General features: G+C 45.0%; 3 protein-coding genes and 1 pseudogene across 3 annotated transcripts in view; 3 read left to right on the plus strand and 1 right to left on the minus strand.

Annotated features, from left to right (window-relative positions):
- The first annotated feature begins 33,150 nt into the window (after positions 1–33,150).
- Positions 33,151–36,260, plus strand: LOC123407570. The gene is made up of 3 exons (XM_045100733.1): positions 33,151–33,660; positions 33,966–34,245; positions 36,220–36,260. The coding sequence occupies exons 1-3, from the start codon at positions 33,151–33,153 to the stop codon at positions 36,258–36,260; spliced, it is 831 nt and encodes a 276-aa protein (XP_044956668.1).
- A 5,984-nt stretch (positions 36,261–42,244) lies between these two features.
- On the plus strand, positions 42,245–44,531 carry LOC123408211 (annotated as a pseudogene).
- A 7,231-nt stretch (positions 44,532–51,762) lies between these two features.
- LOC123410873 lies at positions 51,763–55,098 on the plus strand. Its single transcript, XM_045103803.1, has 3 exons — positions 51,763–52,520; positions 52,772–53,087; positions 54,480–55,098. Exons 1-3 carry the CDS (start codon positions 52,029–52,031, stop codon positions 54,524–54,526), a joined length of 855 nt encoding a protein of 284 aa, XP_044959738.1. The 5' UTR covers positions 51,763–52,028; the 3' UTR covers positions 54,527–55,098.
- Positions 55,099–63,833: 8,735 nt separating this feature from the next.
- LOC123408213 overlaps positions 63,834–64,209 on the minus strand; it is a 1,164-nt gene continuing 788 nt past the window's right edge. The window contains exon 1 of the mRNA XM_045101377.1: positions 63,834–64,209. This exon is cut by the window's right edge and continues 788 nt beyond it. Coding sequence (XP_044957312.1) covers positions 63,834–64,209 — 376 coding nt within the window.

Here is a 64,209-nt window from a genome sequence, read left to right on the forward strand (position 1 = left end):
TATGTGATTCGGTAAGAAAACAGAGTCCAAAACTTTTCTAATAGGAAATTTTCTCCATTTTGGAATATTTGAAAAAATACAAAAATTGGAAGTAGTCCGAAAAGTGCGCGAGGAGGCGACAAGCCTGCACGGCGCGGGCCCACCCCCTGGCCGTGCCGTGAGGGCTTGTGGCCACCTCATGCGCCTCCTGGACTCCATTTTCGTGCAGGGGACTCCTTCTGGTCTGAAAAAAATCATTATATATACTTTCGTTTGGTCTGACCTCTGCATCATGTAGATTTCCTCTGTTTTTCATTTGGAGCCTGTTTCTGTTGCAGATCTAGATCGCCATGACTTCCCCAAAAGCTCCGAAGGACAATATGTTCGAGAAGGTCATCAATCCCTACCTCACGGGAGTGCTGCAACACCCTTAATCCATCGAGATGCGTGAGGGTATGTTGCACATCCGTGATGTTGAGGTGCCTAAGAAGACCGGAAGCATGGAGACGAGGCTCGAAGCAATGGAGCAACAAGTCTTCAAGTGCCAAGGGATGGTGGAGCGTGGACTCAACGCCAACCACATGATGATCACGGAGTTCACCAGCAAGCACAGGATTGATGCCAATGACATTGGGAAACACCTCTCCAGGCTCTATGACAGGATTGATCAACTCCAGGGCCAGATCTATGATCTGCAGAACCAAAACTGTGAGTATGAGTACATATTTAAATCAATATGGTTGGCTGCAGATTTGAGGATTCCGGAGACTCGTTCATCTTTCCATGGTGGAGCGCCTATGCCTTGGAAGACGGAGGATCAAGCCCATGTTGCAACAACTCCGCCACCATCACCACCAAAGGAAGACAACTGAGCATTGGTATGGGCAATCCCCTTGGCTTGTGCCAAGCTTGGGGAGTTGCCCCGGTATCGTATCACCATCACATCTTTTGCCTTTACCTTTGTTTTAGTTTTCCTTTTCAGTTTTCTCTTTTTCTAGTAGAGTAAAAGTCTTAGTGTTTTAGTCTTGAGTTTTGCTTTGTGTCACCCCCGATGTATTCTTGCTCGTGAGCCATATAATAAAGAGTGTCTTAGTTGAAGGGCTTTGTCTCTTGCCATGATCAAAAGAGTGAGAATAGAACAAAAGCATGAAAGATCATGTAATGATCTTATGGGAAGTGATGGCTTCACATATAAAAAGGATGAGGATTGAAACTTGTTGAGGGTAGACAAACGTACACCTTGTTGAGGGTAGGCAAACATAGACCTTGGCCATATAATTAATAGGAAGTGATAAAGAAGGAGAGGTTCACATATAAATATATCATCTCTGACACCATCTATGATTGTGAACACTCACTAAACTATTGCATGCCTAGAAGTAGAGGTTGGACAAGGAAGACAACATAATGAATTGTGATTGCTTGGTTCCGAACAATGTTATATGATTAGAGATCCCTTAGCATGTGACGATTGCTTCCACCTCACAATAGCCAAACCTCCCGCACTAAGTAGAGATACTACTTGTGCATCCATAAACCTTCAAACCAGTTTTGCCATGAGTGTCCACCATACCTACCTATGGATTGAATAAGATCCCTCAAGTAAGTTGTCATCGGTGCAAGCAATAAAAATTGCTCTCTAATATGTATGATCTATTAGTGTGTGGAAAATAAGCTTTATACGAACCTGTGATGAGGAAGACATAAAAGCGACAGACTGGATAATAAAGTTCTTTATCACAGGAGGTAATATAAAGTGACGTTCCTCCACACTAAGAGGACACGCATCCAAACCTCAAAAGCGCATGACAACCTCTGCTTCCCTCTGCGAAGGGCCTATCTTGTACCTTTACTTTTTGCCCTTGAAAGAGTCATGGTGATCTTCACCAATTCCTTATTTCGCCTTTATCTTGGCTAACATCATATGCTTGGGAAAGATCTATATTAATATGTTAACTTGGAGGTAAGTATTCATGAATTATTATTGTTGACTTTACCCTTGAGGAAAGCAGTTGGGAGGCAAAACTATAAGCCCCTATCTTTCTCTGTGTCCAGCTGAAACATTGATCTCATGAGTACCACGTGAGTTGTAGCAATTGTAGATAACGAAAGAATGATTGAGTATGTGGATTTGCTTTACAAGCTCTTATTTGACTCTTTCTCATGTTGTGATGAATTGCAATTGCTTCAATGACTATAGGCTATCGGTTGTTACTTCTCGGTAAGGTTCTTGATCCATGCTTTACTTTGTGAAGGAATTATCACTTTAGCATGAGAGATTATATGTCGGTATGCTGTTCTGATCATGATCATGATGCATGCATGTTCGTATCTTGTTTTGTCGACACCTCTCTCGCTAAACATGTGGACATATTTATTGAGCTAGGCTTTCGCTTGAGGACAAGCGAGGTCTAAGCTTGGGGGAGTTGATACGTCCATTTTGCATCATGTTTTCATGTTGATATTTATCGCTTCTTTGGTTGTTATTTCACTTCACGGTATTGTTCTTATGCCTTTTCTCTCTTATTTTGCAAGGTTTACATGAAGAGGGAGAATACGGGCAACCGGAATTCTGGCCTGAAAGTGGAGCAAAGTTGAGATACCTATTCTGCGCAACTCCAAACGCCGTCAAAATCAACGAGGGTTTTTTCCCCGATTTATCAAAAATACTGGGCCGAAGAAGTGTCGGAGGGGCACCAGGGGGTGCCCACAAGCCTGCACGACGCGGCCACCCCCCCCCCCCCCCCCCGCGCGCGCGCGCCACGCCATGAGGGCTTGTGGGCTGCCCACTGGCCCACTTGCTCCCCTCTTTTGCTATATGGAGGGTTTCGTCCAGGAAAAAAATCAGGGAGGAGATTTTTCGTGGTTTGGCCGCCCCCACGAGGCGGAACTTGAGAAGAACCAATCTAGAGCTCCGACAGGACGATCCTGCCGGGGAAACTTCCCTCCCGGAGGGGGAAATCGTCGCCATCATCATCACCAACGCTCCTCTCATCGGAGGGGACTCGTCACCATCAACATCTTCATCAGCACCATCTCTTCTCCAAACCCTAGTTCATCGCTTGTAACCAATCTCCGTCTCGCGACTCCGATTGGTACTTGTAAGGTTGCTAGTAGTGTTGATTACTCTTTGTAGTTGATGCTAGTTGGATTACTTGGTGGAAGAGTTTATGTTCAGATCCTTGATGTTACTCATTACCTCTCTGATCATGATTGTTATTATGCTTTGTGAGTAGTTACTTTTGTTCCTCAGGACATGGGATAAGTCATGCTAATAGTAGTCATGTGAATTTGGTATTCGTTCGGTAATTTGATATGTTGTATGTTGTTTTTCCTCTAGTGGTGTTATGTGAACGTCGACTACATAACACGTCACCATTATTTGGGCCTAGGGAACGCATTGGGAAGTAGTAAGTAGATGATGGGTTGCTAGAGTGACAGAAGCTTAAATCCTAGTTTATACGTTGCTTCGTAAGGGGTTGATTTGGATCCACTAGTTTAATGCTATGGTTAGACTTTGTCTTGATTCTTCTTTCGTAGTTGCGTATGCTTGCGAGAGGGGTTAATCATAAGTGGGATGCTTGTCCAAGTAAGGGCAGTACCCAAGCGCCGGTCCACCCACATATCAAACTATTAAAGTAACGAACGCGAATCATATGAACATGATGAAACTAGCATGACAGAAATTCTCGTGTGTCCTCGGAAGCGTTTTTCCTCCTATAAGACTTTGTCCAGGCTTGTCCCTTGCTACAAAAGGGATTGGGCCACTTTGCTGCACCGTTGCTACTTTTGTTACTTGTTGCTTGCTACGAATCATCTCACCACACAATCACTTGTTACTGGCAATTTCAGTGCCTGCAGATTTTACCTTGTTGAAAACCACTTGTCAGATCCTTCTGCTCCTCATTGGGTTCGACACTCTTACTTATCGAAAGGACTACGATTGATCCCCTATACTTCTGGGTCATCACCCACGTTCATGTGGGTCCCCCCCATGCAGGTGGGCCCCACTCTAGAACCTACTAGAATCTTCCCAGTACAATACCGAAAAATCCAGAACATTTTCTGGTGGCCAAAATAGGAATTCCAATATATAAATATTTACCTACGGACCATTCCGGAATTCCTCGTAACGTCTGGGATCTCATCCGGGACTCCGAACAACTTTCGGTAACCACATACAATGTTGGGGAACGTCGCATGGGAAACAAAAATTTTCCTACGCGCACGAAGACCTATCATGGTGATGTCCATCTACGAGAGGGGATGAGTGATCTACGTACCCTTGTAGATCGTACAGCAGAAGCGTTTAGAGAACGCGGTTGATGTAGTGGAACGTCCTCACGTCCCTCGATCCGCCCCGCGAACAATCCCGCGATCAGTCCCACGATCTAGTACCGAACGGACGGCACCTCCGCGTTCAGCACACGTACAGCTCGACGATGATCTCGGCCTTCTTGATCCAGCAAGAGAGACGGAGAGGTAGAAGAGTTCTCCGGCAGCGTGACGGCGCTCCGGAGGTTGGTGATGATCTTGTCTCAGCAGGGCTCCGCCCGAGCTCCGCAGAAACGCGATCTAGAGGAAAAACTATGGAGGTATGTGGTCGGGCAGCCGTGAGAAAGTCGTCTCAAATCTGCCCTAAAAGCCCCATATATATAGGAGGAGGGAGGGGGACCTTGCCTTGGGGTCCAAGGGATCCCCAAGGGGTCGGCCGAGCCAGGGGGGGAGGACTCTCCCCCCCCCAAACCGAGTCCTACTTGGTTTGGTGGGAGGGAGTCCTTCCCCCTTCCCACTTCTTCCTTTTTTTTTCTTTCCTTTGATTTTTTCTCTCTTGGCGCATAGGGGATTGGTGGGCTGTCCCACCAGCCCACTAAGGGCTGGTGTGACCCCCCCAAATGCCTATGGGCTTCCCCGGAGTGGGTTGCCCCCCTCCGGTGAACTCCCGGAACCCATTCGTCATTCCCGGTACATTCCCGGTAACTCCGAAAACCTTCCGGTAATCAAATGAGGTCATCCTATATATCAATCTTCGTTTCCGGACTATTCCGGAAACCCTCGTGACGTCCGTGATCTCATCCGGGACTCCGAACAACATTCGGTAACCACCATATAACTCAAATACGCATAAAACAACGTCGAGCCTTAAGTGTCCAGACCCTGCGGGTTCGAGAACTATGTAGACATGACCCGAGAGACTCCTCGGCCAATATCCAATAGCGGGACCTGGATGCCCATATTGGATCCTACATATTCTACGAAGATCTTATCGTTTGAACCTCAGTGCCAAGGATTCGTATAATCCCGTATGTCATTCCCTTTGTCCTTCGGTATGTTACTCGCCCGAGATTCGATCGTCAGTATCCGTATACCTATTTCAATCTCGTTTACCGGCAAGTCTCTTTACTCGTTCCGTAATACAAGATCCCGCAACTTACACTAAGTTACATTGCTTGCAAGGCTTGTGTGTGATGTTGTATTACCGAGTGGGCCCCGAGATACCTCCCCGTCATACGGAGTGACAAATCCCAGTCTTGATCCATACTAACTCAACTAACACCTTCGGAGATACCTGTAGAGCATCTTTATAGTCACCCAGTTACGTTGCGACGTTTGATACACACAAAGCATTCCTCCGGTGTCAGTGACTTATATGATCTCATGGTCATAGGAATAAATACTTGACACGCAGAAAACAGTAGCAACAAAATGACACGATCAACATGCTACGTCTATTAGTTTGGGTCTAGTCCATCACATGATTCTCCTAATGATGTGATCCCGTTATCAAGTGACAACACTTGCCTATGGCCAGGAAACCTTGACCATCTTTGATCAACGAGCTAGTCAACTAGAGGCTTACTAGGGACAGTGTTTTGTCTATGTATCCACACAAGTATTGTGTTTCCAATCAATACAATTATAGCATGGATAATAAACGATTATCATGAACTAAGAAATATAATAATAACTAATTTATTATTGCCTCTAGGGCATATTTCCAACAGTCTCCCACTTGCACTAGAGTCAATAATCTAGTTCACATCACCATGTGATTCCAACGAATCCAACACCCATATAGTTATGGGGTCTGATCACGTCTTGCTCGTGAGAGAGGTTTTAGTCAACGGTTCTGAAACTTTCAGATCCGTGCGTTCTTTACAAATATTTATGTCATCTTACAGATGCTGCTACTTCGTGCTATTCGGAAATGCTCCAAATATCTACTCTACTATACGAATCCGTTTCACTACTCATAGTTATTCGGATTAGTGTCAAAGCTTGCATCGACGTAACCCTTTACGACGAACTCTTTAACCACCTCCATAATCGAGAAAAATTCCTTAGTCCATTAGTTACTAAGGATAAATTTTGACCGCTGCTAGTGATTCAATCATGGATCACTCTCTGTACCTCTCAACATACTTTGAGTCAAGGCACACATCAGGTGCGGTACATAGCATGGCATACTTTAGATTCTACGGCTAAGGCATAGAAGACGACCTTCGTCTATTCTCTTTATTCTGCCGGGGTCGGGTTTTGAGTCTTACTCAAATTCACACCTCACAACGCAACCAAGAACTCCTTCTTTGCTGACCTATTTTGAACTCCTTTCAAAACTTGTCAAGGCATGCATCTTGTTTGAAACTTCCGTTAAGCGCTTTTCGATCCATCTCCATAGATCTTTGATGCTCAACGTTCAAGTAGCGTAATCCAGGTACTCCTTTGAAAACTTCTTTCAAAACAACCTTGTATGCTTTACAGAAATTCTACATTACTTCTGATCCACAATATGTCAACCACATATACCTATCAGAAATTCTATAGTGCTCCCACTCACTTCTTTGGAAATACAAGTTTCTCATAAACCTTGTACAAACCCAAAATCTTTGATCATCTCATCAAAGTGTATATTCCAACTCCGAGATGCTTGCACCAGTCCATTGAAGAATCACTGGAGCTTGCATACTTGCTAGTATCTTTAGGATCGACAAAACCTTCTGGTTGTATCACATACAATGTTTGCTCAAGGAAACCGTCGAGAAAACAATGTTTTGACATCCTACGTGCAATATTTCATAAATAATGCATCAACAACTAACATAATTCTAACAGACCTTTAGCATCGCTACGAGTGAGAAAGTCTCATCATAGTCAACTGTTTGATCTTGTCGAAAACATCTTTGCGACAAGTCGAGCTTTTCTCAATAGTGACTTATCACCATCATCGTTTGTCTTCCTTTAAAGATCCATTTTTACTCAATAGTCTTATGACCATCAAGTAGTTCTTTCAAAGTCTACACTTTGTTTTCATCCATGGATCCTCTCTCGGATTTCATGGCTTCCAGCCATTTGTCGGAACCCGGGCCCACCATCGCTTTCTCCATAACTCGTAGGTTCACTGTTGCTCAACAACATGACCTCCAAGACAGGGTTACCGTACTACTCTGCAGCAGTACGCGACCTTGTCGACCTACGAGGTTTGTAGTAACTTGATTCGAAGCTCAATGATCATCATCATCAGCTTCCACTTCAATTGGTGTAGGCGCCACATGAACAACTTCCTGCGCCCTGCTACACACTGGTTGAAGTGATGGTTCAATAACCTCATCAAGTTCTACTACCCTCCCACTCAATTCTTTCGAGAGAAACCTTTCCTCGAGAAAGGATCCGTTTCTAGAAACAAACACTTTGCTTTCGGATCTGAGATAGGAGATGTACCCAACTGTTTTGGATATCCTATGAAGATGCATTTATCCGCTTTGGGTTCGAGCTTATCAGGCTGAAACTTTTTCACATAAGTGTCGAAACCCCAAACTTTCAAGAAACGACAGTTTAGATTTCTCTAAACCTCAGTCTATACTGTGTCATCTCAACGGAAATACGCGGTGCCCTGTTTAAAGTGAGTGCGGTTGTCTCTAATGCATAACCCATAAACGATAGTGGTAATTCGATAAGAGACATCATAGTATGTATTATACCAAATAGTGCGTGGCTATGATGTTCAGACACATCATCACACTATGATGTTCCAGGTGGCATGAACTGCGAAATAACTTCCACATTGTCTTAACTGCGTACCAAAACTCGTAACTCAGATATTCATTTCTATGATCATATCGTAGACAGTTTATCCTCTTGTTACGACGAACTTCACTCTGAAACAGAATTGAACTTTTCAATATTTCAGACTTGTGATTCATTAAGTAAATACTCTAGTATCTACTCAAATCGTCAGTGAAGTAAGAACATAATGATATCCACTGCTTGCCTCAGCACCCATTGGACTGCATACATCAAAATGTATCACTTCCAACAAGTTACTATCTTATTTCATCTCAATGAAAACAAGGCCTTGCTCATGTGGTATGATTTGCATGTCACTAGTGATTCGAAATCAGGTGAGTACAAAGATCCATCAGCATGGAGCCTCTTCATGCAATTTATACTAACATGACTCAAGCGGCAGTGCCACAAGTAAGTGGTACTATCATTATTAACTCGTATCTTTTGGCACCAATGTGTAACACTACAATCGAGATTCAATAAACCATTGAAGGTGATTATTCAAGCAAATAGAGTAACCTTTATTCTCTTTGAATGAATAATCGTATTGCAATAAACACGATCCAATCACGTTCACGCTTAACGCAAACACCAAATAACAATTATTTAGGTTTAACACCAATCCATATGGTAGAGGGAGCGTGCGACGTTTGATTATATCAACCTTGGAAACACTTCCAACACGTATCGTCACCTCGCCTTTAGCTAGTCTCCGTTTATGCCGTAGCTTTCATTTCGCGTTACTAATCACTTAGCAACCGAACCGGTATCCAATACCCTCGTGCTACTAGGAGTACTAGTAAAGTACACATCAACATTATGTATATCACATATATACTTCTCTCGACTTTTGCCAGCCTTCTTATCCACCAAGTATCTAGAGTTGCTCCGCCTCAGTGACTGTTCCCCTTGTTACAGAAGCACTTAGTCTCGGGTTTGGGTTTAATCTTGGGTCTCTTCATTAGTGCAGCAACTGTTTTGCCGTTTCACGAAGTATCCCTTCTAGCCCTTGCCTTTCTTGAAACTTAGTGGTTTTTACTAACCATCAACTATTGATGCTCCTTCTTGATTTCTACTTTCGCAGTGTCAAACATCGCGAATCACTCAAAAGATCATAGTATCTATCCTTGATATGTAATAGTTCATCACGAAGCTCTCATAGCTTGGTGGCAGTGACTTTGGAGAACCATCACTATCTCATCTGGAAGATTAACTCCCACTTGATTCAAGCGATTGTCGTACTCAGACAATCTGAGCACACGCTCAACGATTGAGCTTTTCTCCTTTACTTTGTGGACAAAGAATCTTGTTTGGAGGTCTCGTACTCTTAACAAGGGCACAAGCATGAAATCACAATTTCATTTCTTCGGAACATCACTTATGTTCCGTGACGTTTTACAACGTTTTCGGCGCCTTGCTTCTAAGCCATCAAGTATCTTGCACTGAACTATCGTGTAGTCATCAGTAACGTGTATGTCGGATGTTCATAGCATCCACAGACGACGCTCGAGGTGCAGCACACCGAGTGGTGCATTAAGGACATAAGCCTTCTGCGTAGCAACGAGGACAATCCTCGGTTTTACAGACTCAGTCTGCAAATGTTGCTACTATCAATTTTCAACTAAATTTTCTCTAGGAACATATAAAAATAGTAGAGCTATAGCGCAAGCTACATCGTAATTCGCAAAGACCATTAGACTATATTCATGATAATTAGTTCAATTAATCATATTACTTAAGAACTACCACTCAAAAAATACATCTCTCTAGTCATTTGAGTGGTACATGATCCAAATCCGCTATCTCAAGTCCGATCATCACGTGAGTCGAGAATAGTTTCAGTGGTAAGCATCCCTATGCTAATCATATCAACTATACGATTCATGCTCGACCTTTCGGTCTCATGTGTTCCGAGGCCATGTCTGCACATGCTAGGCTCGTCAAGCTTAACCCGAGTGTTCCGCGTGTGCAACTGTTTTGCACCCGTTGTATGTGAACGTTGAGTCTATCACACCCGATCATCACGTGGTGTCTCGAAACGAAGAACTGTCGCAACGGTGCACAGTCGGGGAGAACACAATTTCGTCTTGAAATTTCAGTGAGAGATCCCCTCATAATGCTACCGTCGTTCTAAGCAAAATAAGGTGCATAAAAGGATTAACATCACATGCAATTCATAAGTGACATGATATGGCCATCATCACGTGCTTCTTGATCTCCATCACCAAAGCACCGGCACGATCTTCTTGTCACCGGCGCCACACCATGATCATCCATCAACGTGTTGCCATCGGGGTTGTCGTGCTACTTATGCTATTACTACTAAAGCTACATCCTAGCAAAATAGTAAACGCATCTGCAAGCACATATGTTAGTATAAAGACAACCCTATGGCTCCTGCCGGTTGCCGTACCATCGACGTGCAAGTCGATATTTCTATTACAACATGATCATCTCATACATCCAATATATCACATCACATCATTGGCCATATCACATCACAATCATACCCTGCAAAAACAAGTTAGACGTCCTCTAATTTTGTTGTTGCATGTTTTACGTGGTGACCAAGGGTATCTAGTAGGATCGCATCTTACTTACGCAAACACCACAACGGAGATATATGAGTTGCTATTTAACCTCATCCAAGGACCTCCTCGGTCAAATCCGATTCAACTAAAGTTGGAGAAACCGTCACTTGCCAGTCATCTTTGAGCAAAGGGGGTTACTCGTAACGATGAAACCAGTCTCTCGTAAGCGTACGAGTAATGTCGGTCCAAGCCGCTTCAATCCAACAATACCGCGGAATCAAGAAAAGACTAAGGAGGGCAGCAAAACGCACATCACCGCCCACAAAACCTTTTGTGTTCTACTCGAGAAGACATCTACGCATGAACCTAGCTCATGATGCCACTGTTGGGGAACGTCGCATGGGAAACAAAAAATTTCCTACGCGCACGAAGACCTATCATGGTGATGTCCATCTACGAGAGGGGATGAGTGATCTACGTACCCTTGTAGATCGTACAGCAGAAGCGTTTAGAGAACGCGGTTGATGTAGTGGAACGTCCTCACGTCCCTCGATCCGCCCCGCGAACAATCCCGCGATCAGTCCCACGATCTAGTACCGAACGGACGGCACCTCCGCGTTCAGCACACGTACAGCTCGACGATGATCTCGGCCTTCTTGATCCAGCAAGAGAGACGGAGAGGTAGAAGAGTTCTCCGGCAGCGTGACGGCGCTCCGGAGGTTGGTGATGATCTTGTCTCAGCAGGGCTCCGCCCGAGCTCCGCAGAAACGCGATCTAGAGGAAAAACTATGGAGGTATGTGGTCGGGCAGCCGTGAGAAAGTCGTCTCAAATCTGCCCTAAAAGCCCCATATATATAGGAGGAGGGAGGGGGACCTTGCCTTGGGGTCCAAGGGATCCCCAAGGGGTCGGCCGAGCCAGGGGGGGAGGACTCTCCCCCCCCAAACCGAGTCCTACTTGGTTTGGTGGGAGGGAGTCCTTCCCCCTTCCCACTTCTTCCTTTTTTTTCTTTCCTTTGATTTTTTCTCTCTTGGCGCATAGGGGATTGGTGGGCTGTCCCACCAGCCCACTAAGGGCTGGTGTGACCCCCCCAAATGCCTATGGGCTTCCCCGGAGTGGGTTGCCCCCCTCCGGTGAACTCCCGGAACCCATTCGTCATTCCCGGTACATTCCCGGTAACTCCGAAAACCTTCCGGTAATCAAATGAGGTCATCCTATATATCAATCTTCGTTTCCGGACTATTCTGGAAACCCTCGTGACGTCCGTGATCTCATCCGGGACTCCGAACAACATTCGGTAACCAACCATATAACTCAAATACGCATAAAACAACGTCGAGCCTTAAGTGTGCAGACCCTGCGGGTTCGAGAACTATGTAGACATGACCCTAGAGACTCCTCGGCCAATATCCAATAGCGGGACCTGGATGCCCATATTGGATCCTACATATTCTACGAAGATCTTATCGTTTGAACCTCAGTGCCAAGGATTCGTATAATCCCGTATGTCATTCCCTTTGTCCTTCGGTATGTTACTCGCCCGAGATTCGATCGTCAGTATCCGTATACCTATTTCAATCTCGTTTACCGGCAAGTCTCTTTACTCGTTCCGTAATATAAGATCCCGCAACTTACACTAAGTTACATTGCTTGCAAGGCTTGTGTGTGATGTTGTATTACCGAGTGGGCCCCGAGATACCTCCCCGTCATACGGAGTGACAAATCCCAGTCTTGATCCATACTAACTCAACTAACACCTTCGGAGATACCTGTAGAGCATCTTTATAGTCACCCAGTTACGTTGCGACGTTTGATACACACAAAGCATTCCTCCGGTGTCAGTGACTTATATGATCTCATGGTCATAGGAATAAATACTTGACACGCAGAAAACAGTAGCAACAAAATGACACGATCAACATGCTACGCCTATTAGTTTGGGTCTAGTCCATCACATGATTCTCCTAATGATGTGATCCCGTTATCAAGTGACAACACTTGCCTATGGCCAGGAAACCTTGACCATCTTTGATCAACGAGCTAGTCAACTAGAGGCTTACTAGGGACAGTGTTTTGTCTATGTATCCACACAAGTATTGTGTTTCCAATCAATACAATTATAGCATGGATAATAAACGATTATCATGAACTAAGAAATATAATAATAACTAATTTATTATTGCCTCTAGGGCATATTTCCAACATACAATTCCCATTACAACTCTAGCGTCACCGAACCTTACGTGTGTAGACCCTACGGGTTCGGGAACCATGCAGACATGACCGAGACACCTCTCCGGCCAATAACCTATAGCGGATCTGGATACCCATATTGGCTCCCACATATTACACAATGATTTCATCGGATGAACCACGATGTCAAGGATTAAATTAATCTCGTATACAATTCACTTTGTCCATCGGTATATTACTTGCTCGAGATTCGATCGTCGGTATCCCTATACCTTGTTCAATCTCGTTACCGGCAAGTCTCTTTACTCGCTCCGTAACACATGATCCCATGACTAACTCCTTAGTCACATTGAGCTCATTATGATGATGTATTACCGAGTGGGCCCAGAGATACCTCTCTGTTACACGGAGTGACAAATCGCAGTCTCGATTCGTACCAACCCAACGACACTTTCAGAGATACCTATAGTGCACCTTTATAATCAACCAGTTCCGTTGTGACGTTTGATACACCCAAAGCATTCCTACGGTATCCAGGAGTTATACAATCTCATGGTCTAAGGAAATGATACTTGACATTAGAAAAGCTCTAGCAGACGAACTACACGATCTTGTGCTATGCTTAGGATGGGGTCTTGTCCATCACATCATTCTCCTAATGATGTGATCCTGTTATCAACGACATCCAGTGTCCACGTTCAGGAAACCATGACCATCTGTTGATCAACAAGCCAGTCAACTAGAGGCTCACTGGGGACATGGCGTGGTGTATGTATTCACACATGTATTATGGTTTCCGGTTAATAAAATTATAGCATGAACAATAGACAATTATCATGAACAAGGAAATATAATAATAACCATTTTATTATTGCCTCTATTGCATATTTCCAACACTGGCTAGGCAGACGACGACGAGCTCGAGCAACGGGCGACGGCGGCAATCTCGAGCAGTGGGCGTCCATGACGACACATTGTCGGAGAGAGAACAGGGGAAATGGGGGAAGGGATTGATCCAAACGACGGCGGGGAGGTTATCCCCTGCGTCGCGCTGGCCAGGGTGAGCTAGGCAGGCTGGCAGCTGCGTGCCGGCAAGAGCGTGTGCTGTGGCCACCTTCTCCTCTGCCTTCTAGCAGGGGGAGAATATGGCCTTGCCCCTGGTGGGCTAGGCTAGGCCGGACAGGTGAGTGCCAGGTAACTTCTCTTTCTCTCTCTCTCTCTCTCTTTTCTATTTTTGCTCTTTTTCTAATTAAATAGCTCGTGTTTTATTTACTTCGGCAAAACCCCTAATGTCAAAAACCCTGAAATTAATTATGAAATATCTTGAATGTTTCCAAGCTGCACAAAAAGTTTCAGCATTTTTGAAACAACTAATATAATTGTAGTCATTTATTTTCTGATTTACAGCAACTTTTCTGAATTATCTAAAATGCCAAAATTGTTGTCAAAATAAAATGCACCTTTGATATGTACTTGTCAACATTTATCAGACATGGTGGAAAATTTTGAAGTCCATTTTGGATTCATTAAAAATCCCAAGTTTTTGGATTGGTTTATCAAATAAAGTTGTTAGTCCCTATTTCAAGTTTAAAAGAAATTTAAACATGTGGTGGGTCTTTATTTCAACCCGCCACTGTTGTTATAACGCAGTGGTGGGTGCTCTTTATTACATGCTATTGCTGCATTTTCAGAGTAACAATGGTGGATGTGTGATTGTGGACGTCACTAATTTGAGGTTAGGTATACAAAACATTCCACTAGCGTTAAGTCCAGGTGCTTGTATTTTTTTTAGATTTATTTTTGCATTTTTTACTATGCACGTTCAATGAAAGAAGATATTTTTGTTGACTATAAGGTGTGTGTGATGACTTAGAGCATCTCCAACAGAAGCGAGCAGGCGTGGCACGCCAATTTTTATTTTTATTTTGCAGCGCGCGCGATGGCCGTTTTTGCATCCAAGTAGGTAGTTGTTGCGCTGCAAATTTTAGCGTGTCACTATAGCGCTTCAGCAGGCGCACAAAACTACAGCGCGCCGCATCGCGATTTCGGGGAAGTTCATCTCCCTACGAGGACGCCGGAGGCGCCATGCCGCAGCGTCATACGCGCGGGCCGTGTCGAACGTGTCGAGGCCACATACAATTCCCATTACAACTCTAGCGTCACCGAACCTTACGTGTGTAGACCCTACGGGTTCGGGAACCATGCAGACATGACCGAGACACCTCTCCGGCCAATAACCTATAGCGGATCTGGATACCCATATTGGCTCCCACATATTACACAATGATTTCATCGGATGTACCACGATGTCAAGGATTAAATTAATCTCGTATACAATTCACTTTGTCCATCGGTATATTACTTGCTCGAGATTCGATCGTCGGTATCCCTATACCTTGTTCAATCTCGTTACCGGCAAGTCTCTTTACTCGCTCCGTAACACATGATCCCATGACTAACTCCTTAGTCACATTGAGCTCATTATGATGATGTATTACCGAGTGGGCCCAGAGATACCTCTCTGTTACACGGAGTGACAAATCGCAGTCTCGATTCGTACCAACCCAACGACACTTTCAGAGATACCTATAGTGCACCTTTATAATCAACCAGTTCCGTTGTGACGTTTGATACACCCAAAGCATTCCTACGGTATCCAGGAGTTATACAATCTCATGGTCTAAGGAAATGATACTTGACATTAGAAAAGCTCTAGCAGACGAACTACACGATCTTGTGCTATGCTTAGGATGGGGTCTTGTCCATCACATCATTCTCCTAATGATGTGATCCTGTTATCAACGACATCCAGTGTCCACGTTCAGGAAACCACGACCATCTGTTGATCAACAAGCCAGTCAACTAGAGGCTCACTGGGGACATGGCGTGGTGTATGTATTCACACATGTATTATGGTTTCCGGTTAATAAAATTATAGCATGAACAATAGACAATTATCATGAACAAGAAAATATAATAATAACCATTTTATTATTGCCTCTATTGCATATTTCCAACACTGGCTAGGCAGACGACGACGAGCTCGAGCAACGGGCGACGGCGGCAATCTCGAGCAGTGGGCGTCCATGACGACACATTGTCGGAGAGAGAACAGGGGAAATGGGGGAAGGGATTGATCCAAACGACGGCGGGGAGGTTATCCCCTGCGTCGCGCTGGCCAGGGTGAGCTAGGCAGGCTGGCAGCTGCGTGCCGGCAAGAGCGTGTGCCGTGGCCACCTTCTCCTCTGCCTTCTAGCAGGGGGAGAATATGGCCTTGCCCCTGGTGGGCTAGGCTAGGCCGGACAGGTGAGTGCCAGGTAACTCCTCTTTCTCTCTCTCTCTCTCTCTCTCTTTTCTATTTTTGCTCTTTTTCTAATTAAATAGCTCGTGTTTTATTTACTTGGGCAAAACCCCTAATGTCAAAAACCCTGAAATTAATTATGGAATATCTTGAATGTTTCCAAGCTGCACAAAAAGTTTCAGCATTTTTGAAACAACTAATATAATTGTAGTCATTTATTTTCTGATTTACAGCAACTTTTCTGAATTATCTAAAATGCCAAAATTGTTGTGAAAATAAAATGCACCTTTGATATGTACTTGTCAACATTTATCAGACATGGTGGAAAAAATTTAAGTCCATTTTGGATTCATTAAAAATCCCAAGTTTTTGGATTGGTTTATCAAATAAAGTTGTTAGTCCCTATTTCAAGTTTAAAAGAAATTTAAACATGTGGTGGGTCTTTATTTCAACCCGCCACTGTTGTTATAACGCAGTGGTGGGTGCTCTTTATTACATGCTATTGCTGCATTTTGAGAGTAACAATGGTGGATGTGTGATTGTGGACGTCACTAATTTGAGGTTAGGTATACAAAACATTCCACTAGCGTTAAGTCCAGGTGCTTGTATTTTTTTTTAGATTTATTTTTGCATTTTTTACTATGCACGTTCAATGAAAGAAGATATTTTTGTTGACTATAAGGTGTGTGTGGTGACTTAGAGCATCTCCAACAGAAGCGAGCAGGCGTGGCACGCCAATTTTTATTTTTATTTTGCAGCGCGCGCGATGGCCGTTTTTGCATCCAAGTAGGTAGTTGTTGCGCTGCAAATTTTAGCGTGTCACTATAGCGCTTCAGCAGGCGCACAAAACTACAGCGCGCCGCGTCGCGATTTCGGGGAAGTTCATCTCCCTACGAGGACGCCGGAGGCGCCATGCCGCAGCGTCATACGCGCGGGCCGTGTCGAACGTGTCGAGGCCACATACAATTCCCATCACAACTCTAGCGTCACCGAACCTTACGTGTGTAGACCCTACGGGTTCGGGAACCATGCAGACATGACCGAGACACCTCTCCGGCCAATAACCTATAGCGGATCTGGATACCCATATTGGCTCCCACATATTACACAATGATTTCATCGGATGAACCACGATGTCAAGGATTAAATTAATCTCGTATACAATTCACTTTGTCCATCGGTATATTACTTGCTCGAGATTCGATCGTCGGTATCCCTATACCTTGTTCAATCTCGTTACCGGCAAGTCTCTTTACTCGCTCCGTAACACATGATCCCATGACTAACTCCTTAGTCACATTGAGCTCATTATGATGATGTATTACCGAGTGGGCCCAGAGATACCTCTCTGTTACACGGAGTGACAAATCGCAGTCTCGATTCGTACCAACCCAACGACACTTTCAGAGATACCTATAGTGCACCTTTATAATCAACCAGTTCCGTTGTGACGTTTGATACACCCAAAGCATTCCTACGGTATCCAGGAGTTATACAATCTCATGGTCTAAGGAAATGATACTTGACATTAGAAAAGCTCTAGCAGACGAACTACACGATCTTGTGCTATGCTTAGGATGGGGTCTTGTCCATCACATCATTCTCCTAATGATGTGATCCTGTTATCAACGACATCCAGTGTCCACGTTCAGGAAACCATGACCATCTGTTGATCAACAAGCCAGTCAACTAGAGGCTCACTGGGGACATGGCGTGGTGTATGTATTCACACATGTATTATGGTTTCCGGTTAATAAAATTATAGCATGAACAATAGACAATTATCATGAACAAGGAAATATAATAATAACCATTTTATTATTGCCTCTATTGCATATTTCCAACACTGGCTAGGCAGACGACGACGAGCTCGAGCAACGGGCGACGGCGGCAATCTCGAGCAGTGGGCGTCCATGACGACACATTGTCGGAGAGAGAACAGGGGAAATGGGGGAAGGGATTGATCCAAACGACGGCGGGGAGGTTATCCCCTGCGTCGCGCTGGCCAGGGTGAGCTAGGCAGGCTGGCAGCTGCGTGCCGGCAAGAGCGTGTGCCGTGGCCACCTTCTCCTCTGCCTTCTAGCAGGGGGAGAATATGGCCTTGCCCCTGGTGGGCTAGGCTAGGCCGGACAGGTGAGTGCCAGGTAACTCCTCTTTCTCTCTCTCTCTCTCTCTTTTCTATTTTTGCTCTTTTTCTAATTAAATAGCTCGTGTTTTATTTACTTCGGCAAAACCCCTAATGTCAAAAACCCTGAAATTAATTATGGAATATCTTGAATGTTTCCAAGCTGCACAAAAAGTTTCAGCATTTTTGAAACAACTAATATAATTGTAGTCATTTATTTTTTGATTTACAGCAACTTTTCTGAATTATCTAAAATGCCAAAATTTGTTGTGAAAATAAAATGCACCTTTGATATGTACTTGTCAACATTTATCAGACATGGTGGAAAAATTTTAAGTCCATTTTGGATTCATTAAAAATCCCAAGTTTTTGGATTGGTTTATCAAATAAAGTTGTTAGTCCCTATTTCAAGTTTAAAAGAAATTTAAACATGTGGTGGGTCTTTATTTCAACCCGCCACTGTTGTTATAACGCAGTGGTGGGTGCTCTTTATTACATGCTATTGCTGCATTTTCAGAGTAACAATGGTGGATGTGTGATTGTGGACGTCACTAATTTGAGGTTAGGTATACAAAACATTCCACTAGCATTAAGTCCAGGTGCTTGTATTTTTTTTAGATTTATTTTTGCATTTTTTACTATGCACGTTCAATGAAAGAAGATATTTTTGTTGACTATAAGGTGTGTGTGGTGACTTAGAGCATCTCCAACAGAAGCGAGCAGGCGTGGCACGCCAATTTTTATTTTTATTTTGCAGCGCGCGCGATGGCCGTTTTTGCATCCAAGTAGGTAGTTGTTGCGCTGCAAATTTTAGCGTGTCACTATAGCGCTTCAGCAGGCGCACAAAACTACAGCGCGCCGCGTCGCGATTTCGGGGAAGTTCATCTCCCTACGAGGACGCCGGAGGCGCCATGCCGCAGCGTCATACGCGCGGGCCGTGTCGAACGTGTCGAGGCCACATACAATTCCCATCACAACTCTAGCGTCACCGAACCTTACGTGTGTAGACCCTACGGGTTCGGGAACCATGCAGACATGACCGAGACACCTCTCCGGCCAATAACCTATAGCGGATCTGGATACCCATATTGGCTCCCACATATTACACAATGATTTCATCGGATGAACCACGATGTCAAGGATTAAATTAATCTCGTATACAATTCACTTTGTCCATCGGTATATTACTTGCTCGAGATTCGATCGTCGGTATCCCTATACCTTGTTCAATCTCGTTACCGGCAAGTCTCTTTACTCGCTCCGTAACACATGATCCCATGACTAACTCCTTAGTCACATTGAGCTCATTATGATGATGTATTACCGAGTGGGCCCAGAGATACCTCTCTGTTACACGGAGTGACAAATCGCAGTCTCGATTCGTACCAACCCAACGACACTTTCAGAGATACCTATAGTGCACCTTTATAATCAACCAGTTCCGTTGTGACGTTTGATACACCCAAAGCATTCCTACGGTATCCAGGAGTTATACAATCTCATGGTCTAAGGAAATGATACTTGACATTAGAAAAGCTCTAGCAGACGAACTACACGATCTTGTGCTATGCTTAGGATGGGGTCTTGTCCATCACATCATTCTCCTAATGATGTGATCCTGTTATCAACGACATCCAGTGTCCACGTTCAGGAAACCATGACCATCTGTTGATCAACAAGCCAGTCAACTAGAGGCTCACTGGGGACATGGCGTGGTGTATGTATTCACACATGTATTATGGTTTCCGGTTAATAAAATTATAGCATGAACAATAGACAATTATCATGAACAAGGAAATATAATAATAACCATTTTATTATTGCCTCTATTGCATATTTCCAACACTGGCTAGGCAGACGACGACGAGCTCGAGCAACGGGCGACGGCGGCAATCTCGAGCAGTGGGCGTCCATGACGACACATTGTCGGAGAGAGAACAGGGGAAATGGGGGAAGGGATTGATCCAAACGACGGCGGGGAGGTTATCCCCTGCGTCGCGCTGGCCAGGGTGAGCTAGGCAGGCTGGCAGCTGCGTGCCGGCAAGAGCGTGTGCCGTGGCCACCTTCTCCTCTGCCTTCTAGCAGGGGGAGAATATGGCCTTGCCCCTGGTGGGCTAGGCTAGGCCGGACAGGTGAGTGCCAGGTAACTCCTCTTTCTCTCTCTCTCTCTCTCTTTTCTATTTTTGCTCTTTTTCTAATTAAATAGCTCGTGTTTTATTTACTTCGGCAAAACCCCTAATGTCAAAAACCCTGAAATTAATTATGGAATATCTTGAATGTTTCCAAGCTGCACAAAAAGTTTCAGCATTTTTGAAACAACTAATATAATTGTAGTCATTTATTTTTTGATTTACAGCAACTTTTCTGAATTATCTAAAATGCCAAAATTTGTTGTGAAAATAAAATGCACCTTTGATATGTACTTGTCAACATTTATCAGACATGGTGGAAAAATTTTAAGTCCATTTTGGATTCATTAAAAATCCCAAGTTTTTGGATTGGTTTATCAAATAAAGTTGTTAGTCCCTATTTCAAGTTTAAAAGAAATTTAAACATGTGGTGGGTCTTTATTTCAACCCGCCACTGTTGTTATAACGCAGTGGTGGGTGCTCTTTATTACATGCTATTGCTGCATTTTCAGAGTAACAATGGTGGATGTGTGATTGTGGACGTCACTAATTTGAGGTTAGGTATACAAAACATTCCACTAGCATTAAGTCCAGGTGCTTGTATTTTTTTTAGATTTATTTTTGCATTTTTTACTATGCACGTTCAATGAAAGAAGATATTTTTGTTGACTATAAGGTGTGTGTGGTGACTTAGAGCATCTCCAACAGAAGCGAGCAGGCGTGGCACGCCAATTTTTATTTTTATTTTGCAGCGCGCGCGATGGCCGTTTTTGCATCCAAGTAGGTAGTTGTTGCGCTGCAAATTTTAGCGTGTCACTATAGCGCTTCAGCAGGCGCACAAAACTACAGCGCGCCGCGTCGCGATTTCGGGGAAGTTCATCTCCCTACGAGGACGCCGGAGGCGCCATGCCGCAGCGTCATACGCGCGGGCCGTGTCGAACGTGTCGAGGCCACATACAATTCCCATCACAACTCTAGCGTCACCGAACCTTACGTGTGTAGACCCTACGGGTTCGGGAACCATGCAGACATGACCGAGACACCTCTCCGGCCAATAACCTATAGCGGATCTGGATACCCATATTGGCTCCCACATATTACACAATGATTTCATCGGATGAACCACGATGTCAAGGATTAAATTAATCTCGTATACAATTCACTTTGTCCATCGGTATATTACTTGCTCGAGATTCGATCGTCGGTATCCCTATACCTTGTTCAATCTCGTTACCGGCAAGTCTCTTTACTCGCTCCGTAACACATGATCCCATGACTAACTCCTTAGTCACATTGAGCTCATTATGATGATGTATTACCGAGTGGGCCCAGAGATACCTCTCTGTTACACGGAGTGACAAATCGCAGTCTCGATTCGTACCAACCCAACGACACTTTCAGAGATACCTATAGTGCACCTTTATAATCAACCAGTTCCGTTGTGACGTTTGATACACCCAAAGCATTCCTACGGTATCCAGGAGTTATACAATCTCATGGTCTAAGGAAATGATACTTGACATTAGAAAAGCTCTAGCAGACGAACTACACGATCTTGTGCTATGCTTAGGATGGGGTCTTGTCCATCACATCATTCTCCTAATGATGTGATCCTGTTATCAACGACATCCAGTGTCCACGTTCAGGAAACCATGACCATCTGTTGATCAACAAGCCAGTCAACTAGAGGCTCATTGGGGACATGGCGTGGTGTATGTATTCACACATGTATTATGGTTTCCGGTTAATAAAATTATAGCATGAATAATAGACAATTATCATGAACAAGGAAATATAATAATAACCATTTTATTATTGCCTCTATTGCATATTTCCAACACTGGCTAGGCAGACGACGACGAGCTCGAGCAACGGGCGACGGCGGCAATCTCGAGCAGTGGGCGTCCATGACGACACATTGTCGGAGAGAGAACAGGGGAAATGGGGGAAGGGATTGATCCAAACGACGGCGGGGAGGTTATCCCCTGCGTCGCGCTGGCCAGGGTGAGCTAGGCAGGCTGGCAGCTGCGTGCCGGCAAGAGCGTGTGCCGTGGCCACCTTCTCCTCTGCCTTCTAGCAGGGGGAGAATATGGCCTTGCCCCTGGTGGGCTAGGCTAGGCCGGACAGGTGAGTGCCAGGTAACTCCTCTTTCTCTCTCTCTCTCTCTCTCTTTTCTATTTTTGCTATTTTTCTAATTAAATAGCTCGTGTTTTATTTACTTCGGCAAAACCCCTAATGTCAAAAACCCTGAAATTAATTATGGAATATCTTGAATGTTTCCAAGCTGCACAAAAAGTTTCAGCATTTTTGAAACAACTAATATAATTGTAGTCATTTATTTTTTGATTTACAGCAACTTTTCTGAATTATCTAAAATGCCAAAATTGTTGTGAAAATAAAATGCACCTTTGATATGTACTTGTCAACATTTATCAGACATGGTGGAAAAATTTTAAGTCCATTTTGGATTCATTAAAAATCCCAAGTTTTTGGATTGGTTTATCAAATAAAGTTGTTAGTCCCTATTTCAAGTTTAAAAGAAATTTAAACATGTGGTGGGTCTTTATTTCAACCCGCCATTGTTGTTATAACGCAGTGGAGGGTGCTCTTTATTACATGCTATTGCTGCATTTTCAGAGTAACAATGGTGGATGTGTGATTGTGGACGTCACTAATTTGAGGTTAGGTATACAAAACATTCCACTAGCGTTAAGTCCAGGTGCTTGTATTTTTTTTTAGATTTATTTTTGCATTTTTTACTATGCACGTTCAATGAAAGAAGATATTTTTGTTGACTATAAGGTGTGTGTGGTGACTTAGAGCATCTCCAAGAGAAGCGAGCAGGCGTGGCACGCCAATTTTTATTTTTATTTTGCAGCGCGCGCGATGGCCGTTTTTGCATCCAAGTAGGTAGTTGTTGGGCTGCAAATTTTAGCGTGTCACTATAGCGCTTCAGCAGGCGCACAAAACTACAGCGCGCCGCGTCGCGATTTCGGGGAAGTTCATCTCCCTACGAGGACGCCGGAGGCGCCATGCCGCAGCGTCATACGCGCGGGCCGTGTCGAACGTGTCGAGGTCAAGGCGCGTCTCACCGAAATGGATCCCGGCGTAGAAGGCACCGGAGGGGCACGCGCGAACGCCGCAGTAGCTCGAACTTCCCTGGTGGTGCGACGGCATGGTGATGCGGCAAGAAAGAAGAAGCGTGACGAGGAAGAGAGGCGGAGAGGGCGCTGGATTTATAGCCGCTCATAAACATGAGTCAAAACTACCGCGCGCCCCCGTTTTTTCTCGGGCACGTCCGTTTTTTTTGCCACTTATTTTCGTGTTGACCGAAGCGACTGCCTCCTCGCGCTAAAAGCCTTGTTTTTCGCACGTGTGCTTTATTTGACATGTCTGTTGGAGATGCTCTTATAACTAATATCAAAATAATATGACGGCTCATTTCGTCGATGGTTTTCATAAAAATAGGGTTTGCATATGTGTTTATAGACAGTGGTGAATCTACAAGGGGGCTTCCGTAGGCTTCAGCCCTCCTCCAAAAATTGAAAACGAAAAATTACTAGTATTCCTGACGAATTTTTCTCATTTGAACTAAAATATTGATATTTTTTAATTTTTCCTACACACCATTAACTTTGAGTCATTCCTTTATTTATTTTTTAAGATTCGTCATTTATAAGGACACGTGTATGCGTCGACACACGATAATGTTGTATGAGTGCATTCGTCGTAATGTGTTCTAATAAAAAGAGAAAAGATTTCTGTCAGCCGGATGAAAACAACGAAATGTTATCCCTTTGCTCTTCCATCACGTGGCTCTGCAAATCGATGCATCGTTTTCCCATCCCTCCTCTCTCTCCATCTTATCTCTTCCAACAGGCACCTCGTCTCCAAGGCCAAGCAAGACCACACCAGTTTCCTCTCTTCGCATCCGCCATGGATCTCATTAGCGCCCCATGGTCGTCTGCCGTTGCGGCGTCCGCCGCTGCGCCGGCTCGCCCTGGGTCATCCCTCGCTTCTCTTATCCTCTGCTACCTCTCCCTTTCCTCTAACCTTGTAGCTATTCGTCCCCCTTCAGTTTTCTGCAACATGGTTGTTGTTTCAGGAGTTGGAGAAATTGTTTCTGCAACCCGTTCATTGTTTCAGGAATTTGTTTCTGCAACACGACCACTGTTGCAGAATGAGGAAGGAAAAAAATTATGTAACAAAGCGATTGTTTCTGAAACTCGACCTTTGTTTCAGGAATTAATGGGCCAAAATTTATTTTTTGCAACAAAGCGATTGTTTCTCCAACACGGCCACTGTGGCGGAAAGAGGAAGGAAAAAAATTCTGCAACAAAGCGATTGTTTCAGAAACTCAAGCCTTGCCTCAGGAATTACCGGGTGCCCAGCCGAAGCGCGCGCAAAGAAAAAAAAACTGCAACAAAGCGATTGTTTAAGAAACTCGAACATTATCTCAGGAATTACCGAGTGCCCAGCAGAAGCGCGCGCGAAGAAAAAAAATGCAACAAAGCGATTGTTTCAGAAACTCGAGCATTGTCTCAATAATTACCGGGTGCCCAGCCAAAGGGCCGTGCGCGGATCAGACGGCTGTCATGGTGGATGATGTTTTCTAAACATCACTCAGCGGATGGGTAGCAGCCCCTTATAAAAAAGAGTTAAGTAATGACACGCCAAAACCACCAGGTGTCGTGCAGGCATTCAGCACGCCACCAGCTCAACAGTCAACACACAAGCAAGCATAGAGCAGCGCTCAGCGAACAGAAGGACTCAACTTCCTTCCAAGCCGATCCCTACGGTTGGAGGGGCGAGAGAAAAGGCGATCGAGAGGCGATCCCAACTGCCCCCTGATACGTCTCAAACGTATCTATAATTTTTTATGGTTTCATGCTCTTATCTTGTCAACTTTGGATGTTTTATATACCTTTTATATCTTTTTTGGGACTAACTTATTAATTCAGTGCCAAGTGCCAGTTCCTGTTTTTTCTGTGTTTTTAACTCTTTTCAGATCTGATTTTGGAACGGAGTCCAAATGGAATAAAATCCCCGAAATAAATTTTTCCAGAACAGAAGAAGGTCGGGGGACTTGAGGGCCAAGGCAGGAGAGCCACAGGGGGCCACAAGCCCTGTAGCCGCCACCAAGGGGGGGCGGCTACCAGGCTTGTGACCTCCCTGGCGCTCCCCTGCCCTAGCTCTTTGGCCTATAAATTCCCTAAAATCCCAGAAAAAAATCAAGGCATCCACGAAAACACTTTTCCGCCGCCGCAAGCTTTCGTTTCCGCGAGATCTCATCTGGAGACCCTTCCCGGTGCCTTGCCGAAGGGAACTTTGGAGTTGGAGGGCTTCTACATCAACATCATTGCCTCTCCAATGACTCGTGAGTAGTCCACTTCAGACCTACGGGTCCATAGTTAGTAGCTAGATGGCTTCTTCTCTCTCTTGGATCTTCAATACAAAGTTCTCCATGATCTTCATGGAGATCTATCCGATGTAATCATCTTTGGCGGTGTGTTTGTCGAGATCCGATGAATTGTGGATTTGTGATCAGATTATCTATAAATTATATTTGAGTCTTTGCTGATTTCTTATATGCATGATTTGATATCCCTGTAAGTCTCTCCGAGTCTTGGGTTTTGTTTGGCCAACTAGATCTATGATTCTTGCAATGGAAGAAGTGCTTGGTTTTGGGTTCATACCGTGTGGTGACCTTTCCCAGTGACAGAAGGGGCAGCAAGGCACACATCGTGTTGTTGCCATCAAGGATAACAAGATGGGATTTTATCGTAGATATGAGATTGTCCATCTACATCATGTCATCTTGCTTAAGGCGTTACCCTGTTCTCATGAACTTAATGCACTAGATGCATGCTGGATAGCGGTCGACGTGTGGAGTAATAGTAGTAGATGCAGAAAGTATCGGTCTACTTGTTTTGGACGTGATGCTTATAGATATAATCATTGCCTTAGATAACGTCACGACTTTGCGAGGCTCTATCAATTGCTTTGTTTTCCTTTTTGCTTTCAGTTCTCACTTTGCAAACAATCTATAAGGGATTGATAACCCCTTCATACCGTTGGGTGCAAGCTCTTTGTGTTTGTGCAGGTACTTGTGACTTGACGCAATCCTTCCACTGGATCGATACCTTGGTTCTCAAAACTGAGGGAAATACTTACCGCTGTTGTGCTACATCACCCTTTTCGCTTCGAGGGAACACCAACGCAAGGCTCCAAGGCCACGGGGGAATCCTTTGCATATTTGCCAAGGAAGTCCCTAAAGGCGTAGCCGTAGCAGAAGGATTCCTGGCGCCATTGCTGAGGAGTATCAAGACAAGAATAGTCTCCCGTCAACACGCTTATTTCTGGCGCCGTTGGAAGGTCTTTTGTTGCAGTAGCAGAAGTATTTCTGGCGCCGTTGCCGGGGAAGGAGAGATCAAGTCAAGATCTATCCTAGTAGGTGTCACAAACTCATCTCTTGCATTTACCTTTTTTGCCAGATGCCTCTCGTTTTCCTCTCCCCCACTTCACATTTCCGTTTTATTTTGCCTTTCTCCTTTGCCGTTTACTTTTTCCTTTCTCCTTTGTCGTTTTCTTTTGCCTTTTTCCTTTGACGTTTTCTTTTGTCTTTCTGCCGTTCTCTTTTGCCCGTTTCACTCGCTTACTTCCTGCTCGTTTGTGTGTGGGATAGTCCATCAATGGCTAGACCCACCACTCCAAACGATACCCGTGAGAACGAAGTTCTCAATTTCAAGCAGATTGAGGAAGAAAGTTTAAAGGACGCTTGGTACAGGATTTGCAATGCTCAAAGTAGATCTACTTGTAAGCAATCCACTACCGTTCTTCTTCGCAGTTTTTATGTTGGAAGCTCTCCTTGGAATAGGTATATTCTTGATACCATCGTAGGCGGGAATTTTTTGGGAGCCATACTGTTGACTCCTATGGAGCTATCATGAATTTGGTAGGCTCACCCTCGCTCATGGTTAATGGAACTACCTTGACCTTGGAACACGTGATGCAAAGGCTTGACGCTATTGAAAACAAAATTGCCACAATTGAACTTATTGAGGGTTTGGATAGAAATATCCACAATCAAATTACTCAGTACGGATCCAAAGTGGGAATGGTTTTGAAAAAATTAAGGGAGAAGGAACCTATAGTTAATGATTCCTCTAGAATTGGTAAACTAGAAGATGTCATAACCAACTTGGGTTCCGCTTTTGCCGCTATGCAAAATACTCCAAATCTCACTCTCAAAAAGACCGTCAAGTCTGCTTTTGTTCCTAAAGAAAGTGGTGAGTCATCCAATAAAGATGAAGATCTTAAGATGATAAATGATCACACTACTTATGGTTTGAGCACCAAAGATGACTATACGTGATTCCATCACCTTATGCCTAGCTAAGGGCGTTAAACAATAGCGCTTGTTGGGAGGCAACCCAATGAATCTATCCTTTTTCTTTCTGTTTTGTATTTTCCACACTTTCATAATTTTGTTATGATTGTGTTTCTTTTGTGTTCCTTTTGCGTTTGTGCCAATTAAAACCGTTATGATTAGTCTTGGGGATGATCGTTTGGTCATGCTGGAAAAGACAGAAACTTTCTTCTCACGAAAAGAATTTTCTTTTTTTTCTGTAAGAGCTTTTGAGTTGATTCTTTTTGCTGCTGATTGCTACGCAAATTCTTCAGACTGTCATAATTTTTCAGAATGTTTGAAGTACCAGAAGTATACGAAGTATACATATTGCTACAGACTAGTCTGCTGTTAACAGATTCTGTTTTTGTTGAGTTGGTTGCTTATTTTGATGAAACTATGGATAGTATCGGGGGGTATTAGCCATGGAAGATTGAAAATACAGTAACCCAACATCAACATAAGTAGAATTTAAGTTTGCTACAGTACCTAAGGAAGTGGTGGTTTGCTTTCTTATACTAATGTTATCGCGGGTTTCTGTTTAAGTTTCGTGTTGTGAAGTTTTCAAGTTTTGGGTGAAGTTCCTATGGATAATGAGATAAAGAGTGGCAAGATCTCAATCTTGGAGATGCCCAAGGCACCCCAAGTTGATTCAAGGATGTCGTAAAAGCCTAAGCTTGGGGATGCCCCGGGAAGGCATCACCTCTTTCGTCTTCAATCCATCGGTAACGTTACTTGGAGCTATATTTTTATTCACCACATGTTATGTGTTTTGCTTGGAGCGTCTTGTATCGTAGGAGTCTTTTATTTTTGTTGTGTCACAATCTTCCTTGCTGCACACCTAGAGAGAGAGACATGCACTCACCGTGATTTTGTCGAGCTTCACTTATATCTTTTGGTTAGACAATTCAGCTCACATGTGCTTCAGTTATATCTTTTGAGCTAGTTGATTTTGCTCTGTGTGCTTCACTTATATCTTTTAGAGCACAGCGGTGCGTGTCTTGGTAGTTAATCTATGCTATGAAAGTTGTCTCAAAAGGGGTAGTTATCCAAAGGGATATGAAAACTTCCACCTTCATGTGCATTGAGTAGTTAGAGAAGTTTGATTCATCTCAATTAGCTTTGAGTTGTGGTTGTGGTAATATTGAAGTAATGTTAGTAAGGTGTTGTGGATCTAGAAATACTTGTGTTGAAGTTAGTGATTCCCGTAGCATGCACGTATGGTGAACCGCTATGTGATGAAGTTTGAGCATGATTAGTTTATTGATTGTCATCCTTTGTGTAGCGGTCAGGATCGCGCGATGGTTTATACCTACCAACCCTTCCCCTAGGAGTATGCGTTGAATGCTTTCTTTCGATTACTATTAAAACTTTTGCAACAAGTATATGAGTTCTTCATGACTAATGTTGAGTCCATGGTTTAGATGCACTTTCGCCTTCCACCATCATTATCTTCTTTAGTGCCGTGCAACTTTCGCCGGTGCACAAAACCCACCAATAGCCTCCCTCAAAACAGCCACCATACCTACCTACTATGGCTTTTTTAAAGCTATTCCGAGATATATTGCCATGCAACTACCACCATGACATGTTCCACCACTTCTACATTGCCATTGCATGATCGTAAGATAGCTAGCATGATGTTTCCATTAATGTCTATGCCATGCTAGATCATTGTCATGGTACACTACCGAAGGCATTCCATATAGAGTCATCATTGCTCTAAGTTTTGAGTTGTAAGTGTGATGATCATCATTGATGGAGCATTGTCCCATGTGAGGAAATAAAAGAGGCCAGCGAAGCCCATATACAAAAAGAGGCCAAAAATGCCCACCAAAAAAAGAGGCCAAAGAGCCCACCAAAAAATGAGAGAAAAAGAGAGAAGGGACAATGCCACTATCCTTCCACACTTGTGCTTGTTAAGCACCATGATCTTCATGATTGAGAGTCTCTCGTTTTGTCACCACCATATAACTAGTGGGAAATTTTCATTATATAACTTGACTTGTATATTCCAATGATAGGCTTCCTCAAAATTGCCTTAGGTCTTCGTGAGCAAGCAAGTTGGATGCACACCCACTAGTTTACTTTAAGAGCTTTCACTTACTCTTAGCTCTAGTGCATCATTTGTATGGCAATCCCTACTCATTCACATTGATATCTATTGATGAGCATCTCGAGAGCTCATTGATATGCCTAGTTAATGTGATCATCTTCTCCTTGCTTGTCTTGCAACCTCCACCACACTCCATTCCACTTATAGTGCTAAAACCATGGCTCACGCTCATGTATTGCGTGAGAGTTGAAAAGGTTTGAGAAAGTAAAAGTGTGAAAACAATTACTTGGCCAATACCGAGGTTGTGCATGATTTAAATTCATTGTGCAAGGATGATAGAGCATAGCCAGACTATATGATTTTGTATGGATAACTTTCTTTTGGCCTTGTTATTTTGAAAGTTCATGATTACCTTGCTAGTTTGCTTGAATTATTATTGTCTCCACGTCAATATCAAACTATTGTTTTGAATCTAATGGATCTGAACATTCACGTCACATAAGACGAGTTACAAAGGACATCTATGCTAGGTAGCATGAAAGCATAAAAAATTCATTCTTTATCACTTCCCTACACGAGGACGAGCAGGAGTTAAGCTTGGGGATGCTTGATACGTCTCAAACGTATCTATAATTTTTGTTAGTTTCATGCTGTTATCTTGTCAACTTTGGATGTTTTATATACCTTTTATATCTTTTTTGGGACTAACTTATTAATTCAGTGCCAAGTGCCAGTTCCTGTTTTTTCTGTGTTTTTGACTCTTTTCAGATCTGATTTTGGAACGAAGTCCAAACGGAATAAAATCCCTGAAATAAATTTTTCCAGAATAGAAGAAGATCGGGGGACTTGAGGGCCAAGGCAGGAGAGCCACAGGGGGCCCACAAGCCCTATAGCCGCCACCAGGGGCGGCGGCTACCAGTCTTGTGGCCTCCCTGGCGCTCCCCTGCCCTAGCTCTTTGGCCTATAAATTCCCTAAAATCCCAAAAAAAATCAGGGCATCCACGAAAACACTTTTCCGCCGCCGCAAGCTTCCGTTTCCGCGAGGTCTCATCTGGAGACCCTTCCTAGTGCCCTTCCAGAGGGGACTTTGGAGTTGAAGGGCTTCTACATCAACATCATCGCCTCTCCAATGACTCGTGAGTAGTCCACTTCAGACCTACGGGTCCGTAGTTAGTAGCTAGATGGCTTGTTCTCTCTCTTGGATCTTCAATACAAAGTTCTCCATGATCTTCATGGTGATCTATCTGATGTAATCCTCTTTGGCGGTGTGTTTGTCGAGATTCGATGAATTGTGGATTTGTGATCAAATTATCTATAAATTATATTTGAGTCTTTGTTGATTTCTTATATGCATGATTTGATATCCTTGTAAGTCTCTCCGAGTCTTGGGTTTTGTTTGGCCAACTAGATCTATGATTCTTGCAATGGGATAAGTGCTTGGTTTTGGGTTCATACCGTGTGGTGACATTTCCCAGTAACAGAAGGGGCACCAAGGCACGCATCGTTTTGTTGCCATCAAGGGTAACAAGATGGGCTTTTATCGTAGATATGAGATTGTCCATCTACATCATGTCATCTTGCTTAAGGCGTTACTCTGTTCTCCTGAACTTCATACACTAGATGCATGCTGGATAGCGGTCGACGTGTGGAGTAATAGTAGTAGATGCAGAAAGTATCGGTCTACTTGTTTTGGACGTGATGCCTATAGATATAATCAATGCCTTAGATAATGTCACGACTTTGCGCGGTTCTATCAATTGCTCGACAGTAATTCGTTCACCCACCGTCTACTTGCTTTCATGAGAGAAGCCACTAGTGAACACTACGGTCCCCGGGTCTATTCACAACTATCGTTTCCACTTTCACTTTTACTTTGCATTGTTTTCCTTTTTTCTTTCAGTTCTCACTTTGCAAACAATCTATAAGGGATTGACAACCCCTTCATAGCGTTGGGTGCAAGCTCTTTGTGTTTGTGCAGGTACTTGTGACTTGACGCAATCCTTCCACTGGATCGATACCTTGGTTCTCAAAACTGAGGGAAATACTTACCGCCTCTGTGCTACATCATCCTTTCCGCTTCGAGGGAACACCAATGCAAGGCTCCAAGGCCACGGGGGAATCCTTTGCATATTTGCCAAGGAAGTCCCTAAAGGCGTAGCCGTAGCAGAAGGATTCCTGACGCCGTTGCTGAGGAGTATCAAGACAAGAATAGTCTCCCGTGAACACGCCTATTTCTGGCGCCGTTGGAATGACTTTTGTTGCAGTAGCACCCCCAGCAACATCGGCCGCCACCGGTCCCTGCCTCCTCCGTTGCTCACTCTGGCGACGTGAGGAGGTGGGGACCACGGCGATGCGGCGCCGGCTTATAGTTAGGGTTGGCCTAGTGTTTTCTTGGTACTCCGTTGGGTTGGTGGGAGCGGCGTCCGGGCAAATAAATCTGCCTCAACTCTATTCCCACACCGACGGCGACCTTCACGGCGGCGTCTCGGAGTTGATGGCAACGTGTGTTGCTCGGTCCTTCAGATCGGCAGCTTGGTCTTCTCGCCGTTCTTTAGATCTGGCGAGATCAGTTTCTCGGTCTGTCGCTGGCATTCGTGGTTATTCGCGACGGGGCTGGCTGCCGGGGCGAGGTGGTTCTTCTGGAACGAGGATGCCGGTCCGGAGGTGGTGGATCTGCCGTTCCTCTCCGACTTCGTCGATGGGAGGCGATAAATCTTGGTCCAAGATAGCACGAGGACGTCCCCGGTCGACGTGCTACAGCGACATGTGCCTTGCTGCGTGCAGCGGGCCTGTTCATCGACTCACAAAGCCTCATTGGCGATGGTGCTTTCTCGGACCTTGGGATGGTGGAGGCTCGGCGTCTCTTCCGGCGTTCGCCTCGGCGGCGCTGGAGTTGGGCGGCGGCCGTTCACTACGGTGGTTGCAGGAAACCCTAGGGATCGTTTAATATTTCTCGATCTTTTAGGATTTTATCTGCAAATTCAGGATAATTATTTTATCCCGGTTTATCTTTTAGTTTCCACGTGTATTGCTTATTGTAACTTGTTTTTCGATTAATGAAATATGGGGTTACTCAAAAAGAAACGTCCTTCCAAGCCGCTAGCGAGCAACGGCAGGCAACACACCTTGGTTCGGGAAGGATGGTACCCGTGCGGGCCTGTGGGGGCTCAGGGGCGTGGGCCGGGCCGAGGAAACGGCCCGCAAGCGTGGCGCCTTGAAATACCCCGCCTTGGCGCGCCCAGCGTAACTGCCGCAACCAACAGCCAACAGAGCTCGCCTCCTCACCTCGCCGGAGCGCCAAGAAACCCCTCCCCCCACCTCTCGCCACCGCGCAGAAGCGCCTCTGATCCCCAGCGCCGGCGACCGATGAACAGGTTCCACGACAGGCAGCACGTGTGGGTGCGGAGCAGCGTGCACGGCACGTACCTCAACGCCGACAGCGACGGGAGGAGCGTCTCCCTCCGCCGGCGCCGCGCGTCGCTCAAGGCGGCGTGGGCGGTGCACATCTACCAGCACGGCGAGGGCGACGTGCCGTACCTTCTCCTCTACAGCGCCGCCTACGGCCGCTACCTCGCCGCCACGGCCACGCGGGCGCCGCTCGGCCACGTCGGCTTCCGCGCCGAGCAGCGCGACTACGACGAGCCGGTGCTGCCGGCCATCATGTGGCGGGCCACCCACACGGGCTTCGGGGGCGGCGTCTTCCTCCGCAACGTCGGCGGCCGCTACCTCCGCGCCAACGGCAAGTACCTCCGCTGGAACAACGGCGTCACCGTCGACGACATGGACAAAGTCAGCACCATGATGTACTGGACCGTCGATCCCATCCCCCTCAGAGGATCGGACATGCCTCAGCCTGGCTTCGCTGCCCCGATTCCGGTGAGTTCGCCATGCATGACCCGAGTCTTCAATTCTTCATACCTCTTGAATTGCTCTCGACGGATTGAACGAATTGGGTCATCGATCGGGTTATTTACAACGAGATTATCACTTGTGTTAATTTCATTCACCGGACAGGCATTTCTGATTCTCTTCTTGCCAAATTTACGATTCCTGAATCAATCGCGTTTTTGTTTTCAGCCAGAAAATTCAGAGTATCACCTGAACATAAATAACCATGGTTTCTTGTGGCTCGACTGCAGGGCCGCATCCCCCGAGAGCTCTCCGTCATGCTGGGACGCGAGCGAGGGGTGTGGAGGCTGATCCGGTTCGTGCGAGCGACCGCCGAGGGGGCCTACGCCCATAACGGCAACGGCTGGTCCGAGTTCCATTTCAGGGGAAGGTACGTGTACCACCTGAGGAACGAGCTGGTCAAGCGCATCAACGCCGAGGTGCACTTGTTCGAGCTCGCCATGTGCATCCGAGCGGGCCGCTACGGGCGTTTGACCCCGCTCATCACCAACCTGCCCCACGGCGGCAGCGGCGAGACCCTCCAGATTGTCGTCTACCTGTCCGAGACCCCTGGTGAGAGCCACTCTCCATCTCCCAACTTCCTATTCATCTCGTGTTTTTGTTAGGTTATATGGTGGCAACAAATGAATTTGTCTGTGTACTGCCATGATAATTTGGAGTTTGTTTAGTGGGTGCTTATAAAACAGTTTACTGAAACAGTTTACTCCCCATGTCCTAATGATTTCCTAATGGTGCCAACAAGTGAAGCAGTTTACTGAATTTGTTTTAGTCTGCTTGTGTTTCAAAAACAGTTTACTGAAAGTGTTATGATCTGAGAAAACGGTTTATTGAACTTTTAGGAGTTTGAAATTGTCTGCAGCTATGGGCTGTGGCTAGTTGGTTATAATTAGGGGGGGAAATCATTTCGTAATTAACATATTACATTCAACCTTGATATGGAAAGTGTCCTCTATTTGGCGCCGGTTGCCGCCAGTAAAAACTATGGAACTGAAATAGACGGATCTTTTAATTAATCTCTTTCAGCCTTCCATAGAGAAGATTGTAATATCAGTTTGATTTGATTTAGCATGTTGTATTCAATAACCCTTCAACAAAATTCAGGCTTCTACAATCTAAATTAATTATGGTTTCTGCACATGAGTTGTATTGTTTTCAGGTTTCATTCATGAGCTGTATTATTGGTCTTGTTATTCATTTTTGTTTTGCAAAATGTAGCAGTGGTCTTGAATCTGTTCTACAAGTGTACATATGTTGGGTTAGATACTGTTTACTGCATGAACATTTTATTTAGAGTCTTAGTTAATGATGTGCTAATCTGATCATGCTGGGAAAAACGATATTATGATATGTTTTGTTAGGACTTGGGACTTTTCTAAAACTGTTGTACTGTTGTAGAAAAGTACAAGTAGTTGAATGGGAACAGTAGGTGCCAATGCCATGTGGATTTATCTGTCTCTGGTTGAAAAACAGTTTACTGAAAGTATTATAATCTGAGAAAATAGTTTACTGAACTTTTAGGAGTTTGGAATTGTCTGTGGCTATGGTCTGTGGCTAGTTGGTTATAATTGGGGGAACGAATTATTTCATAATTAACTTTTACATTCAACCTTGATATGGGAAGTGTTGGTTTCAAACTACTGTCCTTGATCTCCTTTATTTGCAACTGTTCGCCATTCGCAAAAAAAACTGTTTGCCACCCGTAAAAACCATGGAACTGAAATAGATGGATCTTTTAATTAATCTCTTTCAGCCATACACAAAGATTGTCATATCCGTTTGATTTTATTTAGCCTGTTTACTTGTGTTGAATAACCTGTGAACCAAATTCAGGCTCCTACCATCTAAATTAATTCTGGTTTCTGCACATGAGTTGTATTATTGATCTTTTTATTCATTTTTATTTTGGAAAATTTATCGGTGGTTTTGAATATGTTCTACACAGTGGACATGTGTTGGATAGATACTGTTTAGTGCATTAACATTTTACTTAAGAGTCTTAGTTAGTGAGGTGCATATCTGATCATGCTTGGAAAAATGATATTATGATAAGTTTTGTTAGGCCTTGCGACTTTTCTGAAGCTGTTGTACTGTTGTAGAAAAGTAAATGCAGTTGGATAGGAACAGTAAGTGCCAATGCCATATGGATTTATCAGTCGGTGTACACACATTTATCAGTCAGTGTAAATAATGGTCTGAACTCTGAAGCTAGTAAAAACTACTGGCTCCACATTTCTTTTCTTGATTCAGATAATTCAGTTCATCCATTTCGTACCATGTTGCCGCTAGTAGAAATTATGGAGCCTAAATAACCAACTCAAGTTCTGTCAACTCATTTCATCTTCGCAGAAGATACTAGGTTTCTAACCTGTGAACCAAATTGAGGTGGTATCCTAAAATAGATAGTGCATAAAAGCTTAGCGCCCAGCACATTATATTGGTTTAGGTTTTGTCTTCTTGATCTTTTCATAATGTTCTTATTGATTATCGGTCTGCTGCCTAATTGCCTCATTATTTCTGTTAATTCAGCCTATGATGAGCTAGAGCACCCGGATGTCTACTCGGAGTAGAGAAAGATCAGAGCAGGAGTCCTGATAGTTAACCTCCACAGAAGTTTGGCCACCTCGGACACAGCTGAGTGACAGCAGAACTGGACGCCTACTTTTGCATATAGATATAGGTTGAGAAAACTGTGTTTCCTATGCTAGCTAAACTTGCTCTGTTCTGCCTGTTTTGGCCTCGCAGTTATATGATTCAGAACTTCTGAAAGTGTTGCGTGCAGTGGTTGTAGTAGTCGTTCGAATGTCGCTCTTCTACCATTCGTTCCTATGGTGCTTCCTGGATGAAGCATTTAAATGTAAGGGTACTTGCAGTGAGTTGATGATCTTCCATTCCTTTTGGATGATGCGTGCACTTCGTATAAATGAATAATGCAGTGGTTCTTGCTAGTAATGAGTTGATGATCTTGTGTTTCTGTAAGGCTATGCACTTGGTACAAATGCAAAATTTAGCTGGTTCTTGCTGTGAGCTGGTGATCGTGCTTCTAGTTGTGCTGTTTTGAGTGTTGGCCAAGGAGTAAGAAACACAGTTGTAACGTATGAACAAAATTCAGATTTTATCCAACGGCACTATGAAGTAGCTTCTGCACATTACAATGTTTTCAAGATTTGAACATAAGCTGCCTTCTTTTCCTTTCACAGTCTTGTTTGAGATCAACACTGATTTGGTGGCTCTTGCCAGTAATGAGTTGATGATCTTCAGTTTAGCTGTGCGGCTTCAAGTTAAGTCCAAGTTAAGTCCAACGAAGATCAATAATACACTGTTGGAAAATTCACTGTTGTAATTGCATTGCTGAGTCAGCAGTGAAAAAAAATGTTACTATTGCTGACTCATATCGATCAGAACTAACAACATTCCGCATAACAACTACTTCTGAAAGAAATTGCAGGCATTTTAGTTCTTGCTCATTACTTCTGGAAAAAGAAATGTTGTTATTGCCGACTCATTAAGTGTAAAATTTTGAAAGCTCGAAAGAGTCTCTGAGATCCCGTTAATAACACCATATGAGATTGTTATTTATGCGCATTTTTCTGCTCTAGTTTCTGAAATTTGGACATGCTGGTGTACTGGTCTCCTGAAGTTTCTTGAATATTGCTCTTGTGCCCTGGTGTATTATTAGGTGTTTCTGCTCTAGTTTCTGAAATTAAGGACATGATGCAGCGAACTCTCCTTGTTATATTTCTGTGAATCTATTTTCTGAATTCGTAATGTGGTTAATATGTGGTTAGTTTTATCCTTGCAACGCACACGCACTGACATACACAAGCACAAGATGATGATGATCAATATGTGCTTAGTTTTCTTTACAAGAGTTGTTATGACCGGTACAACGTACCAACGGAGGAGGCCCAATGGACAGGGTTAATTACGGGCTTAGCCCAAGTCATCTTACCTATCTTAGAGTCCAAGTTATATTAGAGTCTAAGTTATATTAGAGTCCAAGTTAGAGTCCAAGTTATCTAGGGTTTAGTGGAGGTTCTCCTCCTATATAAACACATGTACCCCTTCGATATTAAGAAGACAATAAACAGTATTTTGTTGTCGTCTCCCTCAGGAGACGGGAGCCCCAAACCCTAGCCGCATCTCTCTCTCTCGCGCGCGCCGCGACGGCGCCCAACCGCCGGCGTCGGCGTCCCCAACCTCGCAGCCCGCACTTCCACCCCTACAACCTACGTCCGAGACCTGGTAAAACCCTAGCCTCTACCAATTTGGTATCAGGTAGCTTGGGTTCGATGAGCTTGTCGGACCTTCCCACCACCATCGCCGCCGCCACCACCGCCTTCCCCGCCACCTCGCAGCAGCCGCCGCCGCCGCACCACCCGCCGCCGCAGGCCACCTCAGGTCTGGCCGCTTCCAGTACCGCGGCCCTGGCGGCCGAACCCGCCCCCGTCCTCTCCCTAGCGGAGATGTCCTCGGCGATCCGCGACCTCAACCTGGCGGTCTCGAACCTCCGGACTTTCCTCCAGGCTCCGTACGCAACCCCGCCACCACCGCCTCCGCCGACGGCGCCCTTCACGCCACCGCCCCGGCCACTGTCGCGCCCGAGGGCCTGCCGATCACCCAGGTCCGGTGGCCGCCGTCGCCGTCCCCGCTACCGACGTGGATCGACATGCCGACCTACACGACGGCGCCGCTACAGCCGACGGTGTTGCAGCCACCCGCCCCCACCTTCGGGGGTTCGGCGGGTACACTGACCCGTACGCCGGGGGCTCCGTGGTGCCGCAGCACTCTCCTTCCGCCGCGCTGGGTCGTCACGAGGGCACCTACGCGGCCTCGCCACATGTGCAGCAGCCGCCCCGCTTCACCAAGCTGGAGTTCGCCACCTACGACGGCACCGTCGACCCCTTGAACTGGCTCAATCAGTGCGACCACTTTTTCAGGGGGGCAGCGGACCATGGCGTCCAACCGCACGTGGATCGCCTCCTACCACCTCCATGGCGCCGCCCAGACGTGGTACTACGCCCTCGAGCAGGACGAGGGCGGGATGCCCCCGTGGGAGCGCTTTCGCGACCTGTGTCTCCTCCGGTTCGGCCCCCCATACGTGGGAGCCGCTTGGCCGAGTTCGGTCGCCTTCCCTTCACCACCTCGGTGCAGGACTTCGCCGACCGCTTCCAGACGTTGGCCTGCCATGCGCCTGACGTCACGGCTCGCCAACGCGCAGAGCTCTTCGTCGGCGGCCTTCCCAACCACATCCGCATCAACGTCATCTCGACGCGACCCCCAGGACCTGCAGACGGCCATGTATTACGCACACGCGTACGAGCAGCGCGCCAACGCCCTGCAGCAGGCGTTCCCGGGCCGTGGCAGGCGTTCCCCGGTCGCGGCACGCGTCCCCCGACCCGCCCTGCCCCGGTGGCCGCCACCCCGACCCGCCCCGCCCTGCCGGCCGCTACTGCGGCTGCCCCCGCGCCGACACGCACCTTCCGGCGCTTGACGTCGGCCGAGCAGCTCGAGCGGCGCCGCAAGGACCTGTGCTTCAACTACGACGAGCCGTATGCGCTGGGTCATACGTGCGCCCGCCTGTTCTACTTGGAGACCGTCGACGACGCGGTGGTGGAGGCCCTCACCGCGGAGCTCAACGCCACCACACTCTCCGAGACCGGCGTCACGACCTATGGGCCGGTCGACGCGACCGCCTTCGTCGTCTCCCTTCATGCCATGGCTGGCATCAAGACGGCAAAGACGATGCTGCTTCCGGTGATGATCAACGGGGAGCATCTCACCGCGCTCGTGGACACGGCTTCGACGCACAACTTCTTGTCCGGGGACGCCATGCACAACTTCTTGTCCGGGGACGCCATGCACCGCCTCGCACTCCAACCGGCAGGCTCGGAGAAGTTCAGCGTCACCGTCGTCAACGGGGACCGCCTTGCTTGCCAGGGGGTGGCGCGGCAGGTTCCCGTCCTCATCGGCGACGAGCCGTTCTCCATCGACTGCATCGGCATCAACCTGGGCTGCTACGATTTCATCCTTGGCATCGACTTCCTGTCCACTCTCGGCGCATCCTTTGGGACCTCGATGTGTTGTCCCTCATCTTCTGGCGCGAGGGCGGCCGTCGCGTTCAGTGGACAGGCATCCGCGGTTTTCAAAATTGTTCTCGGTTTTAAATTTGTTCTCAAGATTCAAAAAATATTCGTGTTCCAAAAAATTGTTTTGGGTTTTAAAAATTGTTCTCTATTTCAGAATTTTGTTCAGAAGATTCAAAAAATGTGTATGCTTTAAAAAATAGTTCATGCTTCCAAATTTGTTCAGAATTTTTCAAATAAAATCTCCGTTTCAAAATTTGTTCTCAAAATTCAAAAAATTTCGTGCTTTAAAAATTTGTTTGCGCTTCAAAATTAGTTCAGGATTTTTCAAAATTATTATAGATTTCAAAATTTTGTTCTCAATATTGAAAAAATGTTCGTGCTTTTAAAAAGTGTTCGCGCTTCCAAATTTGTTAATGATATTTCAAAAATGTTCTCGGTTTCAAAAATTGTTCTCAAAATTTAGAAGATGATTGTGCTTTAAAATTTTGTTCGCACTTTCAAATTTTTTCGTGTTTTTTTATAATCCTTTTAAAAAAAATCTCAAGATTCAACAAATGTTCATACTTTTAAAAATTGTTCGTGCTTCCAAATTTGTTCACGATTTTTCAAAATTGTTCTGACTTTAATTATTTTTACTCAAAATTCAAAAAATGTTTGTGATTTAAAAATTTGTTCGGGGTTTTTCAAAATTGTTCTCTATTTAAAATTTTATTCTCGAGATTCGAAATTTGTTTGTGCTTTAAAAAATTGTTCATGCTTCCATATTTGTTCATGATTTTTCACAATAGTTCGCCATTTTAAAATTTTATTCTCAAGATTCAAAAAATGTTTGTGCTTTAAAAAATTGTTCATGCTTTATATGTATAAAATTGTTCACGATATTTCGAAATAGTTCTTCAAATTCAAAAAATGTTTTTTCTTCTAATACAAAAAGAAAAGGAAAAAGGGAAGAAAAACCAACCAAAAAAAGAAAATAAACAGAAAAGGAAAAAAGTAACAAGAATAAAAAGAAACAAAACTGTGCCGGCCCAGTTGGGGCGCCCGCCCTGTGCGGCGCAGGAGTCCCTGCCGCAATGATCGGTAGGTTTGGGAGCAACTAGTTAGCGAGCGCTTCCTCGAAAACCTTCCGGCAATCGCTCCCGCGCGCCGTCACTTGGAGCGTTCCCAGCCGCCACGACGTGTCGCCCTATGAGCGTTTTCTTCGGATTATTGTTATTTTTTCGCACGCGTTTTCGCCTTTTTTGAGTGGTTTGTTTTCGGATTTTTTATGTTTCGTTTTTTCACCGGTTTTTGGTAACTTTTGGGCGGAAAAAATTCATTTTTTTTCGAAAAATACGTTTTATGCGAAAGATAGGTTTTCTGCTTTTTTGCGAGAGGCACGCTTCCGCTTCCATGAGAGGCACGGTTTTACCTTCGCGAGAGGCACGGTCGTGCCTCTCGAAAAGGGAAAAACGCATTTTTTTTCTTTTTTTTTGCGAGAGACACGGTTTTGCTTCCGTGAAAGGCACGATTTTACCTTCGCGAGAGGCACGGTCGTGCCTCTCGAAAAGGGAAAAACACATTTTTTTTTGCGAGAGGCACTGTTTTGCTTCCACGAAAGGCACGGTTTTGCCTTCACGAGAGGCACGTCCGTGCCTTTCGGGAAGGGAAACAAAACGTGTTTTCTGATTTTTTGTGAGAGGTACGGTTTTGCTTTCGTGAAAGACACGATTTTACCTTCGCGAGAGACACGCCCGTGCCTTTCAGAAAGGGAAAAAACGTGTTTTTTTTTGCGAGAGGAACGATTTTGCTTTCACGAAAGGTACGATTTTGCCTTCGCGAGAGGCACGCCCGTGCCTTTCAGAAAAGAAAAAAAACGCGTTTTTCGTTATTTTTTCGCGAGAGGCATGGGTTTGCTTCCGCAAAAGGTACGGTTTTGTCTTCGCGAGAGGCACGTCCGTGCCTGCCCCCGAAAGGGGAAAAACGCGTTTTGTGCTTTCTTTCTTTTTTTAGTGAAAGACACGGTTTTTCCGTCTGGTATTTTTTCTTTTTTTTCGTGAAAAAAAGAGTTCGTCAAAATCTATCAATATGAGATCCAGTTTTGAAGATCTCGACGCGAGAAAGTCAACGGTGAAAACGGTTCGAGATTTAGACGCACGGTTTAGGAGATAAAATGTTTAAAAAATACGGTTCTATAAAAAAAACTTTCAAATTGCGTCAAATGACAATTTATGAAGGTAAGAGTAATTGTTAAAAGCTGTACTCGCTAATTAGTGATTCCGTAAAGGTCTAGTCGACCACGGCCGCATCGCGTGGGCCGGTGCGGGAGGAACAGAGAAAGTGGGCCGGGCGGAGAAGACGGCCCCCAACCGCACCTTGTGCCGAAAGCCCGAGGGTAATCGCCTGACCGAACGGCGCGCCCGCGTGCTTCTCCTCTGCCTCTCCAGCGCGCGATCCAGCGCGCGATCCAGCGCCGGCGACGACCGATGGACCAGTTCCACGACAGGCATCACGTGCGGCTGCGGAGCCGCTTGCTCCGCGCGTACCTCCACGCAGACGACGACGGGGAGCGCATCTCCCTCAGCCGACGCCCGGCGCCGTGACTCGCTGAACACGGCGTGGGCGGTGCACATCCACCAGCGCTGCGATGGCCCGTGCCTGCTCCTCCACAGCGCCGCCTACGGCCGCTACCTCGCCACCACGTTCAAGCCGGCGCCGCTCGGCCACCACGGCTTCCGCACTGATCAGCGCGACTACGACGACGAGCCGGACCTGATGGCAGGTACATGTGGAATGTCGCCTGGGCGGACTTCGCGGACGTTGTCTTGCTCCGCAACGTCTCCGGCCGCCACCTCCGCGCCAACGGCAGGTACATCCCCTGGAACACCGGCGTCACCGTAGACAACAAGGTCAGCGCCATGATGTACTGGACCATCGAGCCCATCCCCGCCAGAGAGGGTCCGCCTGTCCTCCAACTCCATGGCCCGATTCACGTGAGTTCGCCATGACCAAATTAAGCTGCTTCTTGAACCTTGATAACTCTCGATCGAATTGCTTCTTGAGCGAATTGAGTTTTTGGGATTGGGAATTAATTGTGTTTCAATTCGACTGAACTGAACTAACCATGGTTCGATTCGACTGAACTGCAGACCCCCAGCCCCGGATACCACTCTCTCATGCTCTGGCGCAACCCGGTGGTGTCACGGCTGATCCGGTTCATGCCGTCCGATCCAAACAGCCCCTTCTGCACCCAGCACCGCTGGACCACGTTTCGGTTCAGGGGGAGGTCCGTGTTCCAGGCTTCCAGCTGAGGGATGAACTGGCCAAGCGCATCGCCTTCGTCCTGGACGGGCGTCAGTCCTCGGACCTCGTAATGTGCGTCCGAGCGGGCCGCCAGGGGCGTCTGACCCCACTCGTCGTCGACCTGCCCAACACCGGCTACAGCGAGACCCTCTGGATTGTCGTGTTCCTGTCCGGGACCGCAGGTGAGAACCACTCTCCATGTCCCAACTTCCTAATGATCTCCTTCGTAATGGTGGCAACAAGTGAACCGGTAGTCTTGACTCAATTTGCTATGCGCGACGTATAGATTTTGCTGTAGATGCTATTTTCAGCATGGCTATGATATTTTAGGTTTTATTTTCTTTGTTGCAGGTGCTTGATCAATTTCCTGAAAATGTTAGTCTGAGAAAAAAGTTTACTTAAAGAGTTGTTGTAGTCTAAACAAACAGTTAGCTGAAACTGCTGTAGTCTGAAACTGTTAGGTGTTGGTAATTATCGGCAACTGTTATAGTCTTGTAGATAAGTAAAAAAGATGCATGGTTCTTGGGGGAACAGATCATTTCATAACATGTTTACACACAAACCTTGATATGAACAGTGGAAAGCATTGGTTTCATACTATTGCCCTCGTTTCAGATAATTCAGTACCTCCATTTGGTACTATTTTTTTGCCATCAGTAGAAAAAACTAGTGTAAAGCTATTGTAAATTTTAGAACTTCAAAAACCAAATCAGCTCATTAATATCTTTTCAGTCTTAGTAGAGAAGACTGATATATCCTTCTGATTTCGCCTATTTTACTTGGGTTGAATAACCTCTGAGCAAAATTGAGGTTCATACAATACTAAATTAAGTCTAGTTTCTACAGATCATATTGTTTTCTAGTTTTGCACATGAGCTGTATTTCTAGTCTTGTATTTTTTTTTATCTCTGAGATTCGGATTGCTGATCTGCTTCATACAAATATTCTTCGGCGAGAAATATGTTGGAGGTCTTGAAATCTTGTATTGCAGAATGCACAGATATTTGGAGGAGGTTTGGAGTCTTACTTCCATGGAGTGCTAAACTGATCTTTCTTGGTAAAACGATTGTATGATAGTAAGTTTTGTTAGGACTTTGGAACTTGACTGAAAAGTAAAAGTAGTTGAATGAATATAGTAGGTGCCATGTGGACTTATCAGGCTGTGCACAGTAGCACACATGGCAAAACGTGGCCTGAAGCCAGTACAAACTGCTGGTTCCATATTACTGTTCTTGATTCAGATAATTTAGTTTGTCCATTTCGTAGCATTTGCACTAGTTGAAATTATGAGACCTAAAAGGAAAATCATTTCGTAACATTTGCCGCTTAATTCCTTGCACATTATATTGTTTCAGGTTTTGTCCTATTGGTCTTGATTGTTAATTATTTGCTCTTCTGCCTAACTGACTCATTATTTCTGCTAATTCAGCTTATGATGCACTGCGACACCCGGATGTCAATGCAGAATAGAGAAAGATCAAAGGGGGAGTCCTGTTAGTTCACCTCTTCAGATGTTTCGCCGCCTGGGACATGATGACAGCAGAGCTGGACCCGTACTTTTGCATGCTCCCGAGTTTCTTCTACTAGCTAATAAAACTTGCTCCGTTCTCTTGACAGTACAGGGCGAACCTGTCTGTTCTGGCCTTGCGGTTCTATGATTCAGAACTGCTGAAAGAGTTGCGTCCAGTGGTTGTACTAGTCATTGGAGTGCCACTCTTCTGCAATTCATTCATCTCTATGATTTAGTTGGTGCTTGAAATGAGTTGAACGTGCATTTCTTTTGGATGATGCATGCACGTCGTATAAATGAAAAACAGTGGTTTTTGCCAGTAATGCATGAGTTGATGATCCTGTGTTTCTGTTAGTCTATGCACTTGTAGAAATGCAAGATATAGCGGGTCCTTGCCGTGAGCTGGTGATGGTGCTTGTAGTTGTGTTGTTTCGAGCTTTGGCCAAGGAGCATTAAAAGGAATTTATCTGTTGACGCTGAGAACCTGAGTTCTGAATGAGGCCACACACGCGCCATGTTGCATATGTACTGGAATTCCTCTGCAATATCTGCACTCCAGTTTTCCTATAAGATTTCGAACTTGATTGCAGAACCTACATTTCCATTCTACACGTCTGTGCTGCAAATTTCCCAATTCGTGTGTACATCTAGAGGTTACTTGGCTGATTGCTAGCTTTGTGCCCTGAAGTGCTTTCCGCCGATCTGTTTCGTCAGATGTTAGTCAAGGAACTGATGGTTGTCATAAAACAGCCACCACACAATTGGGTTCTTGTTATTTCTCGAGCATATTGATTTTTTTCCATGATGATGATTATCTTGTCGACCATTGCGTTGGTCAGAAATTTTTTTGACGTGCAAGACAGAAGCACTGCCAATTTTCATTAAGAGAGAAAAAAAGAGAGCAAAGTGGCCTTGTTTATAAGGGAAACTAGGCTAAAATACCGTACAACATATGAATGAAACAGGGGACAGTTGTGCAAGAACCCAACCATTGCCGACATCGACAACACAAACTCCACCACCAACACGCCCACAAACCTGAAGAGGTGTGAGGGGGCGATGGTTAACTCCTACCAACCTCCTCCCTAGGGGCATGCGAGTAGTACTTTGCTTCAAGAGAGCTAATAAAATCTTGCTATAAGTATGTGAGTTTTTTATGACTAATGTGAATTCATGGATATACAGACTCCCACCTCCAAATATTTGCTAGCCTTTTTGGTACCGTGCATTGTCCATTCTCACCTCGAGGATCGGTGCATCCAAAACCCGTGACATGATACGCTCTGTTATAAATAAACCTCATTATATCTTCCTCAAAATAGCCATCATACCTAACGATCATGGCATTTTCATAGTCATTTCAAGATATATTGTCATGCAATTTCCACCGTCACATCATATGACTTGTACTTTCATTGTCATATTGCTTTGCATGATCATATAAGCTGACATAGTATTTGTGGCAAAGACACTGTTCATCATTTTTATACATGTTACGCTTGATCATTGCATTTCCTGGTACACTGCCAGAGACATTCATATAGAGTCATAATACAGTTTTTCATGTTGAGTTGTAAGTAAATAAAAATGTGATGATCGTCATTATTACGACACTGTCTCGGTGAGGAAAGGATGATGGAGACAATGATTCTTCAACAAGTCGGGATGAGACTCCGACCTAAAAATAAAAAGGAAAAGGAAAAAAAAGAAAAAATAAGAAATAAATGAGAGAAAAGAGAGAAGGGGAGTGCTACTACGTCCTTTTCCACACTTGTGCCTCAAAGTGGCACCATGTTGTTGATATAGAGAGTCTCTTGTTTTGACACTTTCATATGCTAGTGGGAATTTTTCATTATAGAACTTTGCTTGTATATTCTGATGACGGGCTCTTTCAAATGCCCGAGATCTTCATGAGCAGGCAAGTTGGATGCACACCGACTTAGCTTAAGTTGAGCTTTCATACACTTATAGCTCTAATGCATCCATTGCATGGCAATCCCTACTCCTCGCATTGATATCTATTAATGGGCATATCCATAGCCCGTTGATATGCCTAGTTGATGCGAGACTTTCTTCTCCACTTTCAACCCTTTGAAACCTACCACCATATTCTATTCCACCTTTATGCTATATCTATGGTTCATGCTTATTTATTGAATGAGTAATAAAAGCTGAAGCGCGTGAAGGAGTATGATCCAATTGCCTGACTTGACATCGTGGTGCTTAACATTTGTATTTATGTGGTGAAGGCGGAGCCATGCAATGCTTATATGATAAAATGAACAGGGATGAACATTCTCTAAGGATCGTATATATTCTGAAACTTGATGATTATGTTCCTTCTGTTTATGAACATTACTATGTTGATGTTTATTAATTCATCATTTCTGAGTGATCAAACTCTAATAGATTACATGTTGGGTGGCATGTCACATCAAAAATTCTGTTTTTATCATTTACCTACTCGAGGACAAGCACAAATTAAGCCTGGGGATGCTGATACGTCTCCAACGTATCTATAATTTTTGATTGTTCCATGCTATAATATTATCATTCTAGGATACTTTTTGGGTGTTTATATACCAATCAATGTTATTTTTAAGCGCTAACCTATTAATCTAGTGCCCAGTGTCGGTTGTTGTTTTCTGCATGTTTTTTTCCTTTTTAGGCTTACAGTACCAAACGAAGTCCAATTGCCCCCAAAACATTTTTATGATATTTTCTGGATCAAAAGAAGACATGGAAGCTTCAAAAGGAGACCGGAGGCCACATGAGGGAGCCATCACACAACAGGGAGCGTCTAGGGGGGTGGTCGAGCCGTGATGTGTGCTAGGGCCCCCACGCGCCTCCTGGTGTCCCTCTTTGTTCCATAAATTCGCAAATATCCCAAAAGCCCTAGAGAGCCACCAGAAACACTTTTCTCACCGCCGCAAATCTAGGTTCCGTCGTGTGACCATTTGGAGCCCTTTTCCGATGTCCTGTCGGAGGGGGATCGATCAAGGAGGACCTGTACATCAACCTTGTTACTCCGATGGTGATGGGTAAGTAGTTTGCCACAGACCTACAAGTCCATAGTTAGTACCTAGATGACTATATATCTCTCTTGATCTTCAATACAATGATCATCGCATCTTTGCTTTGATCTATCTCATGTAATCCTTTTGTGCGGTGCTTTTGTTGGGATGCGATGAATTGTGGGTTTCTGTTTAGATTATTCATGATAAAGATTTGAGTCTTCTCTGAATTATATTATATATGATTCTTATTTGCATGATTATTATAGCTTCATAAATCTCTCCGATCTATTGGAATAGTTTGATGTGATAGCCTGGCTTATTAGGGATGATAGACTACTCATATCAATAAGGAATTCCTTCTTTTCCGGGAGCCCATTCAAACAGAACTCCCAGGTTAAGCGTGCTCGGCTTGGAGTAGTTTTAGTTTTAGGATGGGTGACCGATCGGGAAGTTCATCCCAGGTGCGCATGAGTGAGGACAAAGTGCGCAAAAAAGACTAGTATTGATATGTGGGGCCAGTCTAGATCCCGCCAGGAGTAACGACCGCTGACGGGTGTGTCCGGGACGTTACAAGTTTGGTATCATAGCCGACCCTCGCGGTTACACGGATGTTTGCAGACAGGTGTGCGGTCATGCAAGAGGGAACGTTCCTGTGGCCCAACGAGGACGTCGGTTCCTCTGAGTGGTGGTGTATGTGATAGCCTAGCTTATTAGGGATGATAGACTACTCATATCAATAAGGAATTGAGAAGTTCATCCCGGGTGCGCATGAGTGAGGACAAAGTGCGCAGAAAAGACTAGTATGGATATGTGGGGCCAGTCTAGATCCCGCCAGAAGTAACGACTGCCGACGGGTGTGTCCGGGGCGTTACATTTGACCAACTAAATAGATATTTCTTCTATGAGAGGGGTGCATTGTAGTGGGTTCAGTCTGGCGGAGTTCTATATCCCAGTGACAGAAAGGGACAAGGACACCTCTTTGTATTGTTGCCACTAAGAATAAAAGGACGGGGTTAATTCATATTGATTGAGTTCTATTTGTCTACATCATGACATTGTTCTCCAAACATTACTCTGTTTTACCTAATACTCTAGATGCATGTTGGATAGCGATCAGTGGGTGGAGTAAAAGTAATAGGTGCACGTAGGAGTTAGCCTATTTGCTTATGGACGTGATGCCCTATATATACATGATCATTGTTGTGAATATCACATAACTATGCGTTCTCCTATCAATTGCCCAACAGTAATTTGCTTACCCACCGTATGTGTACTACATGAGAGATGCCATAAGGGAAAACTACGGGCCCGAGTCTATTCACTTATAAGTTTACAAATGCTACAATTACCTCAATGCATTTATTTACTTTTTGTTTCCTTTGCATTTATCAACTTTCATCTACACACTTTACTTGCTTGCAAATAACGAGTCCAAGGGGATTGACAACCCTCTTGCACACGCTGAGTGCAAGTGTTTGCTTATTTATGTGCAGTCGCTGAAGACGGGAATTGGTTGTTATTCCTATTGATTCGATAAACCTTGGTTGTCTACTAAGGGAAATACTTACCTATATCGTGTTGCATCATTCGTCCTTCTTCACGAAAAACCAAACGCAAAGCACATGTATCATATTATAATGGATGGATCCAATTAACCAAGTTGGATTAGTGGGACGATATGATGTTGGGATGACACACATGTGTGCCTATCATTCGGGACTTACGTGCCGCCCAACATCATATCGTCCTACTAATCCAACTTGGTTAACTGGATCCATCCACTTTAATCTAATCAATATTTCTTCCACTACCTCTTCGTTGCTACCGTATCAAAATTTGTATAATGGTGTACAAATATAGAATTAAAAAAAATACACACTAATAGTAGTGGCAGACTAGAGCGAGCGTTGCTGCTATTTAGTAGTAGGGCGTGTGAAACACATGCTACTGCTATCACACTTAATAATAGCGCAGGGTACAACACGCGCTACTGCTGAAAATTAGATGTAACACCCTAGAAGTAGTGTTGGTCCCCGCGCTATTAGTAGGAAAAAAACAGTGCTATTCATAGTGTTTCCCTAGTAGTGCCACATAGCGACGATTATCAGCACAGGAGTGAGCCGACATCGCACCGTGGCCATTGCCCCTCCTTCACCAGAGCCGGGGAAACCTTGTTAGTAGCCAGCTGGAAAGTCGGTGTGCTAAGGCCCACATGAGCAACGCACCAGAGCATCAACCATTATCGATGGAGAGAGTCGTATATCAGAATGATCAAACATGTAAACACCTCAAACAGAGACTATATCCCAAAAGACCGACTGAATACTAGCACTGGCAGAAACCCACATGATTCGACAAGACACACCTTCACATGCCCTCTGACGACACTAGACACACCATCAGGACGATGATATTATTGTTACTCGTCGCAACACAACCCCAACCAAAACGTCCAACCTAACAAAAACAAAAGCAGGGTCCCTAAGCCGAGGGGCGGGAGGAGGTCCTCCGCACTTCCATGGCGTGAAGGCTATCAGAAGCAGGTCAGACTGACGGCAATGTCAAGGAAAGGAGGAGAAACCTAATCACGTGGAAAGGCATCTCTTGTGGAGGAGGAGGATTCTCCTAGATGATGTTTATAATTCACTCAAATATAAAACAAATTTTAATGGTATCTACTAAAGATGCTCTAAGAACCAACTCTGTCGTATACCAACAAAGTCGATTATGAGGGGAAAGTGATTTCGCATCACACAATTTTAAAGGAAAAGCATTAGAATCAACCGGATGATTTTAAACTCACGTAAGCCTCCTCTCCCACGCGACACCTGACATGGTCCACTCACCGCTTTTTCGTCCCAACCTTATCTCCTCCCTTCGCTCACATTTCTTCCAGTCGCTTTCTCTTATCGCCATCTATCTGGCTATGGGACAAGCACCACAAGCCATGGCAGTAGCCACCACGTCGAGATCTGCTGGCAGCGCGCGCCGCCGTGTTGCGTCGTGTTGTTGTGCCGCATCTGCCACCACCGTCGTGTTGCGTCGCCCTATATGGTCGCCGCCGCGTGCTTCATCATGCTGAGATCCCCTAGCACCCCCACGCCGTCGTGCTGCGTCGCAGCAATTCGACACCGCCGTCCCGTGCTTCGTCGCAACACCCCGTCGTTGTCGTGATGCAATGGAGCACCATGCGTCGGTGGTCGCGCCACAGGGAAGCTTCACCGGTGGCACGGGTGCTACGATGGAGAGTCGACGAGGCGATTAGTGCAGCGACGGAGCACCGCCACACTGCGGTGGCGCTGTAGTGAAGCTTCATCGGAGGCTGTCAGGGGTGCTGCGATGGAACCCATCACGCCAGTTGTGCGCTGCAGTGAAACATCGTCGGCGGTCGGAGCCTGCTGCGATGGAACCCGCCACGTTGGTTGCGCGCTGCAGCGAAACATCACCGAAGTTGTAATGAAGCGTCGCCGGAGCCGATAAAGCTTCGACGAGGTTGCAATGAAGCGTCATCGATGCTGCAATGAAGCGCCGCAAGGCCCAGTCGATGTTGCGCAGTGCTGCCACGGAGCTGCAACCATGGAGTCATTGTGTGATGCTGTCATGGAAGCGTCTGCGGTTGGGTGCGTTTGATCGGACAGCTCCGGAGGCTACTTAATTTAGGCTAAAATCAGCCGGCTGACTGGTAGCAGCGGCCATTTTAAAAACAATTTGATAACTCCACATAACACAATTACCAAACGATGAAACCACACATAGAGTAGGAAATCTGATACGGAGTGATTGACATCGGATCAAGGCAAATTCACACAGCAGTACTGTAGAAGACGCCACCAAGGCCACCGGCAGTCCAGCACCTTCTAGAAGCGACCCGCAAACCGCGAAGCCACCTTCTAGAAGCGAGCAGTCGCGCGGCGCCTCGCCGGATCTGATGGTGGTTCGCTCGCTCCTCGCCGCTGTCTCGCTTCGCTGGCGCCGGGCGGGCGTGGGCGTGGGCGTGGCGGCGTCAGGTGCGCCAGGGCAGGGCAATGAGAGGCCGCAATGCCACCCGCCGTTCCGCCGCTCCGGCGTGCCGGCGGAGGCATGGAGGGAGAGGCTCGCCGGGGAAGGGAAGGAGCGGCGCCGCCGCCGCCGCCGCGCGTGGGCCTGTGCGGGAGGAACAGAGAGAGAAGGCCGACGCGCTCTGGGCGTGGGCCAGGCCGAGCAAACGGCCCGCAAGCCCACCTTGTGCCCAAGGCCCGGTACCACGACGGTTTCAGCTACCTTGAAATACCCCGCCTTGGCGCCCAACGGCCTCCGCCTCTCCTTCCCCCACCGTCTCGCCGGAGCCCCAAGAAACCAAGAACCCACCATCCCCACCTCCGTCTCGCCTTCCTCTTCTCCCTCAACCGCCCCGCCGCCCACCTCCTCTGCTCTCCGGCGGTCCGGCCCCGGCGGCGACCGATGGACCAGTTCCACGACGGGCAGCACGTGCGGCTGCGGAGCCGCGTGCTCGGCAAGTACCTCCACGCCGACGGCGACGTCCGCAGCGTCTCCCTCCGCGAGCGCCGCGCCTCGCTGAACCAGGCGTGGACGGTGCACATCTACAACGGGGACGGCGTGTACCTGCTCCTCCACAGCGCCACCTACGGCCGCTACCTCGCCACCACGGCCAGGCGGGCGCCGCGGGGCCGCCGCGGCTTCCGCGTCGGTATGAGCGACTACGACCAGCCGGAGGTGCAGGCCATCATGTGGCGGGCCGTCAGGTCCGGCTTCGGGGACGACGTCCTGCTCCGCGACTCAGGCCACCGCCACCTCCGCGCCAACGGCAAGTACCGCACCTGGAACACCGGCGTCACCGTCGAAGCCAGCCGCAGCGTCAGCTCCATGATGTACTGGATCGTTGAGCCCATCCCCGCCACAGAGGGCGTGCCTGGCTTCCCAGGCCCGATTCAGGTCAGCTCGCCATGACCCGCTTCTCGATAACCCTCGAATTGCTTCCAGCGGAACCTATCGATTGAGCGAATTGCGTTCTTGGGTGTCTTTAATTTGCGTCGCATGCAATTAAACTGCGGGGATTGCGAGCTGTATTGATCACTTCTTCCAAATTTGGGTGCAGTTCTTGCTGTTGGTTGCGTTTGTGTTCTCCATCAGAAAATTCAGAGTACTAGCGAACATAACAGTGGTTCTTTGCTACCCAACTGCAGAGCCCCCCGCCGACGATTTTCTGGCCCGAGATAGTGATGTGGCGGCAGATCCGGTACATGGTGTCGGAGCCCGACGGCCCCGTCTACTCCCGGTACTGCTGGTCCACGTTCCAGTTCAGGGGGAGGTCCGTGTTCCACCTGAGGAACGAGATGGCCAGGCGCACCCGCTTCATCCTGGAAGGCCGTCAACCCTTCGACCTCGTAATGTGCGTCCGAGCGGGCCGCCACGGGCGTCTGACCCCGCTCTTCGTCGACCTGCCCCGCGGCGACCAATTACCGACCTTCTGGATTGTCGTGTTCCTGTCCGGGACCCCAGGTGAGAGCCACTGTCCATGTCCCAACTTCTTAATGATCCCCCAATGGTGGTAACTGGCAAGAACTGAACCGATAGCCTTGCTTGAATTTTTTTATGAGCTATATGCTGCATGCCCATGATCCTTGAGGTTGTATCTTATTGGGGTGCTAATCTGCTTGTGCTTGAACCAGTTTGCTGAAACTGTTATTAGTCAGAGAAACAGTTTACTGAAATTGCTGTAGTCTGAAAAATAGTTAACTGAAACTGTTAGGGCGTAAATGTCTGAAACTGTTTTAGTCTTGTAGATAACTGCTCTAGTCTGTGGCTAGATGGTTATTGGGGAAACAGATCATTTCATAACATCTTTACACACAAACATTGATATGGAAAGTGTTGGTTTCAAACTACTCACAATCAACAGATGATTTCAGTACTTCCGTTTGGTACTCTTTCCACCAGTATAAACAATTGTGTATAAAGCTAGTAAAAATTATGTAACTTCAAGGCCAAATCAGTTATTAACGCCTTTTCAGCCTTAACAGAGAAGATGGAGTTATCCGTTCTATTTAGCCTATTTTACTTGGGTTGGATTAACCTGTGAACAAAATTCAAGTTCCTACTATGCTAAATTAAATCTAGTTTCTGCACATCATATTGTTTTCAGGTTTTGCACACGAGCTGTATTCCTGTTCTTGTTATTTTTCCTGTTGTTCTGTAAAACTCTGAGATTTGGATTGTTCATCTGCTTCCTGGTGATGATATTCTTTGGCGAGAAATGTGCCGGTGGTCTTGAAATCTGTTAATGCAAAATGCACAGATGTTGGTGTAGAGACTATTTGCTGCATGAGCATGATATTTGGAGTCTTACTTTAGTGCTAATCATGCTTGGAAAAAGGATTTTATGTTAAGTTTTGTTAGGATTTTGGAACTCGTCTGAAAATTAATAGTTGAATGGAAATAGTAGGTGCCATGTGGACTTATCAGTATGTGTACACATGGCAAAAGATGGTCTGAAGCTAGTAGAAACTACTGGTTCCGCATTTCTGATCTTGATTCAGATAATTCGGCTCATCCATATCATAACACTTGCCACCAGTAGAAATTATGGAACCTAAAAGGCCAAATCATGTCCAGTCGCCACTAGTAGAAATTATGGAACCTAAAAAGCCAAATCAAGTCCAATCGTTTTGTTCCATCTTTGCAGAGAAGATACTAATGTTCTAACCTGTGAAGAAAATTCAGCTTGTATCCTACAATAGCCATAAAACCTTAGTTCCTTGCACATCATACTGTTGCAGGTTTTGCCTCTTTTTATCTGTGTATATGTTTCAGGTTTTCGTCTTGATCCTATCACTATATTGTTATTTGTTATCGGTCTTCCGCCTAACTTACTCATTATTTCTGCTAATTCAGCCTACAATGCGCTGCGATACCCGAATGTTGACGCAGAGGCAGAGTAGAGCAAGACCAGAGCAGGAGTCCTGTCAGCTCACCTCTTCTGAAGTTTCGCCACCTCGGGCACAATGACATCAGAACTGGGCGCCTACTTTTGCATGCAGATAGATATATAGGTTCAGAAAACTCAGCTGCTCTTATGCTTCTTCTGCTAGCTAAACTTGCTCCGATCTCCTGACAGGACAGGGAGAACCCCTGTCGGCCTGTTTTGGCCTCTCGTTCGTTTTGGATGATGGATGGATGCATTTTGCGTTAATGGAGAATGCAGTGGTTCTTGCACTAAGATGATAGTCCTGTATTTCTTTAGATGGTGCATTTCATATATACAACAAATGCAGTGGTTCTTGCAGCTGCGATATTGTTTTTCGTTGCGCCCATTTTCATTTTGTTTTTCAGTGTAAGGGTTCTTGAAATGAGTCTATGATCCTGCAATTTTTTTTGACGATGTATTTTGCTTGAGTGAAAATGCATTCTGCACTGTGTTCTTTTACACTATGCAGTCGTTATGAATGAAAAATGTAGCTGGTTTTTTCTGTGAGCTGGTGCTCGTATATAATAAAAGTGCAGTTGGTTCTGCTGATGATATTGTTTATTATTGCGCTGTTTTCGTCTGTTTTTCAGTATAGAGGCGATTGCAATGAGTCGATGATCCTGCATTTTTTTAGGCGATGCCTTTTCGCACGAATGAAAAATGCACTTGTTCTTGGAATGAGCTGACGATCATTTCTTTCTTTTACACTATGCATTTGGTATGAACGAAAAAATGTAATGGGTTCTTCCTGTGAGCTGGTGATCGTGTTTTCAGTTGTGCTGTTTTTAGCGTCTTGTGTGTTGTTTTGATGCCGAGCGCCTGAATTCTGAACGAGGCCACAGATGAAACCTACATTTTGCCGTTCGTTTTTGTCCTCTCTTCTTAGGCGACCTACTCGTTGGATAGAATGCAGTAGTATTTCGCTCTCGAGACATTAGATACTATAGTACTCCCTCCCTGTACGTCGTGTATCCCCCGGTACCTGTACCTAGGGGTGGGCATTTTAACCGAAGACCGAAATGCCGAACCGAAAAAAACGAGACCGAAGCCGAATAAACCGGAACCAATATATTCGGTACTACGATCGGTTAGCATCATGAGAAAACCGAAATTAATTCGGTGCATTTGGGTTTGACCCGCGGGTACCCGAACAGACCGAAGACCGACTAAAATAGCCCCGCAGGCCGAAGCTCCTTATATTTCCCCAAATGTGCTCCTTACCTGCCCTGCTCGCAGATCCCCCAAATCCCCAATTTCCCCTACCCCGATCTGCTGCCATGACCGACCTTAGCTATTCGATTCTCTGTTTAATGCTCGATTCTTTCCAATCCGAAATTCCTGGCCCTTTCCAGTGTTCCGTATGGCCAAATCGTGCATATATCGCCGCCCCGACAGCGAATCATTCACCGAAGACGAGGTACTCGAAACCCTAGCAGGCGCCCCTGAACTGGGAGATGGATCCTTGAGTCCTCCGCGGAGCTCAAGCACCGTTGGCTGCACAACCTCCCTGCAGATTCACCACTCTTGAGAACAAGAACGGGTTGACATCCATAGCCCATAGGAAGGGCTGGGCGTTCGGTTCCCCCGAACCATTCGGGTCGGTGCTTCGGTCTTTTAGAAAATTCGGTTGTCCAAAAAATACTGACCGATCGGTCAATGGCAAAAGCAGTAACCGATGAATAACCACATCGAGATTTCGGTTCGGACATCGGTCCTGACCGAACAGCCCGAATATTTAAATACTAAGAGGAATCGTTGCACACTTACACTGCACACTAAATAACCCTGAAGATTTAATGATGACAGGAATTGTTGCACACTTGCAGAGTTGCACTGCACACTGAGCAACCTGAACATTTAATAATTTAATAGTGACAGGAATCGCTGCACACTGAAACAACCCTCATTATTTAATAAGTGCAGTAGTGGCTACACTATTTCCAGCTCCTTTTTGCCAAAACTATCCACTTTCCTATCTATTCTTAACAATCAGGAAGAACAAACAATTGATAATATATAGCAGCATGATGTAGACTTAGTACATATACCGATATACGACATAAGAATATTATCAGCACAAAACAATAGTTTAGCATGCACATGAATTGGGTCCCAACACTGGAAATAACTGGTAAATTTTGACGACAAACACACTTAGTTTTCAAGACTTAAATTTAAAACATGGAACGAACGCAACAGGCAGCGTACAATAGCATTATTGCTGCAATCCCCCAATTTCTAAACTTCAAGTATTATTGCTTCTGCTCCAGCAACTATTAGTAGTTTATTTAGAACCGCAGCTAACCAAAAAGAACATCTGGAATATGAACAATAATTTAGTTGAGTTGTTCACAGATAGAAACATAAATATATTATTATTTTGATCTGAATTGAAGCAGCAAGATGAATTCTTATAACCCAGAAGTGGAAGCTCACCAATCGTTAAGTAGGCTTTGCGGTGGTGGGGGGCTTGCCATTGCTTTGGGGCTTGACTTTCTCCTTATATTCCGCGATTAACTCTGATAAACAACAATGGTGGAAGCAAGCATTAAATAAGAACAAACGAACACATATTACATAATGGAATATTAATTGAATCAAGTTACCTTGTTCGAGCTTGGTCAATTCTTCAGCGTTCTCTACTATGCTGACATGAGTACCATATCGAAGCCAATCCTGAGTGCACACAAGGGCTTCAACCATGAATGGAGTCAGAGAAGATCTGAACTCATCGAGAATACGCCCACTAGTAGAGAATGCAGACTCTGATGCAACAGTGGATATGGGGATTGCCAAAACATCCCGTGCCAAGCATGCCAATATAGGAAGCCTAGATGAGTTAACCTTCCACCAATCTAATATGTCAATTTTTGGGCCATCGTCTTGAGGCTCCTCAGCAAGAAACTTGTCCAACTCAGACTTGCTGCTGCTGCTACCGCCACTGTTCAACCTCATTTTTTTTGGCAATCAAGGATCTCAACATGCTTGCACGCCCTCCGATTGATTCAACTTCTCGAGAAGCACTACTTTGAGCTGATGCAACATTTGGAGCATACATCAGCCTATAGTCCTCGAATAAATCTCTAAGACAAGTACTGACTGCAACCCACACCTTAGGCCCTTTGTCCTCCCCATACATTTCTAAAATGGCAAACTGTGTGTATTCCGAAAGCTTGTACCTGCATCGCAAAATGAAAATAAAAACTTTAATTTGTGATCTTGCGATATAAGAAAACATTACATAATGAAGAATAGTTGACTATAATACTTGTACTTTTTTTATACCTTGGATCAAGTGTCGTTGCAATGAAAATTAGCAAGTTGAAGTTCTCCTTTTCCTTCCCCTTCTTGCTGGTATCGAGCTCATGCCAATTGCCCCAGTATTTATCAAACTTATCCTTCATCCTCTCTGCCATTGCAATTTGCAACCAATCCTCACTTTCCATCCAACTTTGCACTAACATATTCACCTCACCAATCTCATGGAAAAAAGCTATTAGCAGTCACGTACAATGAGGCAGAAACACGAGTTGTTAGATCTGCAAAATGTGCAAGAAAATCTGCCAACTTCTTGACATTCTCCGAGTCCAGCTCATCCGGAACTCCAACACCCTTCTCCTTACCTTTATCGGTAAGTAGATCAACTACAAAGTAAGGATCTTCATCCGCATACCTTGCAAAAACTTTCTCATAGCTAACAGCAGCCTTCAACATATAGTATGTTGAGTTCCACCTAGTGCTCACATCAAGAATCAAGAAGGCCTTGGTTGCAAGCTTCTCAAGGTCAGCACATTCTTTGAACTTAATCATCCTACTTGGGCTATTTCTCACATATCTAACAGCAGCACGCACGCGCTTGATTGAAATATCAACTTCTTTTAGACCATCTGTAACTATTAAGTTGACAATATGGGCAGCACACCTCATGTGGAGATATTTGCCTCCAGCTATGCAAGTCTTAGCTTTATTCAGTTCCTTTCTCATGTAACCAATACCACCATCATTATTACTAGCATTATCAGCAGTAATGGTCATGACCTTCTCTATCCCCCAATCGATCAAAGTTTTTTGCAAGTGTTTCCCAATATCATCTCCTTTACGACCCTTAACCTTGAAAAAGCTAATGACTTTCTTGTGAAGTTTCCATTCTTTACAAATGAAGTGTGCAGTAACAGTCATGTAGCTATCTTTTTGTTCAGAAGTCCAACCATCACTTGTGAGACACACTCTTTCACGTTGTTCTTTAAGGAAAAGTTTCAGTTTAGCCTTTTGTTCAAAATATGTGCGAACAACATCCCTAGTGCATGTTCTCCTAGATGGAACAGATAAACGTGGGCATGCTTTAGATATGAACTTTTTAAACCCAGATTTTTCACCAAATGCAAATGGGAGTTCATCTTCTATTATCATTTCAGCAAAAGCAGCCCTAATAGCATCAGGATCAAATTTCCAAGCATGCACACTATCACCATGATTAACTTGAAGCACAGCTTGCTTATCATCACCAATATTCCTATGGGGATTACGCTTGCAAATATTAAAATGTTTGCGTAAAGCTGATGTACCATTAATCACGGGATGAGCGTTGATGTCATTCTTGCAGTAGTTGCATTTTCCCTTCTGCAAGACACCATCAACTATGACCTTTTCGAAGTGGTTCCACATCTCTGATCTCGAAGCCATCCGCCTTCGGGCGTCTTTCTTTTCAACCTCCACAACTTCACCCTTCCTCGTCCCATTCCCGTCATCCTCCTTCTCTGCTTGTGCTACTTGCATCTCACCAGCGACACCACACCCACTAGCCTTCTCCATGTCCATAGGTACTGTACCACCAACTATCAAAGTTGAAGTAGGCATAGCACCTTCTGTCTCGATGAACTCACGAGGCTCGGAGGACATCTACAATCAAACATAGTTGCTTTGATCAATAAGGATTCCCTCATGAAAAGATGGAAGCAGATTGTAGTAAAGAGTAATGGTAAATTCATCAGCCAAATTCAGAAGTTGCAGGCATAATTATGAAAAAAAAAATCAGAAGTTGCAGGCATAATTCATCAGCCAAATTCAGAAAAAAAATTCATAATTATGCCTGCAACTTCTGATTTTTTTTCATAATTATGCCTGCAACTTCTGAATTTGGCTGATGAATTTACCATTACTGTTTACTACAATCTGCTTCCATCTTTTCATGAGGGAATCCTTATTGATCAAAGCAACTATGTTTGATTGTAGATGTCCTCCGAGCCTCGTGAGTTCATCGAGACAGAAGCTGCTATGCCTACTTCAAATTTGATAGTTGGTGGTACAGTACCTATGGACATGGAGAAGGCTAGTGGGTGTGGTGTCGCTGGTGAGGTGCAAGTAGCACAAGCAGAGAAGGAGGATGACGGGAATGAGACGAGGAAGGGTGAAGTTGTGGAGGTTGAAAAGAAAGACGCCCGAAGGCGGATGGCTTCGAGATCAGAGATGTGGAACCACTTCGAAAAGGTCATAGTTGATGGTGTCTTGGAGAAGGGAAAATGCAACTACTGCAAGAATGACATCAGCGCTCATCCCGTGATTAATGGTACATCAGCTTTACGCAAACATTTTAATATTTGCAAGCGTAATCCCCATAGGAATATTGGTGATGATAAGCAAGCTGTGCTTCAAGTTAATCATGGTGATAGTGTGCATGCTTGGAAATTTGATCCTGATGCTATTAGGGCTGCTTTTGCTGAAATGATAATAGAAGATGAACTCCCATTTGCATTTGGTGAAAAATCTGGGTTTAAAAAGTTCATATCTAAAGCATGCCCACGTTTATCTGTTCCATCTAGGAGAACATGCACTAGGGATGTTGTTCGCACATATTTTGAACAAAAGGCTAAACTGAAACTTTTCCTTAAAGAACAACGTGAAAGAGTGTGTCTCACAACTGATGGTTGGACTTCTGAACAAAAAGATAGCTACATGACTGTTACTGCACACTTCATTTGTAAAGAATGGAAACTTCACAAGAAAGTCATTAGCTTTTTCAAGGTTAAGGGTCGTAAAGGAGATGATATTGGGAAACACTTGCAAAAAACTTTGATCGATTGGGGGATAGAGAAGGTCATGACCATTACTGCTGATAATGCTAGTAATAATGATGGTGGTATTGGTTACATGAGAAAGGAACTGAATAAAGCTAAGACTTGCATAGCTGGAGGCAAATATCTCCACATGAGGTGTGCTGCCCATATTGTCAACTTAATAGTTACAGATGGTCTAAAAGAAGTTGATATTTCAATCAAGCGCGTGCGTGCTGCTGTTAGATATGTGAGAAATAGCCCAAGTAGGATGATTAAGTTCAAAGAATGTGCTGACCTTGAGAAGCTTGCAACCAAGGCCTTCTTGATTCTTGATGTGAGCACTAGGTGGAACTCAACATACTATATGTTGAAGGCTGCTGTTAGCTATGAGAAAGTTTTTGCAAGGTATGCGGATGAAGATCCTTACTTTGCAGTTGATCTACTTACCGATAAAGGTAAGGAGAAGGGTGTTGGAGTTCCGGATGAGCTGGACTCGGAGAATGTCAAGAAGTTGGCAGATTTTCTTGCACATTTTGCAGATCTGACAACTCGTGTTTCTGCCTCATTGTACGTGACTGCTAATAGCTTTTTTCCATGAGATTGGTGAGGTGAATATGTTAGTGCAAAGTTGGATGGAAAGTGAGGATTGGTTGCAAATTGCAATGGCAGAGAGGATGAAGGATAAGTTTGATAAATACTGGGGCAATTGGCATGAGCTCGATACCAGCAAGAAGGGGAAGGAAAAGGAGAACTTCAACTTGCTAATTTTCATTGCAACGACACTTGATCCAAGGTAAAAAAAAAGTACAAGTATTATAGTCAACTATTCTTCATTATGTAATGTTTTCTTATATCGCAAGATCACAAATTAAAGTTTTTATTTTCATTTTGCGATGCAGGTACAAGCTTTCGGAATACACACAGTTTGCCATTTTAGAAATGTATGGGGAGGACAAAGGGCCTAAGGTGTGGGTTGCAGTCAGTACTTGTCTTAGAGATTTATTCGAGGACTATAGGCTGATGTATGCTCCAAATGTTGCATCAGCTCAAAGTAGTGCTTCTCGAGAAGTTGAATCAATCGGAGGGCGTGCAAGCATGTTGAGATCCTTGATTGCCAAAAAAATGAGGTTGAACAGTGGCGGTAGCAGCAGCAGCAAGTCTGAGTTGGACAAGTTTCTTGCTGAGGAGCCTGAAGACGATGGCCCAAAAATTGACATATTAGATTGGTGGAAGGTTAACTCATCTAGGTTTCCTATATTGGCATGCTTGGCACGTGATGTTTTGGTAATCCCCATATCCACTGTTGCATCAGAGTCTGCATTCTCTACTAGTGGGAGTATTCTCGATGAGTTCACATCTTCTCTGACTCCATTCATGGTTGAAGCCCTTGTGTGCACTCAGGATTGGCTTCGATGTGGTACTCATGTCAGCATAGTAGAGAACGCTGAGGAATTGACCAAGCTCGAACAAGGTAACTTGATTCAATTAATATTCCATTATGTAATATGTGTTCGTTTGTTCTTATTTAATGCTTGCTTCCACCATTGTTGTTTATCAGCGTTAATCGCGGAATATAAGGAGAAAGTCAAGCCCCAAAGCAATGGCAAGCCCCCCACCACCGCAAAGCCTACTTAACGATTGGTGAGCTTCCACTTCTGGGTTATAAGAATTCATCTTGCTGCTTCAATTCAGATCAAAATAATAATATATTTATGTTTCTATTTGTGAACAACTCAACTAAATTATTGTTCATATTCCAGATGTTCTTTTTGGTTGGCTGCGGTTCTAAATAAACTACTAATAGTTGCTGGAGCAGAAGCAATAATACTTGAAGTTTAGAAATTGGGGGATTGCAGCAATAATGCTATTGTACGCTGCCTGTTGCGTTTGTTCCATGTTTTAAATTTAAGTCTTGAAAACTAAGTGTGTTTGTCGTTAAAATTTACCAGTTATTTCCAGTGTTGGGACCCAATTCATGTGCACGCTAAACTATTGTTTTGTGCTGATAATATTCTTATGTCGTATATCGGTATATGTACTAAGTCTACATCATGCTGCTATATATTATCAATTGTTTGTTCTTCCTGATTGTTAAGAATAGATAGGAAAGTGGATAGTTTTGGCAAAAAGGAGCTGGAAATAGTGTAGCCACTACTGCACTTATTAAATAATGAGGGTTGTTTCAGTGTGCAGCGATTCCTGTCACTATTAAATTATTAAATGTTCAGGTTGCTCAGTGTGCAGTGCAACTCTGCAAGTGTACAGCGATTCCTGCCATCATTAAATATTCAGGGTTGTTTAGTGTGCAGTGTAAGTGTGCAACGATTCCTCTTAGTATTTAAATATTCGGGCTGTTCGGTCAGGACCGATGACCGAACCGAAATCTCGGTGCGGTTATTCATCGGTTACTGCTTTTGCCATTGACCGATCGGTCAGTATTTTTTGAACAACCGAATTTTTTAAAAGACCGAAGCATCGACCCGAACGGTTTGGGGGAACCGAACGCCCAGCCCTACATGTACGTCGACCGACAGTCTGCTGGCGCCGCGGGGCTGACGCACGTACGTCGGAACGGGAAAAATACCGTTCTGCCCTTTTTTATGAAAGGTTATCTTTCAATCTGAGTCGTCGTTGTGTCTAGGGGGTTGTACTGAAGAAGAAGAAGTGTTCTGGCCATAGTACAAACGTGATAAATGATCCAATGCACCGCACAGAAAAGGATGAAGGAGATGCGATCGATATACTAAATGATGTGATGTTTTATCCGGGACACCAAACATGCTGATAGACTAAAGAACAAAGGATGGCAAAAGATAAATGTGTTGAACTAGTCTAACTTTACAATAATAGTTACCAAGCGGCAAGCGAGCTAGAGATATATAGCGAATCAGCCTAACAATTCCATACAAAACGTGGAATCTATCAGGGTCCATGCTTCAATTTATGAGTAGGGCAGCTCATAATTATCAGGTCGACAACACCTCTTATTTTGCGATGTCTAGATCAGATCACTCTATATCTCCTTCTTTACTTACAGTTACAAATCAACCGTCCTGTAGATGGCCCCAAAAATAAATAAATTCATACAAAGCTTGTTGCCGCTATAGTTAAACAGGTGAATGAGATATTGATTATACATCATATAGGGCCTCAATGATGGGAATAAATTCATACATACAAAGCCTTTTGCTGCTATAATTAAACAGGTGAATGACATATTATACTACCTCATAGGGCCTCAACGAAGGGCCTTCTAGGACAGAACCACGAATAACCTAACCAGCCACTGTTTTTGCTGCCGCCCTCCATGTGCTCTTGTGGGTGGGGAATTCGTTCGATGGCGTTTGACCCCAAATCAAATACAATAACCCATTGATCATGCTTCCCTGTATCGTGCTCCACAAAGTAGACACAATTTCTCCTAATGGCAGGGAATTCCTTTGCAGAGAGCGCGAGGCTGTCACCCCGGCCCAAGAAGAGCGAGTAGTCACCGAGATCTGTCACCTTCTCCCCCCCGAAGTCGAGGCGCTCGGCCGCCCAATCCGGGTGGTGAACTTCTACAAGGATCACGGAGCCGGGCCGTCCTTGTCCACGATACACCATG

Source organism: Hordeum vulgare, chromosome 7H (assembly GCF_904849725.1).
Source record: "Hordeum vulgare subsp. vulgare chromosome 7H, MorexV3_pseudomolecules_assembly, whole genome shotgun sequence".
In the NCBI taxonomy this organism is placed as follows: Eukaryota; Viridiplantae; Streptophyta; class Magnoliopsida; order Poales; family Poaceae; genus Hordeum; species Hordeum vulgare.

Bases quoted from the DNA above. Each gene is read 5' to 3' on its own strand.
- LOC123407570 (XM_045100733.1), top strand. From the start codon at position 33,151: ATGAACAGGTTCCACGACAGGCAGCACGTGTGGGTGCGGAGCAGCGTG. The intron at 33,661-33,965 runs GTGAGTTCGCCA...CTGGGACGCGAG, and splicing joins GCTTCGCTGCCCCGATTCCG to CGAGGGGTGTGGAGGCTGAT. The intron at 34,246-36,219 runs GTGAGAGCCACT...CTGTTAATTCAG, and splicing joins CTACCTGTCCGAGACCCCTG to CCTATGATGAGCTAGAGCAC.
- LOC123410873 (XM_045103803.1), top strand. From the start codon at position 52,029: ATGGACCAGTTCCACGACGGGCAGCACGTGCGGCTGCGGAGCCGCGTG. The intron at 52,521-52,771 runs GTCAGCTCGCCA...ACCCAACTGCAG, and splicing joins GCTTCCCAGGCCCGATTCAG to AGCCCCCCGCCGACGATTTT. The intron at 53,088-54,479 runs GTGAGAGCCACT...CTGCTAATTCAG, and splicing joins GTTCCTGTCCGGGACCCCAG to CCTACAATGCGCTGCGATAC.